This window comes from Drosophila subpulchrella, chromosome 2L (genome assembly GCF_014743375.2).
Source record: "Drosophila subpulchrella strain 33 F10 #4 breed RU33 chromosome 2L, RU_Dsub_v1.1 Primary Assembly, whole genome shotgun sequence".
Lineage (NCBI taxonomy): Eukaryota > Metazoa > Arthropoda > Insecta > Diptera > Drosophilidae > Drosophila > Drosophila subpulchrella.
The window spans coordinates 24976223-25048311 of record NC_050610.1 but is presented as its reverse complement, the minus strand read 5'-3'; the positions used below and the strand labels follow the sequence as shown (position 1 = coordinate 25048311).

At 42.9% G+C, this 72089-nt stretch overlaps 2 protein-coding genes across 2 annotated transcripts; both read left to right on the top strand.

Annotated features, from left to right (window-relative positions):
- Positions 1 to 11744: 11744 nt before the first annotated feature.
- Positions 11745 to 16096, top strand: LOC119548362 (glutamate receptor ionotropic, kainate 2). Its single transcript, XM_037855577.1, has 11 exons — positions 11745 to 11941; positions 12014 to 12169; positions 12231 to 12293; positions 12490 to 12693; positions 13049 to 13260; positions 13322 to 13444; positions 13501 to 13743; positions 13801 to 14217; positions 14406 to 14777; positions 14831 to 15511; positions 15737 to 16096. The coding sequence occupies exons 1-11, from the start codon at positions 11830 to 11832 to the stop codon at positions 16010 to 16012; spliced, it is 2859 nt and encodes a 952-aa protein (XP_037711505.1). The 5' UTR covers positions 11745 to 11829; the 3' UTR covers positions 16013 to 16096.
- A 14200-nt stretch (positions 16097 to 30296) lies between these two features.
- Positions 30297 to 61170, top strand: LOC119547709 (protein O-mannosyl-transferase TMTC2). Its single transcript, XM_037854684.1, has 10 exons — positions 30297 to 30632; positions 53411 to 53497; positions 54801 to 55356; positions 55580 to 56663; positions 56726 to 56840; positions 59202 to 59287; positions 59353 to 59741; positions 59812 to 59896; positions 60146 to 60303; positions 60374 to 61170. The coding sequence occupies exons 1-10, from the start codon at positions 30553 to 30555 to the stop codon at positions 60545 to 60547; spliced, it is 2814 nt and encodes a 937-aa protein (XP_037710612.1). The 5' UTR covers positions 30297 to 30552; the 3' UTR covers positions 60548 to 61170.
- The last annotated feature ends 10919 nt before the right edge of the window (positions 61171 to 72089 follow it).

The following is a 72089-nucleotide window of genomic DNA, read 5'->3' as shown; positions in this document are numbered from 1 at the left end:
CATCGGGTTGGTATGCAAATCAGGAACGACGACGCCGGGCAGGAAGTTGATTAAATGACAAAATAAATAGAAAGTGAAGGATAATGTCAACATTCTAAGTGGTTTTCTTTTAAAAAGCTTAACTGACAATGAACCGCAGGGCAGCGGTCGTCCCGCTTTCCCACTTTCCCGCTTTTCCGCTAAAAAGTTGGGGGTGTTGCGACCACGGCATCAAGTTGAATAAATTATTTTTGTGACTGGCGGGCAGGCTGGAATCTGGAATCTGGATGGGGAAAGCTGCGGGAGCTGGGATACACAGGACACAGGGCGAGTCCTTGAGGTCGCTGCCACAGGAAATTGACTTTGATAGTGCATGAAATTTGATGATAATTTAACATTTTTCAATTTCGTTTTATGGACCCCGAAACCCACGTGGCGGCTACACTGGAAATAATTGGGAGCTTGTTAGATTCAGCGATGTATATTGTCTTTTCGGAATCAAGTGGGAAGTGTAAAAAAATAAATATATTTTATGATAAAACATACCTTTAAAAAGTGTAATTCAGAAAAAAAGAGAATAAAATACTGAGAGTTTTATCATGTTAGCTGTTTACCTGAAAGCTATACCATTTCTATTTATTTTAAATCCAAGATTCTAAATCTTGACCTCTTGGTTGGATTTCTCCGAGTGCGCCCCCATATGAAGCCGCTTGAAGTGCACGGAGATGATAAGGTTTTGGGGGCTGAGGGATAAGGGTGCTGCTGAGCATCCCCGTCGGCGGCTAATGAGCTGCCCTTATTAAATTGAGCGTGCGGAAATGTTGGACAACGGAAAAGCCAGAGTCTCTTATCCTGACAGCGGCAAATTGTTTTGGCCGCGTTGACAAATGCTGGCCGGGATCTCTTTGAGCCGTTTTTGTGTCGCCAATTTAATTGAAAGAAGCCCCGCTGGGAGCCTCTTTGGCGCTGTTCCTAATTGGCTGCCCCGGATGCAGCAGATACACTCTGGTCCTCTGGTACTTTGCTACACTGTCCGGTCTTCGAGGACAAATGGCGGCGACACGTATGCATCATTAAGTTTCTGGCCAGACGCCAGGTCTCTCCCTCGGTTGATTTAGATGGGACGTGATTGGGTGGACCCACAAATGCATTAAAGAATAGAGAACTACCCCTTGAAGCATGGAAGATCGCTAAAAGATAATCCTCGGTGGAAATACTTTAACTAAAAATACTTTAGTTATAAAGAATAATTGCTATGCTACTGATACTAGTAGTGATTTTTTGAACAACAGTGGCATAATAAATCAATCATATACAATGTGCTGAAAAATAATATAATCTTTAGTCTGCGACCCAGTATAAAGCGGTATTAGCTGGTAAGCAATTAACTTTGGTTTTATATGTTGCCTTCAAAGTCTATTTTCAATGACTCAGTTTGCTATTTTAATAGAGTCAAGGATAGATTTCTCTAGAGTTTAAATGTCAATCAAACTGCGATAGACATTTTTAATGATTGTCCAAAGAGCGAATTCTACAGAAAAAGCAATGATTAGTTGATAACTAGAAGTACTCTCTATAAGACAAAATAAATATGCTGATTTCTACTTATTTCTCTTGCTAACTTAAACTTTCAGTTCATAACCAATATATTATAAAAAATGATCAATTCTCCGCAGCGCCATCTATAGCTGAAAGTTTAAACGGCATCTGGTGCCAGTAGAAGCTACTGGGGGATTGGGTTGCGGCTGTTTTGGTGCTTGTCAAACAAATTATAAGCCACAGACTCAGCTCAAGTGCCTCAACGAAAGCGGTTTACCCACTTGTGTTCATCGTCCTCCGGCTGAATCTCAATCTCATGCTCATTTCCAACCTCATCCCGGCTGTTTCTGTTTTGTTGTAAACTTTCCATGCTGCCTCTGCCGAAAGCAGCTTATGGCTAATCCGCATATGGCAAATGATATAATATATACATGAGCGCAAGTCCCGGGAAAACCCAGGAAATGGGGCGGGGGACTACCAGTTTAATGGAACTTTCGGGATGCACAGAACTCTAAACCTGACAAAGCAATTTCCACAGTGACACATTTTCCAGAGCGAGCAGACTCGTCGAGCCACTCGGGTTTCGAGTGCAATTTATTTGCTACATGCACGTAAATAAACACAAATATATATGAGTATAAATAATAAAAACATATTAGTGCACATTTTAATTCGTTTTTATTAAAATGCGCGCAGTCTGTCGAAGGCGGGTCGGGGATGGGGTTTTCCCTGGGAAAATGGGGAAATGGGAGCTGTCTGTCTGTTTGGTTTGCGGCTTGGCTGCCTGTCAGTCTAGTTAGTGGGTTAAAGGGGGTGGGCATTACCCAGTGGGTAGTCGGGGGCCAACCGGGGAAGGCACTGATGTGAGGAAGACGCACTTACATCAGTGCACAATTTTTTACATTAATGTGTAAAGTGCTCTGCTACAGATACAAATATACAGATACAAATACAGAACGTGTGCCGTCGGGGGAAATTAAAATAAAAGGCAAGCACAAACAAACAAACTACAGCAAATGCCACTACAACTATATGAGCTTCAATATGTACAGTGAAGGACATCAAAATATGGCTACAGCTATGGAAAAATATTCTAGAACGACGTAAGTGGTTAAGTTAATGTAAAACGTTTCTAAAGATTTGAGATTTTTAAAATAAAATAAAAGTAAAATAATAATACAGTAAATACAAAATATATAAAAAAATTTTTCCTTACCCCTCAACATTGAGAGACCATTGCCTCACTTTTAAAGCTTTATTTATAGGACTTATGAATTATGTAAGACATTTTATTTTGGGGTTTAAGGGAGGGGGTCGGTTTCGCCACTCCTTTTGCTTAATAACAATTAAATGTATATCAAATTGTTAATTAAAGAATTCCCTTCCTTGAAAAAAGTTAAACATTTCAGAAATGGTCTTACACTTACCAAACGCACTGTTCCTTGCATAGAGCCGTTCTGTCTGTGTGGGTTGACTATCTCGCAGATGGGGAAATGCAATTTCTGACTTTATGCTGTTCACTTTTCACTTTTCCCAGGTCCATGTCCAAAATGTGGGCGATGCATAAAAAGGCGAAACATGAAACATTGGTGCGGAGCCAAGTGAATTGCGGTCTAATGGGTTGTCTTTCCAGCTCGACGGCGGAGTGCAGAAGCGTGTAAGCTTCCGTTGTCGCAGTTTTCCCCTCCTGGGTTGCGAAATATGGCTGCGAGTTTTTAATCAATCGTTTCTTTTTTCCTCTTTATTTAAATACCCATAATTAATGCATCAAAGAACTCCGTTCTATTGATGAGGAAACGGAAGAGAAGGAGGCCCCTCGCCTGACAAGTGTAGCATGAAATGAGTGCGCGACATATTCATAAATTATGCTCCTTTCATTGCCAATTAGAAGGTCCTGACGCCACGCAGCAGCCACAGGACAACCCCAAATGAAGCCAATTAGTTGACGAAATGTTAACGACAATCACGAGGATGGAGGATGCTGGTTGGAGGAGCTGGGGACCCACTGCAGGTGCTACTATAAATTGGGGAAGAGGAGCAGACACTTTTTGAACTGCCTGCAAATGGAAACATTTGAAGCCGAGTCATGACGACGAAATAACACTGGGAAAAATCGGAACTAGCTTGCAATTGTTATTTTAGTAATTTATTATTAAGATAGTTTACCAATGCCAACCAATTTGTCATAAATTTCGAAAAAACTTTGACCAAAAGTACTAGAACAAAGTCTTGTAGTATAAAATATTAAGCATTATGCCTAGGATATAGCTGTATATTTCATAAAACTAATTATTTATAAAACCTATATTAAAATAGAAAGAAAGTACAGCCAAAAATAATTTGCTCTGAGTTGAAAAAGTTTTCCATTGCTTATGTATTACATTTGTGTAATATTTCCTTATCTTAAAAAAAAATTTGTTCTTTAGGTGTGCCATCATTTGTACTATATGTTTTACGTTCAGAGCCAATTTTTTATGGGTGTTAGAAATATTTTAAATATATATAGAAATATATATAGAAATTTTAAAAATATTTTTTTTAAATAAAAAATTTTTGTAAAGTGTAGTTGAACCCTAGACAGGTGATGGGCGTTGGGCGGTGGCTTCGAGCAGCTAATTAATACGCGCCGCTGCACCACAGAAAAGAGGGCGGAAAGTGGGAGTGGCACTGTAGTGGCAGTATTTTCCTGGACCTAGAAGACCTGGCTCAAACTGTCAGCTTTTCCATCGCGACCTGTAATGAGCGTTCAGAGTTAATTGGCGTGCAAGAGAAGAAAAAAGGCAGCGGGAAACTTGCAAAATTTTATGCGTCTCAAAGACATTAATTAGAAGTAATTGGTGCGGCCTAATGAGCTTGTTTGTTGGTCGGTCTGGTCTCCGCTTCCAGCAGGCAGGGCAATTTGCCGCAACTTGGAGTGGATTTATAACCCTTCAATACCCCAGCACACTGCCCTTCAGCTGGCAATCAACTCATATTTCATGGCATGTTCGGCTGTCATTAGGCGCGAAAGCTACGAATTGAAACGCGAAAAACAATCAAAACTTTTAATAAAAGAAAGCCGTGGCAAAAACCCGAGGAACAAATTCGAACCGGGCGACGCACACAATCGCAAATGTTTTGTTTGGGCACCTCGGGGAAAAATCCCCACCCACTCGGGCCTTGTTTTTATGCGATTTCAATCAAGGAACTCGAGGAACTCGAACCATTTCGATGGGAAAAGGTTGCAACAATTCGAAGCGGCGCCGCCTCAAATGACGCGCGAAATGAAATGAAAATTTCCCCATTTCTCCCACCCTCCGGACTAGGAAAACTAAAGTGTAACACTTGAATTGTTGTTTGTGTTTCGATTTCTGTTGTTTTCTTTTGTTTTCCCAGCGATTTTCCATATTGAACTCTGACACGCAACATGCAAACGATACTGTATCGAAACTGGAGGGGCAAATAATGAAATATGCCAACTTTGATGATGTGTCATATCGCACGATTGAAATCCTAGACGAAAACGAGCCAAATGGCAGCTCCGCTTTGATTCATTAAAATATTTCGGTAATGCGATGGATGAATGGGATGGGGGATTTATGCAATGTTCCTTTGACTGAGGGCTGGTGGAAATGGCATGGGCGTTCCCCGTAATTGAGTTCCCTTGACAACAAAGCGGTTTATATGCCATAAATTGACTTTTATGTCGGAACATTTGGGGCGGAGAACCAGGGGGATTGGTTTCGTTGACAACCTGCGATACCTGCCTGCATATGCTTAGAATATGTGGAGCATCCACAATGGAAATGGAAATCCGGAGCTGGGAAAGCGGCTTACATCAAACTAACGAACAGCTCATTGGCATCGAAAGCCAGATGTGATGCAAATAAATAAGTATAAACAGCTGTGGCATTCCCCTTACCCAGTTGGGTAAAGTTATGGAATCAATTGATTTATAAATTTAACGAAGCATGAATTGTGGGTATATACATACAATCACATAGTTTTCCTAAACAGTTTGAAAGTGTCTTTTAATAAAGCTCTGAGTAAAATCAGTTTATAACATTTTTTGTAAAACCTTAAACATTAATTAACTTATGTTTTATTAAGTCGCAAGGCTTTTTAGACACATTTAAAATATTTTTCAATAATATAACTTGGTTGCATTCTTAACTTATAAATAAATGGAATGTTGTATAATTTCAGAAGTCCGTTTTTAATCATGGACAACCCTTCATAACGATTTAACTCCGAAAGCCGCCCTTGCAAAATGCCCATTAAAATATTATTTTCCCCCGAAATGTTAAAAAGCCTAATTCCTGAAATTTAATTTTCCATTTTGGCAAGGGTGGTGCTCCGAGCAGCTTTTTCTGGTCATTTATTTCTTGGTCGGCGGCTTTTGTTTGTGCGGCGAGTGCTTTTGACGTGGTCGTAATTACAAAAATTTCGGTGCGTTTCCCTGAGCGGACTCCGTCAAAATGATGACACGCCCAGGACTTTGGGACCTCGGGGTTTTTCCACAGAAAATCACAAAGAAATGGGGGAATATTTTTGCATTTGATTCTCACAAGCCCGCGGGCACTGATGATGATGTAAATATGGAGTGGATGTGGAGGAGCGGATGGCCAATGCAGCTAACCATAAATAGCGGTTATCGGAAATAGGGAATCCAGAATCGAGAATCCACTTTCCCCCCCGTCGAATCGTGCAACACATACAAATGCGGCGCATTTATTTTAATCCTTGGCCAGGAAGGACGAGCGCGGCGCACAGGATGTGGATGTGATGGCCGGGGACCACGGGGCGTATTAGTAATCGGAGCAGGGCGGGCGGACATTTGAGCTGGAGCCCAGGTTCAGAGCCAGAAGCGCCTGGGGAGCAACAAAGTTGCGGATTCATAACTCTTTCATTCGGCCATATCTGCACATTTTTTCCATGCTGAGCACCCATTCCCGGCCAGGATCCCACCCACAGCCACCCACCGAAGGCTGGCCTCGTAAAAAGCGCGCCGAGATTGGCATTTGGCTTTCGTTGCCAATATCCTTCGCGTCCCTTCCTGGACCCCTTCCTGAACCCCTTCCTGGCCCCCTTCCTGCGCCATCTCCATTCCATTTGGTTCATGGCGAGCTCTTGCCAAGGCATTCATCAAATTCAAGTCATGTTATCGCAGAAAATGAAACAAATTTTTGCAATTTGATTGCTTTTCGTGTTGATGGCGTGAGCACCAGGCACTGACAGAAAAAACGTTGAGTTATTATAACATTTTACAACCATAAGGTAGAATCAAAAAATTATTTCTTTGATATATATTCTTATAAGGCAAAAGGTCTAAAAACAATAAACAATTCAAACGATATTACCAACGTTTCTTAAACTTATGTACTACCTTATTGCAAGAATTACATTACAACATTCTTTTTTAATTTTTGTTTTAATTAAGAAAACTTTTTATTATTTATAGAATACTTGTAATTGACTTTCCTTTCTTCGTTAAATTTTAAAATAAATATGGTGAACTTCCGATAAAATTCAGTGGCTTTTGATCTACAATACAACCTTAAGTACAATGATAGTTTATAAATTTTATTAATGTTTCTGTATTGAAAAATCATTTAAATATAACTCCATTTTTTTTTAGTAAAGTGAAACATGGTTTCTTTTACTGCATTCATGGTCGCAGTGGATCGAGGGGCGTGGCTTTGCGGCCCGCCCACCTATTAAATATGCATGCCTATGCGATAGGTCGAGATTTCTGCAGAGTTATGAACTTCGCTGCTGCTTATGCGAAATTTTTCATATTTTCTACGTGCCTAAAAACCAAATGGAGCCCGGACCTCGATTGGCATCGTAATCGGGGCAGGTGAATGATATCCGTTGTTCTGCGCCACCTTCATCATTTTCTCCGGCCTGTTTTACATGCAGGGAACATGTAGGGCTTTCCCCCGTAGTATATCATTGCCCCGGGAAGAAGCTACCACGCCGTGGTTGCCTTTCTTGTTTATTTCAAAAGTTAATTTCGCACTTTATCATCGACTCAGTCAGCGGCGTATGGGAAATGAAACTTTTCAGCGGAAACGGAAGCTGTACACGTCCCTCGATTTTCCTCCACCTCCTCTGCTCGGCAGATTCTCCTGGCCAACTTTGGTGTGAATAAAGTAAAACAAATGAAAAGGCTTTCCCGCTGGCTCCTTTCTTTGGCAACAATTGCATTGCGGTAAACAATATTTCTGTTATCTGGGCACCAGGGTGGTGTGCCATGGTATACGTATACTTTACAGCTTCGTTTCCGTGCCCATTTTTATTGTTGGCTGAAAGGCAGCCAAGTGTTCAATGCACAACTTTTAGCGCAATTGTTAAAAGAATTAAAAGACAGCAGCTGAAAGAGTCGGGGTAAAACAAAAGCCAGAGATATGATAACAGCCAGAGGACCGAGCAGTGAGGACCGAGGACCCAGGACCAAGGACCGTGGACCGGAAACGGAAGGGAGCTGCCATAGACTCCGGTTAGAGTGGAACATGCGAGAGAAATGTGCCGTGACGTGGCAAATGTAATGGAAAATGGTCACAGGATCTGGAATCCACCTCATCCTGATGCTCTTGGCCAACTATTTTTATGCAGCCTGGCAATGTGTAACGCGCCGTTGAAAACAACGACACCATTCTTGGCTCTGCAGCTATTTATATGTTTATTCTCCACGAGCCCCGGCTATGATTTCTGTGCCAAGTGCGTAACTGCCAAGGGGGACGTGGGCAAGGGGGTTTTCGGGGGCTGGCGAAACCCCGGACTAACAAGCGACGTTTATTGCCATAAAAGTTTACGACAAAAACTCATTTCCGTCACCAAAGCAAAGCGATAAATGTGAGGGGAGGTCCACAGGAAAAAAATCTATATGCGAATGTATCCACTTTAAGAGTTACACACACTAACAGTTTAATACATTTGATTATAATAATTATAAAGTACATATTTTTAACATTTTGTGTGCTATTTAAAGGACTCCCAAAAAACAATTAAATATTTTAATAATTAAATCAGACCATTCCCTTCATTTGATTGATCTAAGACAGTCTTAATTGTAATTAAAATAAAATGTTAAGATTTCTGAATAGGTTGCTTAATGATATTGCTATACTTCAGTCTAAAAATTGCCGGAAAATGGTAAGCTGGCATCAAAGTTTGGTTAAAATTGTTCCCTGTCTATAAGGCGTCGATCTGGCCATGAATCTAGGTGGGGACTGGGACTCTTGGCTCTCAGCTACACATGTCGCAGAAGTCGCATCCGGAGCGGAAGTGGAGCAGTCAGCAGCAGCGGAAATGCCACAACTTGAGCCATTTGTCAGCTGGTGGCACTTGGCTTCTCCCTCGGCTTTGGCTTTCGCCTGGACTGGTATGCAAATGGGATGGGATTGGGATCGGGGGATCGGCTCGTATAAAAATGCTAAAATAATAATAATTCGGTTGACATTAGCCGAAGCGAAGACGCTGGGAAGCAATTTAATTATGCAGATAGTCTTGCCGGGAATTACCTGGCCGGCAGCTGGAAAAGCAGGAAAGCAGGAGCCATTGCTCATTAGTGTCAATCTATTTAGCATAAATTTCAATTAAAGCAATATCCTGCAGCCAGGACACGACGATGAAGCCGACTTAGGACACTTCCCGGGAAAAATACGGCCCAGGGTGAGGGAAAAAGGAGTGCGGAGAAAAACAAGCCAGGCGAAGGATGCAAAATTATGGCGCCCGCTGTTGTCATCACCGCTCCTTATTTTTCTCAGCCCCACCCCAGGTTTTTCCCCATGGCATCTCATATTTCAGGCAAACTCATTAAAATGCAAAATGAGACCAAAGTAAAGTATATTGGAAAACTCGCGGAGGATAGGTTAAAGCTAGTAGCTTGAATATCTAGGTCTTAGGACACCGAGTGCCAATCATTGTCCAAGGCAACCGCCACTATAGATCTCAAATACCAGCTAAGATACATATGTGCTCTTCACACTCGAGGGCCCACAATTGTGGGAAGATATAATACTCTAGCATACAATAAAATAAATTAAAATACTTTTGATTATCCCCACACTTAAATAAATATTTATCTAATAATCTGATAGAAGAACAAAATGTTTAAAATATTTATATAATCATTGCATTAAATAAATAAAATAAATTTCTATCTTTACTTGGAAAATGTGTCTCAAAAATAGTAGAGTACATTTATTTGTTTCAACCTTTCTTTTGGTAATAAATTTGTAATAGGTTTGTATATGTAAAATACAAAAATGGTCTACGATTTTAGTAACAAAATATTTATATAAATGATGCACAACCTAGCTTTTGTGTTAAATTGACTCATGAACACGATATAAAAAAGCTTAAAATACCTAGTTGAACACTTTTTGGGGGTTTTAAAATTTTTCCACAGGTGATGGCAAACTACTGGAGGAAACGGTAATACCCTCCGGAATGGAGAAGTAATCGTGGTAAGCCCTTCAGCCTCAGCCCCAGCTTGGGCTTCAGACTGCGACTCAGACTCCCGTTATGAGGATGTTGCAATATTTCCGCACAGCTTACGTGCCACAAACCCAGCCAAACAAACCCACACACAGAACACACATAAGGACACGCACTAAGGGATTCCAGAAAGGAGCGCTTAGGAACTGACAGTTTTGTAAATATGTGTGCAGAGGTTCGCCGTCCTCCTCCTGGAGGAAAAGGAGAAGGAGGAGTTCCTAACTCCGACTCCCCAGGAAAACGGAAGGAAACAGTTAATACTTCTGTCTGTTATGCGCTTACTTCCTGTCTCCATTAAAAGTCATTCTTTTGGATAATCCTTTTGGCAACATTATGGCAAGTATTAAAACTTTTTTGCACTAGCCAAAGGGGGGCATCATCATACCTCATCCCCCTTCAGCCCCAAGCTTCCTGGAGGTCTTATTACCTCTACAAAAGTTTTGCAGATTCTTCTGCTGTTGTGGCCAGGATTTGGATTTGTTGTGCTGTGTTTTCTGTTCGGTGAGCTTTGCTGGGGACCTGAGGTGGGGATTTGGTGTGGGTTTCGGTTGTTCTGGTTGCTCTGGTTGCCCTGGTTCCTTTGGCTCCTCTTGGCCAGCTGCGGGGCATTCCATTCATAGGTGGCCCCGTTTTTGCCGCTGCCTCCGCATGATAACCATAAATATTTCGTGTAATAGAAAATGTTTTGCAAGTGCTTTTCGCTGACCATTTTTTGTGCTCACTTCTTGGCTTTGGCTTGATTACGGCCAGCGGAAAATTCCGGGAAAAGTTTAATCGAGGAAAAAAACAAGAAAAGCAGATCGGGAAATTCCACGGACAGAATAGTTGCCCTGGCCATCTAAGCATTTATCATCATCAGCAGGTTGACTTCTGGTATATTGAATATTTTGTTTTTTTGCCTACTCCGCAAATGAATATTAACGGCTGCCTCCATCCGGTATTGGGTGGGAATTATTCAAATTTCCACAAAAGGTGGCTTGGGCTAAAACACGAAACGTGTTCGGCATTGCCAAAATCCTTTGAGCAAACACACAGGGGCAAAGGCTAAAATGACACCAGCGGCTATATTGTTGTATGTTCTCCCCAGCCATTAAAAGTACGCTTGACTGAATGCCGAATGTTCCCTTTTATGCAAATCCACCAAACGATGATGGCTGGAAGGCCTTTGCCGTCGTCTTGTTGCCACGAAAAATTGACACCTCATCGCTTTTCAATGGAGCACCTGGAACAGGGAGGTCCTTTTTGTGGGAAAGACTGCGGCTGATTGAACCGTGTCCTGCTTTAATGGGTGGTGCTCTCAGGGGAGCCAAAAGCGGATCCTTTTCCTAAGCATAGTTTGGTATAGAATCTGGACTTTAACATACATTATTTCTATGTATTAAACTAAAAAGTATAGGAAACATTGGTATAATTTGTGTTTAATTGACCCATGAAATCAGCATTGCAAGCTTTTTAGCATAGCTGATCTGACTTCTCCTCTAATTCAAGGGTGTTTCCTTTGTTTTTTGAAAATAAAATCAGAAAGTTGTCTCTAAATCTTAGAATTGACTTAAATTTTAGTCTCAACATAACCCAATTAGTCAAAATTTTTTGATATGAATTTTGTGTACCCTCTTAAAGTTAAGTTTATGTTTCTTCTACACATTATTTACGGAGTGAAATCAGCTGAAAGAGCTTTTCCATCCAGCTGATCTCCGCTCCTCACTGGTCGCATTCGATCTCCAATGTCCAAAGAAGCTTTCCCAGTTGCCGTGGAATCGCCAGCCGGTGTGCTCGCATGAAAAACGAAAAGAATATTTCGGAAATAGCCCAGTCCGTTGGCCACAAATGTTCGGTGGGAATTCCAGAGGAGCAGGCATGTGGCATCGCATAGTTTTGCTCTGCTGCATGTGGAGTGCATTTTTCGTGTGCCACAGCCAGGGGCAACAAATCAACATTGGTGAGATGTGGTCAGCTGTGGGGTGAAGTATCCATCTAACCCACTATCTATGCCACTTTTTCCCACCTGCAGGGGCCTTTTTCTACGACGATGAACTGGAGCTGGAAAAAGAGTTCATGGCGGTGGTCAATGCCATCAACGGACCAGAATCGGAGCAAACCCTGCGCTTTTATCCACTAATCAAACGGCTGAAGCCCGAGGATGGAAGTGTGAAGATGCAGGAAGAGGGTAGATCCATCATATATTCAGTCTAAAATATCCAAAATTCTGAATGAGTTCTCGCTTTCAGCCTGCGATCTCATCGATAATGGTGTCGCGGCTATTTTCGGACCAAGTTCAAAGGCGGCGAGCGGTAAGAGAGTGCAGGGAGAATCTTGTGTAGAAGACGAAAGCAAAATAGAATAAGACAAATTTTGGATCAAAGGAAAATCACTGAAAACTTTGGCAACATCTGCCGGATTTGTTTGTCAACAGAGCGGATGAGTGCTACGATCTCTGTGGTGTATATACTTTATAGGTATTATAACTATATTTCCCTCTCTTTGCAGACATCGTAGCTTTGGTGTGCAATAATACCGGCATACCGCATATTGAGTTTGATGTTTCGGACGAGGAGCATCAAGAGGAGAAGCCCAACCATCAACTGACCCTAAATCTCTACCCATCCCAGGTTATTTTATCCAAGGCCTATGCGGATATTGTGCAGAATTTCGGGTGGCGCAAGTTTACGATTGTCTACGATGCAGATGATGGTGGGTAATCAATCCAGAAAAAATGTTTGAATTTCTATCATTTTAATCTGTTGGCGACTTGTATTTATTTAAAATAAACAATTTTTCTGGATATTTAGGGAACTGTTTTAGAAATAATTTAATATTTTCTTTAACTAAACTTAATTTCCATTATTGAAAGAAAATAATAATTAAATAAAAAGTTCAAACGTTCTACTTGCTCTTCAAATTTAAATTCTTGAAGAAAAAGGAGCTCTGTTCAAAGACGTTTTAGATTAACTAAGGATATGTTGGATTTTTTTTTTTTTTATTGGATTAGTTGATATTTTTTCTTTACGTAATGGGATTTATTTCTAATAAAACTTAATTTCTACAGCTAAGGCTGCAGCTCGCTTGCAGGATCTTTTGCAGTTGCGCGAGGTTCACAATGATGTGGTGAGGGTCAGGAAGTTCCAAAAGGACGATGACTTCCGGGTGATGTGGAAAAGCATCCGTGGCGAACGACGAGTGGTTCTGGACTGTTCCCCTGGCATGTTGGTGGATCTCCTGAACTCCTCTACAGAGTTTGGTTTGACTGGGCAGTACAATGTGAGTTAATAGAAGGAAATTTTTTATTTTTGGTTGACTAATTTAAATTAATAAAAAATAGCACATATTTCTCACGAATTTGGAGACCTACACCGATCATCTGGAGGAACTCTCGGCAGATAACGAAACCTTTGCCGTGAATATAACAGCTGCTCGTCTTTTGGTCACCCCAGATCCACCAGCGGTGGGTGAATCAGTATATGATATATTATTTTTATTATGCCATTATACCTTTTGTAGTACTCCCTACCTTATGGCTACGTCACTCAGAGGGACAACATCGTCTATGAAAGCAATGAGCCGCCACGCACCCTCCTCCACGACCTGATTCATGATGCACTGCAGCTCTTTGCGCAATCCTGGCGGAATGCCAGCTTCTTTTACCCGGACAGGATGGTGGTGCCGCGGATAACCTGCGACTTTGCCGCATCCGGAGGTCGCACCTGGGCCATGGGTCGCTACCTCGCGCGCCTCATGAAAGGGGTAAGTAGGTAGGTCCGGCTGAAACAACCCGTTAATCTCCGAGGTGTGCTTTTTCAGACTTCCGGCGTGAGCAACTCGAACTTCCGGACGAGTAGCCTGCAGTTCGACGAGGATGGTCAACGGATTACCTTCAACATTGAGGTGTACGACCCCTTGGACGGCATTGGCATCGCCATCTGGGACCCGCGGGGTCAGATAACGCAGCTCAATGTGGACGCCAAGGTGCAAAAGAAGATCATCTACCGAGTGGCCACCAGAATAGGTCCGCCATACTTTGAGTACAACGAAACTGCTCGGGAGTTGAATCTCACGGGAAACGCCTTATATCAGGGATATGCCGTCGACCTTATCGGCGCGATTGCCGAACAAGTGGGATTCGAGTACGTCTTCGTTCCAGTTGCCGATCAGCAGTACGGAAAGCAGGACAAGGATACCAAGCAGTGGAATGGCATCATTGGCGAAATAATTAATAACGTGAGTAGTAAAATTCGATCGATAAAGATCATAAGCAAACATAAGCATAAAATTCTTAAGAATTCGCGATTAAAGCGAAGAAATAAGTGAGCGTTGCTTAAGAATTTGTTTAGGTCTTTATTTTGTTCTGAAGAATTCGCCTTGATTAATTAATTAGTTAAAAATCTTAAAATTCCTGGACTCTTTAGGATGCTCACATGGGAATATGCGACTTGACCATCACACAAGCTCGCAAAACCGCCGTGGACTTTACGGTTCCCTTTATGCAATTGGGTGTCAGTATCCTCGCCTACAAGACTCCCCATGAAGAGAAGCCACTCAATGCTTACCTGGCGCCCTTCGGAGGAGAAGTCTGGATCTGGATCCTCATATCGGTGTTCGTGGTGACCTTTCTCAAGACCATAGTTGCGAGGATATCGAAAATGGACTGGGAGAATCCGCATCCATGCAACCGGGATCCAGAAGTGCTCGAGAATATGTGGCACATCCACAACACTGGTTGGCTGACTGTGGCCTCCATTATGACGGCAGGATGCGACATCCTTCCAAAAAGTCCACAGGTGAGCTTGCTAACCGAATTCCTTGTTAACTATTTTACTAAACCGTTTTTCAGGTGCGAATGTTTGAGGCCACCTGGTGGATTTTCGCCATCATCATTGCCAACTCTTATACGGCCAATTTGGCTGCGTTTTTGACCAGTTCCAATATGGAAAACAGCATAGGCAACTTGAAGGATCTGGGTGGCCAGAAGAAGGTCAAGTTTGGCACCATCTACGGCGGTAGTACGTATAATCTGTTGGCCGAATCCAACGAGACCGTCTATCGCCTGGCCTTCAATCTGATGAACAACGATGACCCATCTGCCTACACAAAGGACAATCTCGAGGGAGTAGAACGCGTGCTGAAAAATAGAGGAGACTATATGTTCCTCATGGAGACCACCACCCTGGAATACCATCGCGAGAAGAACTGCGACCTGCGCTCCGTGGGCGAAAAGTTCGGGGAAAAGCACTACGCAATTGCAGTTCCCTTCGGCGCTGAGTATAGATCAAACTTGAGTGTGGCCATCCTGAGGCTAAGTGAACGGGGTACGCTTTACGACATGAAAATGAGATGGTGGAAGCAGACAAACTCCAGCTGCTTCGAGGAACCCGATCCGAGTGCCACTCAGGATATGAACTTCGAGGAGCTGCGCGGCATCTTCTACACGCTGTACGCGGGCATTCTGATTGCCTTTCTCATTGGCATTACGGAGTTTCTGGTCTTCGTACAGCAAGTAGCGTTGGAAGAAAGGGTGAGCATTATCTTACTTGGAAACTATCGAAATAATCGAAAATGTGATTAATTTTCGATAGGTTTCTAAAGTTACGATGAATCTTTTTAAAATAGCCGGTAATCTTTTACTTATTTTAACCATACCAGTCCAGTAATCATTCGGGATTTACAAATTGTTAAATATGTAACCAGAATTCATCGACTTTGGATTAATTTGAACCATTTCAAATGTTTTATTCCATAGCTTACTTTTAAGGCAGCTTTCAAAAAGGAGATCCGGTTTGTGCTTTGCGTGTGGAACAACAAGAAACCCATCGTGGCTGGCACCCCAGTTTCTAGTTTGAGAACTACACCTCGGAGATCCCTGGAAAAGTCCTTGGAACGCACCCCCAAATCAGGCCGTCGAATTGTTATAGGACGTTCTTCGGAAGAAATGCGAGAAATGCCTCAAGGATCTAATTCTGCCTCCTCGTCGGCCTCTGACAATACGAAAGTGAAACACAAGGAGGCTCGACTTTGAATATTCATTGTTGACTTTAATAGCTTTGCACAGAAAACCAAGTTTTAAAGTAGGTTCTTGATTTCGATGTTTTGTTAGTTAATGATTAAAGAAAGTCATTGAATGTATAAAATTCAACGTTTTCAATCAACAAGTCTTGTATCTCATCTCAAGGGGTTGAAAATTTACCCTCCATGCTCGTTGAATTGAGATTCAATGAAAGCTAAGCCCATCATTTGAACCGTAATCAATTTGGAGCTTCTTTAAGCCTGAAATTACTTGGCGGGGGTTCCTTTCTGATCCCGCGGGCAACCGGAGATGTCGATGCTGGAAGTTAGTGCACGCCTCGCTGGCCGACTGCATTAACCCTTGCCCCCATCCGGGGCAACCATTCTCCGTTTATTGTTGCCGCAGTTCAGCGTTTCGGTGAAGCGTGGGAGGCTGTCTCAGCTTGTCAATTGCGTTATTGGAGCTTATTGACATTTTATATCCGGCAACTGACGAACACGAAGCTCGCTCCCCATCGCGAAAATTATTTAAGCAGCTGCAGGCGATGAGAGGGGCGGGAAACAGGAGCATCGGCGGGGGGCAAGGACCAAGGACCAAGCAGCAAGGACCAAGGAGCACGAGCTCCTGCTGGGGCAGATTGCCGTGTTCGTGCTGGTTCGCCTTTGGCCCTTGTTGGTTTGTGTAAAATGAGCAGCAATGACAACGGCAGCCAGCACCAAAAAACAACAACAGGATGATTCCAACTGACAATATGGAGTGCTGTGCACAGAACAAAAAATTAAGTGAAATAAAAAATATGTAAATATAGTGTTTGGATTTAGTTAATGCATTTTTGAGCTAACCAACTTAGGCGGTATCATCTTAAACAAATGTTAGAAAATAATGTAATTATTTTATGCTTGAAAAATAAATAAAATACGTTTTGGTGACCCCGATTTTCCTTTTAATGTAGAGTTCCAAGCTCTTAACTTCGTTTTTAATAGTAATATATCTCTTAAGCCCAATGACGTAGATTTTGTTACTAATAATAATACATTTTGTTGCCAGTTCCTTACGAAGACTTAAGGTTTTAATGACAACAAAGCAAGTTCAGTTCAGAAAGTAATTTATTCAAAAGTATATGTCTAATTATTCATTTTTCTTGGCACTGAATGTAATCAGTAATGTTTGTTTTCCCCAGCTTTGATTGATCGTTCTACATTTTCCACCCCATTTCGCCAAGTGTATTTGTATCTGGAGTGTCGCCTGCCGGCAGATCGCATTGCATTCCATTCCATGCCGTGGCGAGTGTCATTTGCTAGCTGTTTGTTTGTCTGCTCCGCAGTTCTGTGTGTTCAATTTTTAATTATTTTGTAGTGAAGTGGCTGCAGCTTCGCCTGCCAAGCTACGTGAGCCGTTCGAGTAGTTGTCAACTGGGAAAAGGGAAGTCGGCTGAGGAGGATGAATTTACCACCGCGACAAAAGTCTCCACAAATCCGCTGAATTTCGCGGGCTCTGTGGAGAATCCAACACACTTGTTGAGGCCACAATCATTTGCTGGCATGCGCAGTGGCGTCCAGTTGGCCCAAATCCACCACCGATGGCCAATGGCTGAGTCGGCGGCTACAAAGCGACAGGTTCCACAGCCTTCGAAAGGGGGTGGGATGTGCTCCAAGGACGAAGTACCACGGTCTACGGACGAGTCTTATACGGACGGCGCGGATGTCATTTGTTAATGCCACGCACGTAAGCAATTTCCGCACGAAAGCGCATTCCTTGAGCCTTTAATGTACTTTTTGATGTTAACAAATTTTTCGAACATTTGTTGTTGACTGAGGGAAGAAAGGGGAGACAGCTCATGAACTGAATCTTAAGTTGGCTACCCAGTTGATCTGCGGTTTTTTCGGCTCACGATGGGGTGTGAGTGATTTGAGTCGCATAAACAAATTAATAAGTGGCTGATCCCAAGCCCAATCCAAATCCAAATCCAATCAGGTGGCAAATTTCAAGTGTAAAACTGGCGCCGAACCAAGTGCAATCAACACCTCGCCACACAGTTATAAATTGAGCAATTTTCCACTTGGGAAAATTTATGAGCTGCAGCCGTGGTGTAAATTGCGGCCCAGGACGAAGTCGGATTCGGATAAGCTGCCAAGTCCGTGGGGCAATCGTTCGACTTCGACCCTTTTGGCTCCCTGACAGGCCGTCCTGGCCATCCAGACACACGTGTGGACTTCATGGGCTTCGCTGCACTTCGGCACTCACTTTGCGGCCGCAATTTCTTGAGCAAATTGAAATTCTTGTGCTCGTTTCCGTTTTCCCCGGCAAAATGGAGGTGAGGTGCGGGGACGTAACCTCTATTAGCCAGTATAAATCTTGGCCGACTATCTGGGCAATCCCCGTATGCTCATGCACTCGGTGTCTAACTTGTATGGGAAATTGCCGGCAACATTTTTAATTAACAGCTAGGAGAAGGCAACGATATATAGTGGCAATTGCGATTTACGCGATTTGGCAGGAGACTCGGCCATTTTTTTAAGCACCATGTGGGGTTAAGTCTGCAGAAATTGTAGTTTATTGCAAAACAGCATTGTATCTTGAAGACACTTCCCCGGGCTCTTAGCAATGAAATATATTTAAAAGCCTTTGAATTTAAAAGCTCAATAAAAGAAAAACATTTGTGGGTACCCATAATAAAATCACCAGGGTCTTGAAATCACTTAAAGGTGTCCAAAAGTATGCAATATATTTTAAACCAAAAAGTATAATAAACTCAACTTAATAGGTACTTTCTGTGGCATTCCCATAGTGAATATTTTTTGGTCGCAGTCCTTAGACTAAACAAAATTAATATTTTTAACAAAAACTAAGGCTGTCTTCTTGGGTAAAGGAAAGCCCCGTAAAACTAGTTAGTCCAGGCAGAGTTCTGGTAAAGCAGGCTAGCTTATGGGTCAAAGTGTACCACCCACAGCCCCTCATCCTTGCTGGACTCGGTACACAGTGAGTGTCCAGTTATTTGCATGTCCTGGGAACAGGTCCTGTCTGCAGTTTCCCGTAGCTTTGTTTGTTTATTTGCCTGCCACAATGCACTTGACTGCAGGCTGGCATCTTGGCATCCGGAATGTCCTGTTTTGCCTGTTTGTTTTTGCGCCAAGTGGCCAGCAGTTGTGTTGGCATTTGGTGGACAAATAAAGCATGGTTATGCAAATGATGGCATCCCTACCACCCATAAGCCCATGCCCATAAATTCAGGCATTTTCGCCGCAGAATTCAATTTTCCGCACAATTGAAGGTCTCACATTACTCAGGGCGAAGTTCGCGCACGATCGCTGGTTGCACACATTTAAAAGGAAAAACAATTGCCGAAAAACCATTGCAATTTTTCCTTCGGAGGGGCAAAGACAACAGCGAAAAGCAAATAAACGCAGACAAAAGTGGAGTAGAGAGTAGGGGCAAGGAGCAGAGGGCAAAGAGCAAACAGCAGCGAACCGCAAGACGGAAACGGAAACGCGTCACACAATGTCGAACTCGCACTCGTCCTTGCAGGACCTCCCCCCCACTCCCCTCCGGCAACCCTCACCCTTATTCGCTATTAGATATTTATTTCTGCGGATGTTTGCTGTGTCGCTGTCTGTGTGGAAGCGCGCACATATTTGCACATGTTTCGCATTTGTATTCCATGCGTTATTGAGCTGAAAATTGATGCACATTACTTACTCTATTGAATTACACATTAGCCCCGGCTCAACTGGCGGAGGCAGCTGGAAGTGCACTGGGAGAAAAACGTACTCAGAAGTCACTAGGGGCTTGAAATTTAGTTAGAACTTCTAAGCAGGATCAAGCTGCGGCAAGATAAACTGCGGCAAGATAAAATCAAGAACCAAATTTCTGAACTAATTAGCCAGTACGTTCCCTGAAAGAATGTTGACAAATATCAACACAACATTTTTTTCTAATGTTAATAAAGGTGTCTAAAAGTATGCAGTAAAAAAAGTATACTGGCAAAAGAAAAACGAATGGTTGCATACTTTTCGACACCTTTATAAGTGGTTTCACCTGGAACTTGGCATTTCCAAGAAATAATCCCCATTCTAAGTTCTCTATTTTCTTTCCGTGTAGACTGCTAGCTGGATCTGAAGCCCCTGATGCTGTGGCTGCTTTTCCGCCGCTCGTTGGCCAATAAATAATTTGAAAATAACAAAATAACAAAGTGAAACAAAGGACACGCCGCCAAAGTGCGCTACAGCAAAATCAACGTCGCCCCGGGCGATGCAACCATCGATAGACATGCCCGCCCAGCCCCCTTTTCCCACGGCCCTTTCGCATCTTGCATTGAATTATGCATGTGTGTAAGCATGTGACCACCGCCTCCCCGCCCCCTTTTCCGCCCCCTGCATAGGGACCATAAATTGTACAACTAAATACAATTTATTTCTCGTCGTCGCTGGTGACCCGTGTATTTTATACGTGCCCAACGCCCCCTGGAAACCCTCTTCGCTCCGTTCTCACCTCCACCCATGACCCCCTAGTGTTATTTATGCGCTTCTCTCAGCATTTTTCCACCGCCCTGCAGTTGTTTTTCCTTCGTCCTGAGTACTATGTCTTCGATACAATATTTATGCGGTTTAAAATAGTTTTCGAAATGCTGCGCGATATTTGATTGTGTTTTTAAATCACCTTTCGCAGTCGCCCGGGAAAGGGCCAAAGTTGCAATAAAATCATTTCCGATTGTGAGAGACCAGGACTTCCGTGTCCTTAGATGTATTTTTTGAAAGTTTGCCATTTAAGTCAGCATGTGTATCTAAAAAAAAAATTATTATTATTCTATAACAATCTTAGCAATTGTCATACTTATTTTAAAAAGTTTTTAAAAAGTAAAAATTTAAAATTTTTTTTTAATTTAATTTAATTTTTTTTAAATAGCATTTATTTTAAATATAAAAAGTTGGAATTTAAGTCCCTAGCGAAATAATTTTGGTTTTATTATGACTCAATCTTTAAAGTCAACATTACCTCTCACCATCAATGTAAACCATACTCCCACGCTCTGTAAGCCTCAGCAGAAATGTTATGCAGCATGTTACCTTTGAGAATTTTAACCGTTTCGTCGTTCAAAGTGTTCTACTGTTATTCTTATCCCCTCAATGTAAATAGCAAAGTTTTTAACATCCTGTTGACGTTTCAAAATGGTCTGTAACATACTGTATTTTTGAGGGTGGTATTGGGGGTGGTATATTCAAAGAGGGTGGAAAACTGTAGGCTAACAGTAACAGCACACTTTTAAAAGGCGAACGGATAAATATTTATGGTAATGTAAGCCTGACTGTATAGCAAAATCACCCCTACTTTATTTAACAGATGTTTTGGTTAAGAAATGTGGATAAAATCTTTACTTATGTGAAAAATAAACATTGCAATATGCATAGCTAGGAAGTCTTGTTAAACATTTACTTTTTGTAATATTTATTTTCTTGAATTAACATTTTGTTCCCAATTTACAATGAAATTTAAGTATTTTTAGTTTACCAAAAAGGTTGTCTAATGTATGTTTTTAAACGTAAAACGACTCTTTGCATATTGTTAAAGAAGATTCATTGCCTTTTGTGTTTAAAAGTGAAGTACAATATAATATATATTTTAAGTATATTTTGTTTTCTTAAGAAAACCCTTTTAATTGCGGGACCTATGCAAACTTAAAAACAAAATGTGAGCCAATTGATGGCTTTCATTTTGCCCAATTTTCGCCGAGTAATTAAACTCTGGCTGGCTAACAGAAAACTGTTGCATTCGTGGCCTCCGCTCACGAAAAGTAACCATTAACTGTGACTGGCAAACAACTCAATCGCAGGCAGCCCGAAGTCCTTACAAAATCCTGCTGCTGCTGAGGTCCTTTTGGAGTCCTGTGGAAAACTCACCACTCGGCGGTCGTCCGATTTCGTCGGGGGACTTCGCGTATATAACAACGAGTGCGCCAACTGGCTGATTTCAGTCTTCGTTTTGCCTCCGAGTCGTGCGGTCAGCAGTTAAAACCGGAAACGGAAACTAAAACTGGCCAAAATAGAGTGGCAAGTGCTGCCTCGGCCGCGATGTGGCTGCAATCATTATCATTTCGCAACCGATTCAGATACCGATTCGATTAGAATACCAAAATACATCCAGTAAACACAGATAGCTGAGAGATAGGGCTATACTAGGTTCAAAATCCGGCTGGAAAGTCAGTTTTTAAAGTAGGGCTCTTAAAGCTGCGGAATTTTCGTGCGCTCGTTTCCGTTTTTGTTTTCGTGTCGGCGCCGTGTGTGTGTGTGTATGTGCCAGTGTGTGGGTGAGTGTGCCGCTGTGTGCGTGTGGCATTGTCGCTGCTCTCCGGGCGAAAATCGGGATACATTTCCGTAGTAGTCGTACTGCTGCAGAAACAGCAACTCAAGTGACACACAGCAGGCAAGTGGAAAACCCGTAGCAAAGCCCGTAGAAAACCCCCAGTGGAAGCCCACAGGAAAACCAAGAAAATGCCAAGACGAGGGGGAAAACGAAGGCGCGGGCGGGCAGACAATTTCTGCGGTCGCAGCTTTTGACTTTCTGCGGCTTGGAGTGCATTTCGTGCACTGTCTCCCAGATCCAAGTCAATTTGCGGCTCCCACTTGTTTGCAACTTTCCCCCCGACTTTTCATGTTTTTCCTCGCTTTTCTCGGTTGCTTTCCATCTCTCGAGTTTATAATGTTTTCCGCTGTAAACATTGCTCCTGGTCCTTTGAGCCGCATAGTAAACTAAGTCTAAGAACAGCTTGGAGAATATGTCTTCAGATACTTGCAATGCTCTTAAAACATTTTAGTTTAAAAAGTTCACAGAAACCAGCTCAACAAAAAACAGATTTAAGCTGAAACTGCCATCCAACTTAATATCATTTCAATTTATAATTTCTCTCTTCATGGAGCTTTCAAAGCAAATTCATTTAACTCGTTGGCCATCTCTTAATAGTCGTTATAAAATTTGTGTGTTAAATCCTCGCCCACAGCAATCATGTATTTATTCATTTATTTATACATTTTTCGCAGAGAGCCCAGCTTTATTTTTAACCTATTCATTTTCCATGCCTGCAAACCAGCGCAAATATTTCCATCACGCTTCAAGTGCGTGCCAGTTTATGGAATTTGCCATGCAAATGCCTCAACAATTGAAATTAGATTTGCTGCCTGCCTGCTGGTGAATCCCAATCCCCGAAACCGGGTTAAGGTTAACAAAAACCGCGGATTGGGCTGGATTTTGTTATTGTTTTGCCAGGCGTCCTAGCCAAAATCCCCTGCCTCTGCCACTTCCGCTTCCGGTATGCCTGCTTATGCCAGCTGAGCGGATCTGAAGTCGAGGCGAACTGGCTGCCATATGCGCCAGCCGCAAAACTTTTGAATTTTTAAGTGGCAATTCGTGTAGCCGCGCTTCCTGCCCTCGAAGTCAGCCAGAAAGGCACAGCCCGGCTGAATGTAGACATAACTTTTTACTAAAGTCCTGCCACTTGGCCCCAGTCAGTGGTATTTATTTAATTTTTAATTCGGCAGGGAAAAACCCAAATCAGCTATTTATATCAGGTTAAAATGTGTAAAGACAAAGAGGGCTCAGATGACTTCGCTATAAAAAGATGTAATACATTTCGTATTTTTAAATTAAATATAATCAAAATTGGGAGTACTGATTTAACTTACATTAACATGAGTAAACTTAAGAGAAATTGTAAAAGTGTCTAAAAGTATGCAGAGAAATTCAGAGCACATTGAATGAAATTGAATTATATTGTTGCATACTTTCTAACACCTTTATGTGATTTAAAAATTTTGGTGACTTCCTTAACAGAATTGATAAAGTAATACGAGTTTGACCTTTTTATTTTCAACTCAAATAGCACATTTCTAACTTTTACTTCCAACCCACGCACTTGTGGTAAAATTTCAGTAAACTCAGTTTTTTGAAAAGCTCTCTTTTAAAATAGTCCTGTAACCCCAGAAAGTTACCAAACTGTCACCCATCCACTGATTTGAGAGATTATGTGAGTGCGGACACTGGCGACATGCAAATTAGTTTTCTGGTAATGAATAAAGTGAAGTGAATAAGTGCGGCAGCAGTGGAATTATTGTGTGGAATGTGGAATTCAATTAGCTGGACTCCCTTTTACTCTCTAAAAGTGAAAAGTTTTTGCTTAGGAATTCCACACAAAACTTTTTTGTCGAGGAAATCCCATAAATACATTATTTTTGTGTAATTCGCTTTGGAAATAATTAAACAAGTTGCAAATGCCTCCTGCCAAGTGAGAGATTTTGTGAAAGATTTAAATAAATTTGCTTGAAGTCTCTGTGCATAAGTGAAAGAAAATCGGTGTGGCAATTTGGAGCCATTAGCTCATCAATTAGTGTCTGGAATTAGGAATTTAGAGACTTGGATTAGAGATTTGGTAAATTAAGAACGAGGGGCGAAATCATACAAAATTTTGTATCCTTTAAAATGTAAATGCCTCAACCAACTTTCTTAAAATTCCCAGCTTAAAGTAAAATATCAAACTAGAATTTATCCTTCAAATTAACATTTTGAATCCATGTTTATAAATTCTACTCAGTTACTGCTCTAAAAGTACATAAATAACCATCCCAAAAAATAAGGCCATTTTGATTATTTCCAAACCTTAATCCACTAGTAAGCTCCTTGCTTTTGGGCCAAAAATGATCCGAATTTCAAGCTCAGTGCTCTGCGTTGTACAAAATTGAAAATGCTTTCATTGTGTTTACTCGAGTTTCAAGTTTACCCCCCCTTGAATATCAGCTCAAGCAGCTAATGTGGCTCAATTAGTAGAATAATTTCGAATTTAAGTGCAACATTTGCTGGGGCTTTCCCATCGATTGCGACTCCGGTTTCAATTTGCGCAGCAAAATACGAAAATACGGCTGAGATTGGTAAATACGGAGGCGGCAAGTTCAATGGAACTTTCGATTTTGGACCAGTTTATGGTGTTAAGGGGTTGTAGTAGTGGGTGGTGGCAAGTTCGGTGAGCATCGTCAGCTCATTCCGAGTTGCTTGGCTGGTAGTAAAAGTGCAACTTTGTCTGCAGCTGCAGTAAATATGCAAACTCCAGCTTGGGGTCCTCTATTTCCTCCTATTTCCCCCTGTTCCCCCCTCTAACCTTGGCAGTTTCAAAAGTACAACTGTGTGTATGTGGTTGCAGTCTCACCCTCATCCTTCGTTGGTCCTTTTTAGTTGGGCACTGAGGAAAACCAAAGGTCTATAAAGAAAATCCTGGCTCAATATCGATTTAATTTCTTTCTAATAAACAGGGAGTAATTTAGTATTTTACATTTTATCGATAATTACTAAGAAGGTGTATAAAAGTATGCTAAAATTTTCTTATTGGTAAATCCAATGCATTTCCTCCTTTTTTATAGCCTACTTTTAGGCACTTTTTAAGTTCTATCCATGAATTTTCGATAAATTAGGCTTTGAAATTATTTTGGGAACCAATTCATTTTTGCTTTTAACCATAATCATTCCTGAATTATTCTTGCCGGTTTCTCATATAATTTTTTTTTAAATGTATGATGAAAGTAACCCAATCCAATTTTTGAATTCAACTATTGTGGTGTTATTGATTCCTTCTTAACTTAAGAGTAACACAATGTATCTCTTTTCCTTAATTTAAATATTCATTGTTGTACAATAACAAGATTTAATTTGCTTGATCCTTAAAATACGACTTGATGACCACTCTTCTTAGTTGAGGCTGGTTTCTTCCTGTGTAACCCTTTGTCTGTTGGTCGAAGGGGGCGGGGCCACAGCAGCTGTTGTTCTTGCCCAACTTGCAGTCACACACGCCCAGCAGCCCACTCGCCCACTTTAACCCTTCCCTGACCACCAGGCACCCGCATCGCCCGACTTTCAAGTGTGCTCGGGATCTGCGCGTTATGCAAAACTAACTTTTTCCATTATTTTCTGTGTGCTGCCGCCGCTGCTGCTTTTGCTTTTGCTTCTGGTGCTGCTTGTGGTTTTTATTTATGGTCTATTTTTGTTTTCATTTTTTTTGTATTTTTTGGTTAGTTACCCCAACCCAAAGCCGAGCCCCGCCATGTAAATAAAAGCCAACTGCAAAGTTTTGACAACGCTTCTCTTTTCGGTTGTGCAGCAGCAGGAAAAGCAGCAGCAGCCGATGCCGCCTCCGAAAATTGGGTCGGCAAAAGGGAAATTTATGTCGCAGCCGCGTGCAAAGTGACAGCGAACAAATTGCCGCGACACAGAGGAAAGGCACACACAGATACTCGAATACACAGACAACAAGCCGTGTAAAATGCCGGCGAAAGTTTCCAAGCCGAGCGCTAATCAAGCCGGAAAATTGGGTAGCTCAGGAAAATCGCTGCTCCAGTTCGAGTGCAGCTAATTTTTCGGATTTCCTGGCTTTTCCCGGGATGCGCTCTCACGAAAATCTCCGTCTGAATGCGGTCGAAAATTCCTAAAAAGTTTTCCGAGGCAACTTTGAATTATTGATAAAATACTTAGACAGAGCGAGAGAGCTACAGAGTTTCCCAATTTTCCCCGCAGACACTCTTAGCATACATTGGGCAAACAAATTTCCAACTCGCATGCACACACAACTTATTTGATGCACTTCAATTCGTTGCTAGAGACAAATCCCAGATACGGCTTGGGAAAGTATGGGGAGCACAGACGACATTGATAAATGTTATTTTGGCAAACTCTTTTTTGTTGGCGAACGAACAAACAAAAATGGGGAAATTCCAACCCACAACACAGAAATGCAATCGAACGAGAAAAGCAAACACAGAACTAGATCCAAATCAAAATACTTTTATTAGACACAAATGGGCACTCCTTTAAGGTCATAAAAGCCGGGAAAGCTCTTAACTTTCTGGACTCCCTGAAATTGCATTCTTTTATGGTTGAAAAAAGAGCTGACCAGCCGTGATAGTTAAATAAATAACCAGCGATACAATCAATATTAGATTTTCTAGGAATAGGTGAAAGTAATATTGTTTTAAATTCTAAATAGTTTATATCTATATGAAGAATATAAGTTACATCTACTTTTAAGAACTATTGTTATATCAGCCATGTTCCTATCAAAACTATATGCAATTCTCCTTGGGAAGTTCGAAATGGGAAATTCAAATTGAGAATCCATCTGGCGCATTGACGCGGCGAAAGTTGAACTTTCTAATTAAATTGGGTGCTGCCCCACCATGAGTTATTAAAAATATATTAAAACTGCTTCGGCAGAAAGTGTTAAGCGCAGGCGGTTACCAGCATTTGTTGCTGTTTGTCGCAAAGTTTGCCCAGCCGCCGCAAAATTGAAGTCCTTGATGCCGAGGACGTGGAGGAGGAGGTCCTTTCGCTGCTTTGTTTGCTCCTGGAAACTTTGCCGACTACTCCTGGCCATTGTGGCAGTCTCCTTGGCCAGCAGCTGCAGTCTGCCGTTTGCACTCTGTGATTGTCTGTGTGCTGCTCCTGCTGCCCCTTAATTTGCCGGGCCAACTTTGTCTAATCAGAGTGCAGCTGCTGGCAGCCTCCTCCCAGATTGCGCATACGCGTCGTTAGCCCGCCCTCGATTCCGGAGACGCTTCATGGAAGTACGTTACATAAGACTGAGTTGAAGACCAGGCATTCCACTTGACAGGCTTAAAATTGCATCTCACCCTGGGCGTTGAGGTGACACTAAGAAACGAGTGGATAAAGCAACCCTATACCTAAGTACATTTACTTGAAATCACAAAAACAATTGGATTAATTATTTAGTCTGCCCTTTCGATCTATTTTGGTTTTTGATTATAGATTTTAATGTCAATTCATTTTCAATGCACTGTGATTCTCCAGAAAAATACACCTTTTTTTTCCCCGTTTTAGAAACATATTTATTTTTCTCTAAAGGTCAGCTTTGTTTAGTTTTTTTTATATTAAACATATGTCAACGGTTTTCTATAAAAAAACAATAACGATTGACCTTTTTAAAATAAAGGAAATTATAAATGCTGAAAGCCAGAAAATATTCAACACCTAAATACCTCTTTAAATTATAATAAATTTTTTGTTGCTGTATTTTTAAAATTATAAGAAGAACCATTAAACATAAAATTGCTTCTTAGTCAAGGATTTCAATACCTGAATTTAATTGCTTGCATTTTGATTACTAATTTCCAAGCATGGACTTAGCCCAGTCTAACCCCCTTTCACCACATGCGTTGCCACACTTAAGTGGATCTAATGACTTCGATGGGGCAGATAGTGAGTGGAGTGGTGGCACCGCCCTCGCAAATAGATTGGCCCTACGGATTGTGTGCCACGCGGCGTATGTGTGATATGTGTAATTTGGAGCCGTACTTACGGCCACAGAGACTCGTAGAGCAATTATAGGGAAATGAGCTAATAATATTCAATTTCAATGGGGCTGCCTGCTCAGCGTTTTGTCGAAATGTCAACCGGCAACCAAACAACAACAGATGTCAAACTGTCACGGGGCCAGACGACGAATAAAAAAGAGGATAGGTATGGGTATAGGTTCTCAAACTCGCAGGCACTTCAGTTTGGGGCCAGTTGCATTGTGGGAAAAGGTGCAGCTGGTGAAAAATTACAAGAGGAAAACGAATCGAAACCGAAAACGGTAATAGAATAGCAGCCCAGGTGGGCCAGAGCCAGGGAAATCACTCAATTGGACGGCTAACTGACAGCCACACATTATCAAATATTAATGGAGCGACAGGGAGGTGGGTCAACGGCTCATTGGAACCGTTTGTCCTCGAGAGGGGGGCGGCGAACTTTGACACCAACGCCCCTTTGAAAGTCATGGAGAAGGCAGATGGGCGGGTGGGTGTATGGGTGGATGGGCACCTCCCCCTCGAATTTACAGCCGAACATCTGGGCTTTGGGTACACATGACTAGCTATAAAACGGGAGGGTACGCCGCGTCACACAAAACTGAAGGGCTCATTTATAATTCAGTAAAGTAAAACATTGAAGTAATGAAATTACACCAGAAGAATTTGTCGGCGTCGGCCAGACACACATATACATATGTACTTGCCGGAGGAAACGGAAATATGAGCGGGGGAATAAATAAAAATTTAATGAAAGCACGTATACGCAGCATGCGCCCGGATTTTGCATTTGTGAGGCATTTTTACCGAACATTTTGACAAAACATTTTCCGTGCGCTAGTCGGCGGCTCGGGAAAACGCAAATAATTGAATTTCTGTCAACGAAATTAAATTACGCCCGCCCTAAGCGCCCTGCCACTTTAAAGCCCCTTAAAGTTGCAGCCATAATGCATTTTAAATTGCGCATAATTAAAATAAATGCAACAAATGATTTAAATTTATTATAATGCCAGCAAAAACACAGCGGAGAGGTGTATTTTCTCTGCATATACCTCTGTCTGTGTGTGCCAGGATGAATGGCAGATATATACAATAAAAGTTAATGACAATGCATAAAAGTTCATTACTGCCAGACACACAAACAACGGGCAATTCAAGGGACCTGGAATGGGAAAAGATATGCCGCAATTGTGCATTTGTGAGGGGAAGGAGTTGCGGAAGATGGGACAATGGGGAATCCCATTTCAGACACGTTCTGATATCACATGTGTATATCACACAGGGCCAGGCCATTACAAAAACCACCTTATCTATTTACCCGAACCACAGAGAAAACAGGGAAAATAATAACAAAACGACAGCAATCAAAGGACACGGCAGTTACACAACAACTGACCACTAATTAACCTAATTTCTAGCCCGGCAATCACACTGAAAAAGCGAACGTAGGTGGTTCGAATCCGGATCCGAAACCAATCCAATCCAATACCCTATATGGCGGACAGATGGGGCGATAAACCACGGGCCAAACAAATGGAAACCAACCAGGGCATTTATTTTTATGTTGATTATTTTGTTTTTCCCGCCCCCGCTTTTTTCGGTAATTATTTATGCCGACGCGACCCGGCTCAGGAAATTATTTCAATATTAATTCAAACAAAACTTTCAATAATCCGTAATTATCGACGAATGTAGATCAAATAATCACGTTTTAGGCGCCGCGCTGCAGCAACAACAGAAATTAATTAGGGGAAAAACAAAATGGGAATTATTTGCCATGACACCAGGACCTCCACATCCTGTCCGTGCGTTTGTAATTGGCCCAAAATCGCTGGCTGTCATCGCTCTAAATTTGTGTACACAGTTTTTCCGACATCCCCACATTTATTATATCCATGTTTATGCACCACAACTAAAGATATCCTTTGACTAACTCGGTTATTGATTTTTTTGCACTTGCAGCCGGCACTTTTGCTCGAGAAGAAGGCAAATAGAACCGAAATATATTGGCCAGAGCAAACAGAAGCCACAGAACAATGCACACACATGTCCGAAATAAAATCACATAAAATGCGACGAAATCTGCAGAATGCATTAAACAACAGCCTGGCAAACATACAGTACTCGGGCTAAGTGAGCTCACTCAAGACCGGCAATTCATAAGGAAGCCATAACCCCGATAAGTCCTGGTCTTGGTCCTTCGCACCGGATCCTGGAGAGATGCCGTCACTGGAACCCTGGCTGGGGGGCGATTCCTGTTCCTGGCTGGGGATGCTGCGGCTCCGGCTGCATAAATCAAAGTGAGTTGCACTGCCCCTATCTTGTTATTTGTTTACGTACGGTCTCTGCGAGAAATCAAATTAATTCCGAACTTGTTATAAACTTCTCTTGTTAAATTTAGCGCAAGTTTTTCAATAAATTGGCAGACTCACACAACAAAAGAATGCCGAGCATAATAAAAGTCTCAGTGGGCAAAGTTATTTCTGCTGCCCTGCTATTTATAATATTTTGCAATAGCAGAACCCCCTACCTTCAACCTGACGAGGGTTTCCATTACCAAAATGGCCTTAAAAACGAGTGCCCAGAAAGGTCTGTTTGGGATTCCCGAAAACATTCGTTTGGGGCACTTTTATTACTATCGATTTGGAGAGTCCGCTTTAATGGAAAGCCCTCAGAGCTGAATGTTATAATTAGGAATGGATTTTCAGGGGGAAAGTGGCTGTCAAAAATTTCATAAATGAAAAGCCATAAAAGTGCGACCCAGTCGAAAAATCAATGCTGCCACAGCTGTTGGCTGGGTCCCAGCCCCCGGAAATTTCCCAAGCCCGAAAGTACATGACCAGCATCAATAAGTTGACTGCCCCAGAAAATTCTGGGACAAACAGCTGGTCCTCTTCTTGGAATTCCTGTCCTGCCTCGGATTTATTGACACTCACACACACAGGCAGAAAGCATCCATCGATAATCACTGCTACTAGAAAATCCAGAGAAATGGTGCAAATTCGAGGTTAATGCACAAATAAATCTGCCACAAATTGCTGGCCATCAAAAATCACGTTCCAGTTGCAGGATAAAATGGGTGGAGAACGACGTTTCTATGGCCCAGAAATAATAATTATTAACGCTCAACTGCGTCGCAATCAACAACATTTTATCTGGCGCTGCCAAACAGTTTCCAACTTTTGCGGCAGAGTTTGTGTCTCAGTTTCGGGGTTTCACTTGAGTTTTCCTTACTCTTATTATATATTTTTTCACTGCTTGTGTTGCTGTTGTGCTCCGATATCGTGAGCCTGCTAACTTCCGATTTCCGGCGTGCGCCGTGATTGAGCGCCGCTTTATTTCCTGCGGGGCGGCGCCACCAAGGACCACAAGGACACTCCTAGAAACGTCCTCCTGGTTTCTGCCTCGTGCCTCCTGCCCGCCACCGCCTGTTTGACTTCTGATAAACTTATTATACACCCTTTAAAGGCAGGTTTACTGGGGGTGTATGCAGGGGGATTCACTGGTTAGGACTGCCTCTTTCGAGTGCTTTAAACCTTTGACTGTGGGAGGAGGGTTCTGGAAATCAAAGGGTGGTTAACCCATTTCGATACAGATGATTTGTTTACCTAATATAACTTAGCCTTGGAAAGGATAATTGCTTTTTTTCGTTCTTTGATTTTTGAGTTTATGAATATACCTTCTGTATACCTTAACTTATACTACTACTTATACCTTAACTTATACTACACTACTTAACTTAACGCTGTTTGGTCTAGCTTTAGATTTCAACAAAACACCTCCCTAGAAGTAAATTTAAATATTCCTGAAAATAAAGAATCTTTGTTGAAAAAAATATATTCGGAATTAATTTATTATGCAGTATGAGATTGTTTTGGTGAGTCACAGGAATAAAATTACTTTAGTTAGTATTTACTCCTTAAAAATTCTATTTCATTTATCACTATAATAAAGTTAATAAAAGTTAATTAAACGAAAATAATTGAAAAGTGGTACATATTTTAAGCAAATGTCTTAAAGGATACTTATTTGAGCTGATAAAAGAATTTAGTAAAATTTGTATAAGCAGGCACCTTGAAATCTTTAAATATATTCAGAAGCAGCCTACTTAACTTTCTCAAATAAAAAGCATTTTAAAGGTTCGGAACCTTTAAATATATACCTCCAATTGTATCCCGTGCTATAGACCCTAGGTGTGGGTCCAAATGGGTTAAGGACGGGGGAACCTTTTCCCCCTCACCCGTCTGCGGGCATCAATGTCAGTGATTTATCACAAGGCACAAGGCACATAAATAAACACCAGCAGCCATCGGAGACGGAGTCGGATTTGCTGATACTTTCCCCGGCTGCCCCACTCCCTTCCGGGTGTATTTTTTGACAGTGCGTTGCTTTACGCATCACTAGACTTATCCCGGGTCCCAACCGGAGGACTCTAGCTCCCCAGTTCCCACTCCCCCAGTTTCCTTTTCATTTGACGCTTTGTGCACTTGACTTCGGAGTCTCCTTCGAATCGACTGGCTGCGATTTGCTGCCTCTAACGACCCTCATTGTTTGACACTCGGCGTTGATTTTCGCAGGCACTGTGCCCGCCATATCTTCGATATCGGGAGCAAGGAACCGAGGACCAGGGACCACGGACCACCCACTCTTATCTCCGCAGGATAATGGCGGAGCGGAGCTTCTTGGCTGGCGACATTATTTTCACTTTATTGAAAACTTGTAGCCGAAATTGATTTTCTGCGTCTCCTGGCGGCGGCGGCGGAACATTCCAAACGCCCAGGGAATTGACATTCCCGCACTCCAGGAAAATCCCCTGAAAACCCCCTGAAAACCCGCTGGAAATAACCACCCACCCATGGCTTTGTCTTCTGGCAAATTTATTTCGCATTTAGTTGAATACTTTCTGGCATTCGGCTTGGAAATTCCGCATACATTTATTTTAAAGACTGTAATTTCGTTTTATTCTCATGCTAATGTGCCTGCCCCTGACTTGCATTTGTGCAAGGGGGTTTTATTTTGTCGGCGGGTTATTAAGTATTTATTTGCGCACATTCCGGTGCTAATGTGTTTTTTGCGGGCGGGCGCGATGAAAATGCAATTTCGTCGGGGCAGCAACTTTCCAGGGACGAGGCGAAAATCAATTTGAGCCCAGAAATGTTCGGCTAATTGTTGCTGCAATTCGGTTATTTCAATTTCATATCGATTCGCGGACAAAAAACTATTCCCAGTTTCCGCTGCAAAAAATGCAAATTCGCAGAACACAAAAGCTTAATATCAATAAATTAATATAGATGTGCTGTCAGGAGCCCTTTATTGTCAGCCCTTTTTTTGATACCCTAGAGATGTCAGGAAGTTCTAACCATCGATAGGGATATTTGGAATTTTATGGTTAAATAAGAAGATTTAAGTTTACTGTGGATAAGCCATACATCAGATAATCCTAATATTAAAATATAACATTTCTTTAAAGGTACCTAAAAGTATGCAACATATTACTGAACTGTGAGTTCAGAAGAACGATGGACTCATATAATGTTTTACTGCATACTTTTAGGCACCCAAAGTGCGATATGATTGTTAAATAATAATATAAAAGTTAACTATAGATAAACCACAGTAAGGATATAGCTAGTACTTTAAAAATTCAATTTTTTTAAGGTTGCCTACAAGTATGCAATAATATATTTTAAATTCAGAAGAACAATGGATTCAATCGTGGTTTCACTGCATACTTTTAGACACCTTATTGTTATTTAAAGTTTCTTTGTTTTAAAGAAAGCTAACCTTATTTGTAGGTGTTATATTCTGACTGACTTGAATAGTTAAAGTCTCTTATTTGGCACTAGATGAGACTGGTCATCCCTGCTTCCAGTTTCCCTCTCCCCATGGCTTTGGTTATCTTTTTTAGAATATTTTATTTAAATTCCGCCGTAGTCCAACCCGGATTCTCGCACCGGACCCGGCGACCAGAACAATAAAAGCAATCAGTGCTTAAAAATCAAATTCAATTTGCGCATATTCAGCATTTTTCCGCTGTCCTTTTGTTTCTCTTTCGTTTTCTGCCTCTGTTTTTATTTTTGTTTTCATTTGTTGTCCTTGTTGTTCTATAGCCGCAGCAAGTACCAATTTTTTTTTCAAAAAATTTATAACAAAAACGCTGCCCGAAAAATATGAATACCATGCGAGAGAACCGAGAGCAGATTTCCCAAGGACGAGCCACGCCGACGAGGAGTAAATGGAGTACTGGCAAATCATAAATATTCCCTGAATCAACAGAATATGATGAAAATCCATAAATCATCGTGGGGCAGCCGGCAGCCCTCTCGGCGGAGTTGAGATGGGATTGTTGGGCGGTGGGTGGCTGAGTGGAAGTGGGTTTCCCGAGCGAGGATTTCAAATGCAAATCAACTGTGTCAAAAACTTTCGCTGCCAAGTGCTCAACGGTAGAGCCAACTTTCTTCCCGCCGCCCCCTTTCCCCACTCTCCCCTACTGAGAACTGCCACGCCCACTTGGGGCAGAGCAAACAAATAATGAAGATGAATGCAAACAGTAAAACACCAGGCAAATAGCAGAAGAGTTCTACGGAGAAAGCGGGCAGAGCACGATGATGATGACGCCGAGGAACTGTACAAAATTTAAGCAAACAATGGACGTAGTGTAACGAGGGGGTTATGGGGCGTTAGGGGGCTGCGAGGAGGGGGCGTGGCAGGGGTTCCACTCGAGTGCGAAAAAAGCGGCTTTTGTTTCGTTTTAATGCGATAATTTCATGCGCAAGAATTTAATGGAAAATTATTTCAGCTATTTTCATAAAATCCTTCGGCATTTCTGCTTCCTGCAAGAGCAGGCAAAAGTTCGAAAAACGGAGGAGGAAACTTATGCCGAGCACAGAACAATGCCGAGCAGTATTGCATAGTTCCTTTTTCCCATTTATTCTTCACATGAAATCGGAACTTGCATACTTATTGTGAGGATACTCTAGAATCTCGGCTTATTTGGCCACCTTAAGTTGCCAAAAAGTGTGCAAATTTGAGAAAGAAACCATATAAAAGAGGATTTTTCGGGATATTGCTTTTAATTCCTCTATAAAAGCGCCTAAAAGTATGCAACAATATATTTAAAGTAAGGCAGATAATATCCAAAATGCTATGTTCATTTTTTACTGCATACTTTTAGACACCTTTATAACTAATTTCTCTAAACAATAAGTTTACGTAACAGAACTAAAAAGTAGGTAAGGGAAAAATGGAAATGTCTGAGAAAAGATCTGAATTTGTTGCAGCTCCAAACTTTGTTGAAATTTCCATAAGACAAGGACACGGTTCCACCAAGAATAACAAAACGAGGAGCACCTAAAATTCAGCAATAACTGTAGAAGCAGCCGGAAACAAAGAAAATGGCCACCGAATGGGGCGCGAATTTGTTGCAGCAAGAGCTCTCAAATGGAATTTAATTGTCTGCTGCGATTTTGGCCAGCACCTGAAGCGTAAAATTAAACGATGGCCAACTGAAATCAGGGCCCGAATCCTGGCCAGCTGAGCGGAACCCAAAACTGTTGGCCAGGACAACTTGTTGCTCACCTTTTACACGTGGCTTTTACGGTGGTTTTCAAGGGGAAGCTGTGTTTAAAGTCCTCGGCACGCTGCATCAGAAATTGTGAGCACGTACGGCCGGGGAAATAAAACGAAATAAGGCGAATTCCCATTTCCACCCACTCCAGAAATATATTTTTGAGAAGGAGCAGGGTGCTAACACCCAAGGCTCAAGATGAGCGGACGCTTCGAACTTGTCGCCCATAAAACTCGAAATTGAAAAACTTTTACTTTAAACTAGAAACGTACGCATTGTTGTGTTTTCCTGTGTGTTTGGGCGAACAATTGAGACAAAAGAGCCGGGAAAGAGAAAGAGAAAGGGGGCGGGGCGGGATGGGCTGGGGCTGGGGCTGAGTCGAAAGTCGAAACACTTTCGCCTGATTACAAACGCGCAAATGATGCGTGTCTAATGCGAACGGAGGCCAACGGAAGTCCCGAACAAAGGCGAACGACTAACCGCAGGAGGTAGGGGCCTCTGGAATTGAGCCTGACAAGAAAGAATTTTTACATATGAATGTACACGGAAAAAAAAGATGAACGATGCACAGAAATCACTAAAGGTTTGAAATAATATGGAATGGTGCTGATAAGAATGCTACAATTTTTGTTTTCTATTTTTTAAAGCATACTTTTAGACACCTTAAGGAGACGAGTTGAATTCTCTGGGGATCTCTATGACACCCTTGAACTATCAGTCTCAGGAATCGCTCTATTACCCAAATATTTCTTTGGGTGTGCCACAAAATTGTCAAATTGTCTGTCCTGCGTTCCTACGCAGTAAATGTATGAGCGATGCCCGAATGTAGGCAACATATTTTGCCGTAAGAGGGGGACGGCGATAGGGAAGGAGACAGGAATAGAGCGGTGACAGACAGCCTCAAGCTGCTTCCAAGAAAGCGGAGCAGCAGAAGCCCACTTTTTAATAAAATAAAGCCAGGGTCTGGCAAGCGTTTAACATATGCCCCAGCCCGAAGAGGGAGAGGGCACTAGAGCGGGAGACAGGGACAGAAAGAGAGAGATAGAGAGAGAGATAGCAGCAGGGAAAGAGATGGCGAACGGAGACCGACGACGGCTTGATATTAAGCGCACCAGAGATAAACACAGACAGCACTAAATTAATTCTGCTCAATTTGCATTAAAATGTATGTGTGTGCGAGAGATTCCTTCTGCGAGTCTGTGTCTGTCTGTCTGTGTGTGTGTTAGTTACATTTCCGTGGGTGTCCTTGTGTCTGTGCTTCTCTTCCGCTCTTCCACTTTATATATATACACGGAAAGGAGAACTCATATGATAAATATGATATGTTTTAAAATATTTAATTGAAATATTTGAGTGTCAAAGAATTCTAAAGTGTCTAAAAGTATGCAAGAAAAAAATGAAACGTCGTTTATAGGAACGAATCCATCTGGCTTTCAGACTGAAAAATATTGTTGCATACTTTTGGACAGATGTATAAGTGATTTTTCATAATTTGTTATTTGATATAATGTTTAAAATGGTATTATTATAATATCCGCACATCTTGTTGTTGAATATATGCTTTTTCTCAGTGCAGTGTGCGGCTGTGTGTTAGTTTATTTAATTTTAAAGCCTGCAGGCTGAGCGGCCAAACCTGCTTCCACTTCTGTTTCAGTTTCCTCTGCTAACTCGCTTTTCCACCCACTTTTCCACCTCCCGCCCCCTCCACTTGCCACTCCCCTTCAATCTCAGTGCTCGATGTGGTCGCACAGGTGAGCAAAAACTTTCGCACAGCTGCCTAATGACATTGTGGAGGGACTGCGTCTGTGGTCAGGTCTTCTGGCAAGGCCAGAGCCAAAAGGGGGCGGCATGGCAGTGGGCGTGGCGGGGTGGGGACAGGAGCTTTCAGCAAGTGTCAGGAATATTCGGGGCGATCCAGGGGAGTTATCTCCGGCAGGGCAGCAACAAATTGCCCCGACCCGGCAGACAAGAAAGTATTAAAACATAAATGCCAACAATATCAAAACGGATGAACCGCAAAAGTGTACGCCAAATACACATATATAAATTTGCATACATAAGGATATAAATGGAAAAGCAGTACAACAATGGGCAGAATTGTAGGCCTCTTTTATCGGTTTAACTAGCAGTGTATCAATATTAAACATGAGCATTTAAGGAGATGATGGCTTAAAATATGGGGTTTTAAGGGAATCTTGATGTTAGCTGTGGTAAAGAGTTGGAATTTTTAAAAAGATACATTTGCGAACAAATACTGCTTTCAAAGTAATATTACAGTTTAAATTAATGAAAACAAACTGGATTCAACGCTATTAACTTTACCACAGTTGTTTGCATAAGAAAACACGGATATACACACAGAAGTATATGTAAACAAATTGTTACGCACTTTATGAAATGCCAAACCGAACCCGAAAGGCGGACGGAGGCTGAATTTGTGGTCTCTGCCGCTTTTCCTCTTTCCTAATTCCCCAGTTATTGTCTTTTACATCATCGCTTTACTTAGCATAAGTACAGGCAGAGGCAACAACAAATTGCCGCCCTCTGAAGACGCCTCTTTTCTCCCAGGGGTGTAGGCTCAAGTTTGTGATGGGGGTAAGGCTAGATTACTTTGGATTTTCATTAGGCTTTGCAAAAATGGTAGTAGAGAAAAATCGGAATACCTATAGACGCACATCCGCTATGGATACCCTATCCATAACAAAACCGCGAATTCTTCAGGTTCTTGAATGAATATATTAGAGTTACCATATTAATGGGATTGTGAGGTTCTACTAAGCGGATTAGAGTAACCATAGCCACATAGTATGCTTCTGTTATAATTTTAGAACCTGAAGAACTCGCGTTTTTGGTAAACGTAGATAGTCTAGCAAAGACTTTGCTTTAACGAATCTTCTATTGTCTTCTATTGTACAACCTTTTTTTTTACCTGTGCGGTAGTCTTTTAAGCTTATAAAGCTTACCCCTCTGGGTGAAAGAGACCGCCACTGTCTTTTTGTGTACTGAGCTGTGTTTTCCCGGCATTTCGTGCTGCGCCGCATGAAACCGCCTGACACCGCCAACGAAAGGAACTCCAACATCCAGTCCGAGCGCCTTTCTGCCATTGTTAACATTTATTTTTATTTTATGCACTCACACCCCCGAGGAAACAAAGTGCCCCCCCCCCGAATGGTGAATACCCAGCACCACTGGGCGCCTTGAGCTCCAAATAAGTATGCACAGCACGGGGCAGACTCCGATTCCACTGCCTTTCCCGCTCCCAGTTCCGAGTTAATATTATTGACTGCTTTCCTGGGATGTTCTTAGTCGACTTTCACCCCGCCTTTCCTTATTTTTTTGGCGTGTGCGTGAGCGTGCCAAAGCCAATATTTAGCTAATGGTCTTCATATTTTAAATATTGGAGAAAGGCGGCGTGGCAAAGCCACTGGCAAACTTTAAAGACCCAGAGAACACAGGAAGGGGAAAGGAAAACACAGAGCTTTCAAAAAACGTGAGGGGGAGTGCGATGTGCGAGTGTAAAATATTTAAATTAAACTGCAAACGCAAATACACACATGTACACAATGCAATTTCATTTTCGACCATAAATTGCGCGCATGTGAAAAGTTGTTGCTCCCATTTTTACGGGTTTATTTATATTTGGTTTGTTATTGTTGCTACTGTTACTGTTGCCTATTTATTTGCAAATGTCACGAGTCAGTTGGTAGGCAGGGGCGGCGAATGGGGGGCTTCGGGGGGAGGTAATGGGCGTGACAGATAAAAGTAAATTTGTTGATTATTGTTTTTTGCACACTTCAAACACGATAAATAATTAAACGCAACTCCAGGCGAACTTTGGTTGCGGTTTAAATTGCAAGTGCTGGTTGAAATGGGAATGAATCAAGCGGGTTTTCGGGGTTTTCCGGGCTTCAAGGGTGGGTGGGTAGTGCGAATCTTCGCCAGCAGTCGAATAAACCATGAAAATGTTGTCCCAGCCACAAGCGACGAAACAAACAGAACGCATTACCATATGTGCTTGCAAGTTGCAGCAACAAGAGCAACAGTAACAAATGACAATTTCAACAAAGCACTATAGGCAAACAAAGCAAACAGCACAAAACGAGAACGAATCGTACGGAGAACCTACGAAAAATGCAACTCTTGCATATTTGGAACAAGTGAATTGAGATGGGTGGTGGGGCGAGGGTTGGCAGAGGTTTGGGGGGTTGCTATATGGAATAAAGTTATATTGATGTCAAACATGCGCAAAAAGGAACAGAAACAAAACCCGAAAAAACAATCAAGTGTATATGCTGCAAGGTACGGGGTATGCTCGTGGGATTAGTACCTCTGAAAATCTGGATTTAAAAAAGGTTAATTTTAAGGAACAAGTAAATAAGTGGGATAAACTGTATAATAATTTGTATTCAAATATTTATCTAAATATTCTCATCTCACAGTCAACCATTTCTTATAAATCTCTTACCTCATATTCAAATATAACGTATAAAAATATCATATCATATTGAAATATTTCTTACAAAAAATTGTATCTCATTAAAAAAGGGCTTTAATATTTCTTGGAAATATTTCTTCTTAAATATTTCTTGTAAAATTCACAAAAACACAAGCTAAGTTTGAATTTTATTGGTTTTTGTGGACTTAAAATATTATTTTATTCAGATTAATTGTTTTTAAAGGTTTTTTCAGCAAACGCTTAAGATATTTAGTTAGCCTGAACCCGTTTCAAGAGTTTTTAATACACTTTTTGTTCTTCTTCTCCATGAAACTTAGTGAAAAGATGTAGTTTTAGCGTTGCAATTATTGTGCACTCCTTCGGCAGCCTTGGGTGTACAGGTAATGGGCACAAAAAGTTGAAACGTGCTGCTCTTTTGTTACCAAAACATCGTCGACACAAAAGCCGCCCAAATAACTGAAACTGGAACGCAGAGGCTGCATAGTACGAGTAGGGCCCGGCCCAAACCAACCCAATCCTTTTCCCAAGCAATGCAAACGATTTTCAAACTGGGCGTATACGTAATCTGCCATGAACCAAATATGTGATGCGAGCTGTTGGCCAGGAGGGGTGGGGTGTGAGGGGGGTCGAAAGGGGGGCTGCCGCAATTGTTGATGGCCCGTTTGGCTGGCAAAGTGAGCAAGTGGGCCAAAATCGAGGACACACACGGGGGGAACAATTTGCGCACTCGAAAATCGCTGAAATCGCTGGCAAAATGATTTGTCCACGAACCCCCCTTTCCCGGCACCCCTGTTTTACTGCCCCCGAGCTATGCAATCATATTTTTTTTCGACGGCGCTTTTTTGTTTCCTCTGCCTAATTGACGACACCCTAGCGCATATGCCAGTGCTTGTGCATACATTTTAATTTGTTTACTTTGGGCCCATTGTTGTCGATGGTGGGACAGGTGGGTTAGCCGGGCTACCTAGGTGTTCCAGGTGGATTTGGCCGGGGTGCCAGGCACGGACACCCACACATGGCCTGGCTAAATACACTTTTACGTGACTTGGCGACATCAGCGCGAGGCATTTATGGTTGGAGAAAAACCCACGAATGCCTTGGAATCGAAGCATATCGTTTGGCGGTGCAATTTCAGTTCGGATAAATCCCCTCCTGCCGCAAGCTAATTTCCCATGCCTTCGGTTTAAAGCTGACGCATCGCAAAACGAATTTCCTGCCTCCACATTGACACTGATTTCATTGCAGCCCGTGGCAAACGGTCGCTTTTCAATGGCAGCCCCATAAAAGACACCATCCAAGGGTTTTCGCATGGGGTTGCAATGCAAGTTAATGCAAAACGCGGCATTTAACACTTTTGAAAGGAAGCGGGCAACCTTCTCTTTTACTGCCCCCTCCAATGCCCCCTCCAATGCTCATATATTTTTTCCCGACCCCCTTAAACCTCCACCACCTGACCAGCCAACCATTCACTGTGAGTCAGCCACACTATGGCCCTATAAAATGCTTACAAAATGTTGTTTTATATGAGAATCCCCTTCAAGCGCACACAGCACTCTCACTCACACAAAGGCACTCTGTGTGTGTGACTGTGAGTGTGTGTGTGTGTGTGTGGGAATTGCATTTTACATGTGACGCACGTGTGCAACAACAGAGCCAACAAAAACCAACTCTGCCCGGAGCAACAGAGGTAGAGAAATCCGGGACTGAGAGATAAGCGGAAAACCCTGGTGAAAATACCCTTTATTTTATAGAAAGAGTATTTTAAAATATATTTTTAACTAGATAAATGGGCCTACTAGTTCTTTTTGAAGTCACATCTAAGGGTGTCTTTCAAATCTAGAAAACTGATGAGCAGAATTCGTTTGCTTAATCATATATTTATAAAATCTGTTTAGCTTAAAAATCTAAAATAAGATCAGAATCTAAAAAGAACCCAGGAAACCCCCTTTTAAAGTTCTACCCCGGATATAATAGATACTTCAAGAGCCTTTAGCGATTCATCCAGGAACGAGGAATATACCTCTCAGGAAAGAAAGGGCATAAAAAGCATAAATCGCTTCACATGCGCAAACAAACTGCCTGCATCGTTTCCTCTTGCCCTTTTCCACCGCTTTTCCACCGGCTTTTCCTCTCCTCCCTGCCCTGCTTGCGTGTGTGTGTGTCAGCACTCATTAGGATTAATTTTCCGGTTGCAGCATAAACTGAAGCTTACAGAGAAGACACAGAAGGGCATGAAAGGATAGGGAAGGACTACACGGCGACAAGCAGCTTGGTATCAGTTTGATTTTAAATGGTTGATTGATCTTTGATGTAATATAATAATAATATGATATCATTAAATTAAGCCTGCATTTAAATCTTCTATCTAATCGAAAGATTAAGAAAAATATAAAGTTTCGAGCCCAATTGAACTCTCTAACTCAAACTAATTCAGTTTGTATGCAGAATAACCAAACAATTGTCAGAGTACCTACAAGTATGCTGTGATTCTGGATCCAAACTTTATTGTTGCATACTTTTAGACACCATAGGAAACCCTGGCGATTTTTCTCTCCGTGCACGCTCAAGTGTTGAATGCGTCCGTCAGCCTTCAAACGTAATAAAAAGAGCGGTGCAGAGACTGCTCCATCTCGTTCCCCCTCTGTCTCTGGCCCGAAAAAGAAATAGTTAAACTGCATAAAATTTAATCAAGAGCGTTGAATGTCAGCCCTGGCAATGGCAGCTAGAAGAAGCAGAGAAGGCCGAACACAGGACGAACACGTAAACGAGCAAAATGACATTTTATCATCAAAGGTGGGCCAACATCGGCCAGAGATAGGGACAGGTATATGGATAGAAATAGAGATAGGTGGGTGGTGGGCCGAAAGGGACGGGGATAGGTCAGAGATAGAGACAGATAGACGGATGGAGCGAGGGGAGTAACCCACAGAGAATCGAGAACCATTTTGTGTGCGCTGAAGGATAACCTACATTTTACTTTTCAGTTTTTAGTTTGCCTTTTTATGCACGTGTGTGTGTGTGTTGGCCAGACTATAGAGCCATCGGTCTCTGTCTGCGTGTCCCTGCATGTGTGTGTGTGCAATGACAAAGCAAAACTTTCCAATTAACTTTGATTAAAAAGTTTCCACTATCGCCCTACAATGTAAACATGAAAAATTTGTTTGAATTAAACTGCTGGCAGTCAGTCAGCAAAAGGATGGCTGTAGGTACGCCATGTGGGCGTTTGGGCTTGTGGGCGTGGCAGGTGCACATAAAATCAATTTGCAATAAAATCAGTAAGTTGTATTTGCCCAGCTCAAACATGGTCAGGAAAATCGAGGGGAAGAAGGGGTTGAACATGGGGAAAAGTGGGAGTCGGAGTGGCTGGTCAATCGGCAATTAGTGGGGGTTTTCTAGAAAAGCCTAAAGATTTTTGTGATTTAAATTCATCTGGGCTTTGTAAGATTTTAAATTTCGTATAAATTTGCCTAAAAGTATGCAATCATATTTTGTATGAATGGAAGGCGTCTTTCTGTCTTAAACTGACTTAAAAACTCCAGTAATTTGTGGGGAGCAAAAGTTAAAGCTTGGATTGGAATTTGTTTTCGTTGGGATTACAGGGCACCCCTGTAAAAACAGATTGATATTTTCGACTCCTGCCGCTTTCGACTGGTTAAATCATCGATTAAATAACGTTAGGGAGCGCAAATGCAGCCCAACTCAAATAAGAGCCCTGGATCCGCGAGTGATGCAGCCGCATAATGGACAGTTGGCCACAACCGCAGGACCACCACAGATATGCCAATCCATCCCACACAGATACACACGCTCACAACAATCGCAAGCCCCAGTGGACTTGTGTGTGTGCGCTCTATATTGTGTAAATTTGCAATATTTGTTTTCATTTCATTCACTTAAAATGCTGTGTTTGGCATCCAGCAACCGAAAGAAATTACACGCAGAGAAAAAGCGTTTTGGTATCATTTTTAAATGGTGTATTTATATTTGCAAACACCCATGCGTGGCTAAACCTAATTATCAGCCACATTTGCAAATGCAGTGCAAACACATATCCTAATTTAATCTCATCGTTCTAAATTGTTTACTTTGCAAATAGCATACATATAATCCGGAAATGCAAATACGCATTACTTTTCAGTGCATCGACCATGCTGCCTGCCTTTTATATCTTGCAAAATGTCGGGGTCACCACCACCTGCAATGCTTTCGAAGGGGTTTCGGCGAATGCAGCCTCCTCGATCACCACTTCGCCGCAAATGGCACATCAATTACATTCTTACATTTCATAGCAGATACAAATTTGCAACAGCAAACTGCTGGCTACCAGCATTTGGCTGCTGTTCCTCCCCTCAGCCATTCCTGTTTATTCGACCGCCCTGTGCCACATGTATCTGTATCTGAATCTGCATCTGCATCCGTATCTCTGTCCTGGTTTAGCCCGCACATGACGAGCATTTTTGCACAATGGCTAAAAATCTGTCGGTTGTCAATTTGCAAGTGTGTGAGCTAGGACGATATTGCAATGTGCATTATTTTGGCAGTGGAAACCGGCAGCTGCAGGTGCTGTGCGCATTCTGTACACTCAAAATAAGAACTTGTGATAGTACTGCAAGCCTAAAGTATCTTTTTTTAAGAAACTTAGATTGCTAAAGTAATTTTTAAGTCGAAAGTTACATAATATGTAATGAAATAGAATGTTTTTATATATCAGTAAAACCTTGTATAAGAAATCTAGACTCCTGGCCCTACCAAAAATGGTCACAAAGATAAAAAAAGGTATTTCTGCAAGTGCAGTGAGGTCAGAAGCCCGCTCCGTTTGCATTGGGAATCAATCGCTTTGAATGATTGATAGAAATGTTTGCCGTATACATTTGCCAGCTGGCACATTGGCAGCGCACATCGATCGATGTGGAATGGCAGTTCGCCTTGGGCGGAGTTGCGAAAAAATTACACATACGCCCCATGTGCGGAGGAGCGCGTGACAAATTTTAACGCTCCGACGCGCCGCTCGTTTTGCTTTTATGCCGCCGGAAGGCGAATGGCGCAACATAGAAGCCACCTAATAATGCTGCAGCATTAAAAAACCATAAAAGGAATCGCGACTTTGATGTGGGGCTGCCTTAAAGCTGCTTTTGCCTTTGCTTTTCGTTCCCTAACCACTCCCATTTCCACTTTCTTGCAGGGCATTAAAAGTTTGCTTTGGGAAAACCCTTTTCTTGCGGTCCTCTTCTCGAATCTGCGGCTGGCCCTTTTCGGGGACTTAATAAATAATTTGGCCAGCAGAAAAAATTGATGCTTCAATAAACCTGGGGCCAGCTTACCTTTTGGGACTCCGATTCCGCACACCAGAAATAATCAAGTTTGCACAGCGGCGCGCTGAAAGCCACACAAAAACTTCAATGTGCTCCAAAACGCACTTCAAAAATTGTTTGGCAGTTCCCTCCTTTCAGCTCATATTTCTCCCAGGTTTGTGCCTTTTTTCTCGGCGCTCCTTGGACCTGAACGAGAGTTGTCCAAAAGTAAATAATGAGTAAGATACAAAACCGCAAGGTTTTCGGGATTGGAAATGTGAAGTTGGTCAACCTGCAATCTGGTCGGTCTATTTGGGAGCAGTGGAAGGAGGGGTTTCTTTTAAAGACCAACAAAAAATCGAAGAAGATTCGATGAAGTTGAACTTTATGACTGACATGGATTTTATTGGGCTTACGAGCTTGACTTTTAAAATTAGAAGAGAAAGCTGTTTTATTGTCCAACTAGGAACACGTAAGCGTCATTATTTTTATGTGGAGCCCAAACTTTTAAGTCCAAAATCTTTAAGAAAATTTACTTAGAAAAAAGGGACTTTTCGAGGATTTTTCAGATGCATTAATATCTGAGTATATTATTAAAATTCACATTTTTATTTTGAAAGCTGTCTAAAAGTATGCAGCGAAATGGAAAATGGACTCAAAATATTGTATTGCATACTTTAAGACACCTTTAAAAGTGACTTTAAACCTCCAGATAGTAATGACATTATAAAGGCTTTGTAAATTAAGTAACCATTTAATTCACTTTAATACCTAAGACATATTTCCTGCCGCATTAGTTCAGCTTGGGATCATTTATTTCAGGGGATTATCCATATATGGGAACTACTAGTATTGCATCCATCGCGGTTTCTGCGTGTTCGCGGCTGATATACGTTTGCCAAATCCGCAGACTGCGTTTAGTTGTGCAGTATTTTATGGGGCTTCATTTGAGCGTGTGGCTGCTGTTCTTTTGGGGTTTTTTATTTTATTTTATTTTATTTTTGCCGGCGCGTGAGTTGTTTGTTTGCTCCGTTGTGTTTGCCTGTCGGTTGTGCATAAATTGCGGTGTACGAGTGCCCCATATTCCCCACCCTGGCACCGTGTGCGCTGAAACAATAAACAACGTGACTTATCACATTGCGTAACTTGTGATTTAATTGGATTTATGCCCACGTACGATCCGTGGGAAAGGAGGGAAAATTGCAGTTCGTGAGCATTTCCGCTCAATTTTATTGCAGCTGCAACTCCGTTTTGGCCCACACTCCCACAACCACGTGACTTGTGTAATGTCCGAAAATCGGAACCCAATCGCATTCGCCATCGATTGTGGTTGCGCAAAGTTTTTAATTATGTTTGCGGTTAGCAATTGGATTTCTTTCCTGGACCCCCAGCCCACACACACAGGAGAATCCACGGGACGCAGGACACCTGATGGGCACAAACATGGGATGCCGTTTAATTATTTCATACGAATCATGCCATATACTATATGTGCAAATATACATATTTTTCAACCAGTTAATGTTTCGATTTGCACTGTTTTTTTTGCCATCCATTCAGAGGGCTTCCTCCGGGTTGTTTGGCCAACGCGTCAAAACGTTAAATATTCAATGCCGACTATTTAAATGTTACGAAAAAAATGGGGAGCCCGGTTGGAAACTGGTGGTGCAAATGCAACAGTATCGTAAATATTTACCGCATACATACAGTAGGAAGAAATGTAAAAATTCTCCACTCGTACACTGAGAAAACTGCTGGGGCTTGTTAAAAATATTTTGAGATCTATTTTAAACCTTTTTTTAGATTGGCAGTTCTAGTAATGTACTAGTTCTAGTTCGTACTAGAATTATTTCAAGTTAATAATACTTTTTAGTTTTCAAAGCTTGCCTCTATTTTCTTAAGTGAAGAAAAGCGGTCAAATCAAATGCGCGCCAACATGGCGTATGCGTAATTATAATTATGTAATGCAAACAGCACAAAGCGCACACACACACAGACAACACACAGAGGGACAGATACACAGACAGAGGAAACGCACACACACAGGGACACATGTCATTTTAATTAGCATATAGAGCAACACGCATACGCCACGTTGGTCGTCGGACTCAATTTCAAGGCACTTGGCATTTGGACATCCCAGTTATAATTGTTCAACAGGCTTACGCAAATGAAGGGGCGGGGGTTTTGTGGGCGGTAAGGGGGGCTGCCATGGGCGGAGGGCCACGCACGACAGTTGCGCATTCAATTAACGCAGCTCAAATACACACGCTCACTTACGCACACTATAATACAATTCGTAACTAGGCCGCAGCTTCTCATTTTCCGCCGCATTTTCCCAAGCGCCCCAAAATTTCCCAACCCAACGCGCGATTATCGAGACTCTTCGGATTCCGCTATTTGGGCTCTAGCGTTGTTTTTCAGGGCGCCAAAACATTTTGGCATAGTAAATCCGTAGCATCCTTCCTCGCCGAACGCCCTCCATTAAGTGTTTTCCCACCCATTCCGTATGTGTGCTCGCCAGCGAATACATAATTAAACGATTCACAGTTTTGGGCATTTAAATTAAATTATGGCTGTGAAGTGTTGAGCGGGGAAAGTGGGAAACTGGGGAAAGTGCCCAGCGAAACTCGAGAGCGTATCGAGCTCTGTTAATTGACAGATGCTAATTATTACCTAATTATTATTTATGTGTGGCTGAAGGAGCTGTCTGTCGGAAAAGCCTTGAATAATGGTTAAATTCGGTGTTTTCCAGGCACTTATACCAAATAAAGAAAACTAAATTAATTGGTAAATTAAAATAAATATGTCATAGTACACAATAATTTGTTTGTAATAAAATACCCAAGAGATATAGACGTTATCCTAAGAATATTTTAATTATTAATTCCCTTGGAATTTATATATGAAGAGAAGTATCTCAATCTATTACTGAAACCGTGAGGCTGTTGTAACGAATATCTGCTATTTTCGAATTGCCCTAGAAATCCTTTGATCGAAGCCATCTTGGTATTCAAATTTCGTCACAGTTTAAGCCTCGAAGCGGAACTGCGGCACTTTCATAATTCGCCAAAAGCCGCTCAGACAGGTTTTCACAGGAGAATGGGGGTGCTGTCGCAATTGTACGAACCGTTGGGCAAATGTTCAACGAGTTATAAAACCGAAACTCGAGGAAAACCCCCAAAAGCGAACGAAAACTTTACTGCAGGGCCAAAATATGAAAAGTTTTCCTTCAAACAGCCACGCCCACGAAAGGCAATGGTATGCACGTGTGCATGTGTGTGTGTGGGGGCGGGAAATCTGCCTTTTTGTGATTAGCATAAAACTGCCAAAAAGTCTGAGTCTGTCCCTGGCTTTGGTTGAAATCCAACTCAGACACTTAGAGAAATGTATAAAGAAAGGTATATTTTATTTTTAACAGTTAAATTGACTTGCACTAAACCAGTACTTAACTGATTAATTTAACCAATAAACTTCTTTTGATTGAACTTACAAATATATTTCATTTTCATTTTCTTTCAAGCAGTTAAATTGACTTGCACTTAACCAGTAAGTTTAACCTCCAAACTTAAAAATACTAAACACCATGTATTCTTAAACAAAAAACTCTCGTTTCTAGGTCTGTTGGTAGTACGATTTGTTTTTAAGCAGGCTTATTTTTGATAAATCTTTTATTTTCTGCCAGTGCACTCGAAGCCAATAAACATTTATACTTGCACTCTGCTCCCAAAGACACCCACAGAGCTCAGCTCGGCTGCTAAATACCTCAAAAAATATTGGCAGTAGCAGGGCCAGTCCGTTCCCAACGAAAACTGACCGGAAAGTCAGACCGGCTGCATCCACAATGTGCCCAATGGCCCGGACTTGGGACTCCGGACTCCGAACTCCGAACTCCGGACTCCTGACTCCAACCTCTCCACTCGGATTTCGACTTGTTTGCATGTGTTGCGCACTTGCTGTGAGGCTTACCTTGCACATCCGCACTCACACATGGGTGTGGTATTTTTTTTTAGGTGGAAATAGGGGAAAAAGGGTTTTGGGCATTCGTATTTGGCAAGCTAAACGAGTTTAGTTGGCCAAACATTATCATAACTTGGTCGTTTGCAAGCCGCAATGGTGTAATCGTTTCATTTTTAAAACGTTTTCGGCATTTTTACGGTACTTTCCCAAAATGGCTGCCTTTCCGTTCATTATTTTGATGTCCGGTTGGGCGGGAGAGAGTGCAAGGCCCCCGAAAACTACTGCTGCCTATTTAAAATGCAATGTGTGTGGGGCTCACAAGGCAACGCTGCATACCGCATAATAATAAACTTTCACTTTTGGCAGGCTTACTCAACTGTAGTCTGCCTTTTTTCAGCCTTATTCGACAGCAATTTGAGCGGCAAATGATTGCTTGCCTCTCGGGGGAGTAAAAAAAAGTTAAGTAAAAAAAGGGTGGCTAAGTATCTGTGGGTGGTTTTAACCCCTTTGCAAAGGAGGGTCAACGCCGGCCGCAGGTGTCGGCATATAATTAATTTTATGCATAATCAAGCAAAGTGAAATAAAAACGCCTATTAATTATAGTTTTTGCTGCCAGCCCTAAATAACTTTATTCGTGTTCGGCGTTCGGTGTTCGTTGCTCGGTGTATGTGTGAGGAAAGCGGGGAAATTAATTCAATGCGCTTAAATTTCACGTCTATTAGTCTCCGGAGACCTACGCCATTTCCTAATTTCCATACTGCTGCTGCTGTTTTTGGCATTTGGGCATTTGGGCCCTCCAACGCCACTCGCCGGGCAATTAATTTAGAATTTTAATACCCAAAGTCGCCGCTGCTGGCTAATTGTGGGCTGCAGAGTGACCCTGGCCTGGTGGGACCTTCGAATACACTACACCAATAAAAACGGCGATATGAGTCCGTAACTCTATTTATTTTAAAAGCGATGAAAGTATTGGTTTTAGATACGATGCCATTCCGGCATAAGCTCGCCGTATTGGGGTGTGACCTTCGAAACCCACTCGCCTTTCAACAAATCAACCACTGTTTCTCACAGTGCACATGCCACTCCATAAAGATCGATTCTTACTTTAAAAGGGCGGCTCGAATTCCACCTGCATCCGGGGAAAACCAAGGCTTAAGCGACCTTCGGTGGCTGAACATTAGGTGGCAACTTTGGCGGGGCCTGAGAAACACCTGCCCGAACGGAAGCGGAAACTGTCAAAGGCACAACAAACAAACGCAGCGATGAAAAAATGCCGAGAGCATGGGGGAGTGGTGGCAGGCAAAAAAAAAATAAAAAGAAAAAGAAAAAACCATTAGACGACACAATTTACTAGGTCAGCAGCAAAGGATGGCAGGTGGCAGGGCAATAAAAACAAAAGTGCCAACTGGCATGAGCCAAGTGGAAAGGCAAGGAAAATGGCAAGTGCCAGAGACTCGAACTTGTGTGCAAACAGTTTAAAGTGCGACGATGGTGGCAAGTAATAAGACAAAGTGGAAATTTAATCAACAATAAACCTGAAACTGTTAAATGGGCAAACACAGGGGCCCACGAAAATTGAGACAATGAAAGCCCGTTATTTATGCGGTGGCCGGGCTAATTACGAAAATAAAACATGATTTATGGCCCAAACGAGCCAAATGATGTGTGTCTGTGGGTGGAGCTTTGGGAAAAGCTAGATTGAGCGGAAGCAAGAAGAGGAAATGTATGGGACGGCAAACAAAGGGCCTTCTTCCTCATAAAGAGGTCTTCAAGTTGTGGGCTATTATTTGACGATAATTGGTATGCGAGTCGCTCGCCAAATGAGTTGACAAGTTGCGAATGATAGTCCTGAGATGAGATGAGATGGCCCCAAGTCAATGGCTCGGAAACAAACTGCAGGCAAATCAATCAGGCAAACACCCAAACAAAGGAAAAGGAAAAGAACTCGGGCCGAGCTCATCATTATGGCTCATTAGCAAAGCAATTTTGGCGGGTGTGTGTAGTAAATGTTCTGAGGCCCCCGTTTTCGCTTTTCTCGCATTTTCCCTTTGCGGCTTACTCGCATATTGAATGCTGCTAATTTGGCCATAAGCCGCTCAAGGCCCGGACCTCGTGCATAAAGCCAAATCTCTCAGTGTGTCAACGTCGACAAAACTATGCCGCCCACTTGGCCATCCCCTTTATAAGACTTAGCGAAGCCAAAGCCAACTGCTTATTGCTCACATGTACAAGATTGTGGGTGGAAAATGGGAAAAGGCCGGGAAAACTGCCGGAGTTGCGCAATTTGGTACGACTGTTCTGAACTAGTTCATTCAGATAATTGTCAGCACAAATCAGAATGGGGTTATATACATAGGATTAAGGTTATATCAATATAAAATTAGATTGAATGATATATGTGTTCTGTGATGATATGGTAAATTAAATTATAAAAAGTTCATAAATATTAAAGATTTTCTTACTTAAAAATATTTTACAAATGAAAGTTATTATATACTAGTTACAATTCCTAAAATTTGTTGGATCGGTGATGTTTTATTTTCTATTAGTCCACAATGAAATTTGTGCATGTATGATACCACATGGTAACACATTTAGGATACAGCAGGACATGAAAGGGATTGGGAATGGCGTAATGGGGCTGCGGTTTCCAGGATCTCGTGTGTCCATTATTCGGTGGAGAAGAAGGACTCCTGGTACCCACGCACAAGCTGGCTTACGGACAAACATCGCCGTCGAGGCTTGTTGATAGCCTTTATTGTCTGCAACTGCTGCGACTCTTAATGTCAACGATGTTCGGTGTGGAAAAGGGGTTGGCAACTCGGGCTGGGGGCCTGGCTTCCAAGGGGAGGGGGTCCGGCTTGTTGACGTTGGCAACCGCAGCAACAAATGTGCATAGAGTCAGCAGCTGGGGGTGGCTGCAAGGAGACGGGCGGGATAAGCAAATGCAACAGCAACAGACTGCTGGCTCTCATTATGTGTAATGGCTGTTGCAACATCATCAACGGCCAGTAAGCAACAACAAAGGCGGCACAACAGCAGCAAAAGCAGCAACAACGACAACAACTGCTGTCAGGGAGTCCGAAATGACAACAATGCGCCAAAAAGGAGGAAGTCATGAATGCAATCTACCTGCACGTTGCTGCCCGATTCCGAAAGGAATGAAAAGCCAGCGGAAAGCAAAGGAAAAGCAGAGGAAAAGCTGCTGCCAGCAGTTACTTACTGCCGCTGGCAGCAGCAGTGGCAACAACAAAGGCCGGCAACGAATACCCGTAATGGGAAATATGATCCAGAGTTGCAAAACATGGCTGCGAAAGGATCTCGGATGAATGTCACAACTTTTGCTCGTCCCCGAGCTCATTATACCAGACGTACACCAAAAAGAAATGTTTGTGTGTTTTTAATAAGAATCTATAAAAAATAAAGTGCGAATTCTTGGGTGTTATAACTTTAGCTCGCGGGTCTTGTTTATTTATTTAAGCTAACAACTCTCCAACACTGAAAATATCTCAAACGTGAATTCTTAAGTCTTATATTTTAAGCTCGTTGTTTATATAGGTTTATCTAAGATTAGAGCACCCTTACTTGGAGAGTAAGTCTTATCCTTATGCCTTCATAGTTTCCAACTCCCCAGCTTCCTTACTTTGCAAAAGTATATACTTGGGTCGAAACAAACCTAATTTGTAAGCCAACCGATAAGACCTTGAGTTGGCCAAAGCACTTTATTTTAAGATAGTTTCCGTAATAGCTTATGGATAAGCGGAAAACTAATCGATACCATCTCCCCTTCTTTTATAATTCCAGCATGGACTTCACGTGTCTGTTCTGCTGCAGCCTGGCCTTCGTCCTATATCTGAACACCCTGAACGCTGGCTTCGTCTACGACGACAGGTAAGAGTCATTATGCCTGAGAAATCGGGGAGGAAAACGTTCAAGCTTCCAGGCAAATTTATTAAAGTTGCGATAGCATAGCCTGAATTGCGTTACATTACAAAAAACTATTGGCTGGGGAAAGTCGCCTGCGGCATGCCTTGATGCTGCAATGGAATTCCGGTGGTGCTTAAAATCGAATTTCAGCCCACCCACACACACACAGAGAGACCAGGCTGCTCCACCGACTTTATGCGGCATTAGAGTGGCATTTGTTTATGTGAACCACTGGCGGTGGGACAGGTGGAAAGACGGGACAGGCGGCTTTGGGGTGGTTCGGTGGCGCCTCATCGGCCTTTGCCATGATATACGAGCTGCTGGCACCGCCGTCGCCGTTGTCACGAACACCCGGCCAAAATCCTACAAAAGTCCGCCTGCCGTGCGTGCAGAGAGTGCACAGGTGGTGGAGTAGGAATACCGGAGGAGCAAATGGAGGAACGGAGCAGGACTCCCGCCAAAGACCAAAATGCAAGTCCTGGTACGAGGCAAAGTGTGTTGGTGTGGGAAAAGCCAACAGGATACCACTCGATGATGTTGGCAATGTAGTAGAAGTCGTTCTCAGAATGCTAGCTCCCTCTATTCTCATGCACTGGGAACAATAAGAAAGGCAAACAAGACTGATTACAAAAAAATACATTAAACTATGAAGTTAAAATAAAACTCGAATTCTTTACGCATCCGTCTTACATTGAAAGATTCGATAAGTAAATGCCTTAAACTCTGGAGTCAATGTAAAACGCGAGTTCTTTAGAAGAAAAGTGGCAGATAGATACTTTTTTATATTTTTTAACGGCACTTAGGGTTTTTGGGTAGTGCATTTCCAGATGCCTTGTGTGCGGATGCCGATGATGCCATCAATGACAACATCGAGACGCAGTCAGTTTGGTTTTACCTTGGCTTGACTTCGGCACAAAATGTGCAAAATAAATACATGGGCAGTAAAAGCCTTAATGACTGGACAAAAGTTGCTGGGCAAAGGACTTTCGCTTCAGCTTTATTTCCACTTGGCAAAAAGGTCCAACAAAAGTTCATACTTTAAGTTGTGCGAAATCGCGTTTAAGTTAAAGAACTCGCGTTTAATTGTAGTAATTAAACTTCAAGATTGAAAAATCATGTAGTGCTGAAGAAGAATGTATACTAAAAAATATAGATTACCTACATTTTTGACGAAAGGACTTAGTCTTCTAGCCAAGAAGAGCATTCATTTGACCGGATATTGTCTGTTGGTCTGTAATGAGTTCTTAAATCTCCCTTCCCTTTGCAGACGCGCCATCCTGGCGAATGCGGATGTCGCGGGCGGAACTCCCTGGCAGCGGAGCTTCTCGAACGACTTCTGGGGCACTCCGCTGACGGACAGCGGATCCCACGGCTCGTGGCGACCGCTGTGCGTGCTCAGCTTCCGGCTGAACTATCTCATCGGCGGGGGATTTGCGCCGTGGGGCTTCCACCTGGTCAACAATCTGCTCCACTGTGTGGCCACCGCATTGGTGGTGCGAGTGGCCCGAACGCTTCTGGCCTCCGTGTGGGCGGTTCTGGCCGCCGGCGCCCTCTTCGCCGCCCACCCGATTCACACGGAGGCGGTGGCCGGGGTGGTGGGTAGGGCGGACGTGGCGGCCTGCGTCTGCTACCTGCTCACGTACCTCAGCTACCTGCGACACATGAGGTGGCGCGAGTCCGGGGATCCGCGCCAGTGGCTGGCCCTGGGAGCCACCTTGCTCCTGGCCCTGGCCGGCCTGCTCTGCAAGGAGACAGCCGTCACGGCGCTCCTGGTCTGCGCCCTCTTTGACGTGATGCGAGGGCTCAGTGGAACGGTGGACAAGGTGAGTTACCTTCCGACTTAAATATTACTTAATTTCGTATTTTAAGTAGTATCAGAAGTATAGTAGTAGTAGTATACATTATACATTTTATACGATTGGTTAACCACTGATTCAATTGTTTATTTATTTTGTTCCATATAAATGCCATAACCCCTTAACATTCTTCACACAGATAAAACATGTGCTTAATTAGTTTCCCAAATTTGTAATTGCTCTTCTACAGCAACGCCTTCGATCCGTGTGCATAGTGATTGGAGCTCTGTGCTGCGGGGCTTACTGCCGCCTGGTAATTGTTCCAGGACCGCAGACGGCCTTCTCCAGTGCGGACAACCCGATCGCGAGGACTCCCTCCGCCTGGACGAGATTGCTGACCTTCCTCTACCTGCCCGTCTTCAATCTGCGTCTGCTGCTCCAGCCGAATGTGCTGAGTTTCGACTGGGGCATGGATGCCCTGCCCAGGGTCACATCTCTGTGGGATCGCCGTAATGCCCAGTCAGGCTGTTTCTACTCGGTTTTGGTGGGCGTGGCGTGGCGTAGCTGTAGGCAACTGCTAAGCGGGCCAAGCAAGGAGGTTACCAACAGCGGAGTGTCCTCCTTTCCGCAGTACCACATCCAAAAGGTGGCCAGTCGCAAATCCCGCTCCAAGCGCAAGCGAATGGCCAACAATAGCAGCAAGTACCAAGCCTTTGAGGCAGCCTATCACCATCAGCAGGATGGATCGCTTCCATGTCGCGATTGCAACAACAATAATAGCAGTGGCTATGTCTACGAGGGGAGCTCCCCCGTTTCGAACCAAACCCCAACCCAAAGCCCTCACCTCGTGTCTTCCGCCTTCCGCGGCTCCCGCAGCAGCAGCAGTTGCAGCAATAGCACAAATAGCTCCAGTTCCAGCTCGAGTTCCTCCTCCAGTTCGAGTTCCAGTAGCTCCAGTTCGAGTGGCAGCTTTCGGTGCTCCTCAAAAGATTACGCGCTGGAGGGGATGTCACCGGGAAATCGGCATGCCTGCGTGCTCATCATGTCGCTTAGCTTCCTGGCCCTGCCCTTCCTGCCTGCCAGCAATCTTCTGTTCTACGTGGGATTTGTAGTCGCGGAACGACTTCTATACCTTCCCAGCGTGGGATTTTGTCTACTGGTGGGCTATGGGGTCTCAAAACTGATGGCCAGCAATCGGAGAACCCGCATTACCCTACTACTGAGCTTCAGTGTCCTTTTGGCCGCCATGAGCCTGCGGACCTTGAGAAGGAATGCCGATTGGCGGGACGAGGAGAGCCTGTACCGCAGCGCCATTGCCATCAATCCGCCAAAGGGTAAGTGCTCCTACTAAATCTCTTCCAGCCGAATCACCAGCTAATTTCATTTGGCTTTTTAGCGTTGGGCAATCTGGGCAGCGTACTCAGCTCGCAGGGGCGTTATGAGGAGGCCAAACAGGTCCTGCAGGAGGCCATTCGGTACAGGCCCAACATGGCGGATGTGCACTTTAACCTGTGAGTAACCAATAACACATAGCAAGGAGCACTTAGCGACCATTTTGTGAACAGTTAGAGTGCCTTTTATAGGGTCAGTAGAAATAGGGGCTTTTTGGAAAGGTAGTGGTATTTGGTAAATAAGCAACCCTATTTGCCATGAAGTTTCTTCTTGAGTTTTTATAATAATTATTCTAAATTATTATTTTATTTAAAACTTAAAAATAAAATTTGGAAGACATACCTGTATTAAAGTCATGTAATGCTTCTTCCCCGATTCTCATAAAACCTTTGGGGTGTTCTTTTTTGCTAAAGTGTAAACCGGAACTGGCCTCATTATGTTGCCCACCCACATGTGACAGGCAAAAGCGATGCGATAAATGGCAGCCATTTTCATTATCTTTCCATGCGTTCGCCACCCACGGCAGGCACTATGTCCCCAGCCCCCTGAAAACCCTTCGGTTGGGTGCGCATTTAGCGCGGCCATTTTATGCAGCGCAGCATCCCAGTTATGAGACTCCGTCCCCGGGATGGCAATACAATGCCGAACAAGCTGTCAAATGAAGCCCATTTCCTTTTTTTCCCTTTCGCGCTACCCGAGACACGCACCAATCCTCCAAGTCGCCATGCGACTGCATCCTTCGTCTCGTTTTCCCATTTATATCCTGCTCAGGGCATTTGCGTGCCGCTGCAGAAACTATGCGCATTTCGTGATGCATGCACTGGGAGAAACGAAAGAGGGTGTTTTAAGATGTAATATAAGACGCAAAAGGTTTTAGGTACAGCGATACAAAATTATCATAGGTTTGTATGATCAAATTCTTAATAAATGTAATCTTTTCTTGGCAATAAAGAACATAAATCGTTTCCGGATTCGAAGAATATAAACCTATTGAAAGGTAAACCTGACAAGTAAATGTAAATATCATTTCTGTGTACTTTAAACTGACCTTGATGTATTTTATTAAGTTTAATATGTTGTTTCTTGTGTACCATCCAGGATGCTCGACAAAAGTCCTTAGCTTTCACACTCTCTCCGTCCGATTGTCCGTCCTTCCGTCCCTCTGTCAACGTCTGACAAAGTCTGTAAGCGTGCTCTGTTCTCCTCAGATCCCTCTGTTTGGTATAGTACTCTGTGTTTTGTCTGTTGTCTGTTCGCATTGCATTTTTGCTCATTGCGCATATTTCACAGCAGCGACGCGATGCGACATAAAACGGGACAGAACAGAAGGAAAAGCCAGCAGCAGGAGTGGAAAAACGGAAATACAAAACACAAAGCTGCGAAAAAAGCGAGCGAAGGAAAGAAAAGTGAGCGCGGAGTTGCGCTTTGAATATTCAGTGCGTCATTTCGGGTTTTCCTTTTTACCGCCTGTCTGTCAACGTCAGGCGGCTTGTCGCAAGCCAGATTATTGCTTGTACTAACCCCGATTCCCAACTCCTTTCGCCCAGGCTAATGCCACGGTCCTCAAGTCAATGGTTCAGAACCAGGTCACAACTGCTAAGGCTGCCATTATGTGTGTCCTGTGTTCTGTATCCTGTGTGGAAACCCTTCAACAGGCTGCCTGCAAAGCGAACCGAAGCGCTAATCGAAAATCAATGTTGGCTGCCTCAACCGCAGCAGCCAGTTTCCCCCAGTTTTCGCAGCAATCCTGCGGATATACATCCCCGTACATACATTATTTACTGCGATCAAATCATCAATAGCAATGCTCGCGGCGCTGTCGCTTGCTTGACTGATTGCCATCTCCCCAAAGTCCCGAATCCCCACACATTCCCACATGTCCTCCAGAACCGGCAAACACCGATACCAGCAAATCACTGAGCTGTATAATTTGATTTTTTACTTTACCCAACGTCAAACATTCGTGATTTTATTGTTGGTTTGGTCTTGTTGCTGCACTTGTTATGGTTCGCATTCGAATGGGAAAAGTGAAAAGGATTCCCTGTGCTTTCCTTTCACCCTCGGATTGGTTGCGGAAAAGTGCAAGGCAGTTGCTGCTTTAAGAGCCAGCTGCTTGGCAGTGGCAAACTAATTACATAAATCCAAGTACACCTAAGGAAAAGGTCGTGAAAGTATAGGTTTAGTGTGCATATACTGAACTTAAAGACGAACTATTTAATAACTCAGCAAACTTAAAGTAGAGTTGCCTTTTAAACTAAATATTTCTAAAGGTTAAAGCCTGCTATAAAATATTTCTATTTTGTTCAGTGAAATAGTAGTTGCTCGCCTGAGTAGCAACCCTTCAACCCTCCAGGCACTCGACTTGTCAGGCCCCGCGGAATCCAAAAGGGGCCAGTCTCTCCGATTTAGGCGCTCTAATTAGACCACGAGAGCCGGACAAGTTCAGTCTATTAATGTCAACACTTTCACTCTCGCTTCAGGGGCATCCTGCACCAGAATCAGCAGGTCTATCCCGCAGCTGTCGAGTGCTTTCAGCGCGCCATCAAGTTCCGACCAAATCTGGCGGGTGAGTTTCCGAGTTTTTCCCTTTGGCAGTGGCGTAGCTTACTGATGATATTACCCACCCTGTAGTGGCCTACCTCAACCTGGGCATATCATTCATAGCGCTGGGAAAACGCCAGCAGGCCATTGAAGTTCTGCAGGCGGGCTCCAATTTGGATGGGGCCTCGGTGCGAGATCGGGGTGCCCATGATCAGGCCCGCAGCTCGGCCTACTTGCAGTTGGGCGCCCTCTACGTGGAGCAGGGAAAACTCCAGCGAGCTCTGGCCATCTATCGGGAGGCCCTGTCCTCGCTGCCAGGGTTGCCGCAGCAGCGGGAGGTCCTTTACCAGCGAATCGGGGATGTCCTTGGTCGCCTGCAGCAGTGGGACGAAGCGGAGCGGCACCATCGAGCAGCCCTCGAACTGCAGCCCAACCAGGTGGCCGCCCATCTCTCCTACGGCATCACACTGGCCAGAAATGTAGGTGTACCGTCTATGAGCTACGAACTACTGGGAAGTATTTCTAACCTCGCATCCTTTATCCTTGCAGAGCAGCCGAGCCTCGGAGGCAGAGATGTGGTTCAAGCGAGCCCTGCAACTGGCGCCCGAGCAGGCCAGCGTCTACCATCATTATGGTGAGCACTGAATATTTTATAGAATTTGTAATATTTAAAAGCACAATATTAGCCAAGAGTTTTGTCACCAAAGTAACGATTATTTGTCATTTGCCATTATACCCTTAAATAAGTTTTCCCAACAATAATCTTGGTTGTTGTATACAAGAAAACCTTCACCTACTAACCTACTAATACATTATATTTAACCATGATATATAGGCTTTAATTTTAAATTCAAGCACTAATTGATTTCACCCCTATTTTTAGCCGAATTCCTGTCGCTGCAGTCGCGACATCATGAGTCCGCTATCTACCATAGGAGAGCCGCTGAATTGGCGCCCAACGATTATGCCCTGGTGGTGGCAGCTGCCACCGCTATGCGACTGTTGGACAGGAAAGTGGAGGCAGAGCTGTGGTACAGAAAGGTGAGTCCACTGATCGAAAAAACACTTCCCAAATGAACTGTTTTTTAAGCCAAATGTTTGTACATTCCAGGCTGTGGCTCTGCGACCCGACGATGCCCATGCTCACACCAATCTGGGGGCCATTCTGCATCTGCTGGGACGGACGAATCATGCGGCTGCCAGTTATAAGGCGGCCCTGCGACTTCAGCCCGGAGATGCCATCACGCTGGGCAATCTGGCCAAGCTGGGCGTTACGAATGTCTAGCAATTGTAGTGGTCACTATAGCCAACCAGCTAATGATTAAGTTAATAAGCCACAGAGCAGAGATATTTTTATATAGGAAACCGGGGCTGGAGAAAGCGTTAGATAACTCTACAGAATTTATACAAAGGACTTCGATACATATGTATATCATTTAGCAGCTGGCAGCCGTGTAAATATCCAAGCAGCGACCAAAGAATGTCACAAAATATAGATAGAGATACCGAGGTACCGAAACGGAGCAGACAAAGATTGAGCTACAGATACAGATGGAATCAGTGGAGAAGCGACAGAGAGAACAATAATTAAAATATCTAACTGTTAAGGGAACGAGTTACTGTACAGCTATAGAAGCAGGTTGGATCCGTGGGAACGATGATTGGGTAACTACTCGTAATGTGCTTAAAATATCCGTGTAAATTACTGTAAATACGAGGCACCCGCACGGCAAGTGCTTGGGTCATATTATTGACTATATATATACGATATGACTTGGCTTCTCGAGATTGTTTTGTCCGTTGTGTGTACATTTTAGTTAAGCAAATAAAGATACCAATAAAGAAATGTATGGATTGTATAAAGATATGGCAAGGAGAATATATATAATAAAACCAAATGAATTGAAGTGAAATGATTGAAGTGAGGATTTTACTGGGTTTGGGAGGTGTAAGTTATATAAATTCCGGAGGAGTCATAACCCGAAAGCCTGCTCAGTGGCACATTCCTTCCATAATTACAACCGCTTTGGCCAATGCACTCAGGCTAAGCTCCACTTGCAGGACATTTAAGCAGCCAAGGGAAATATTTTCAGTGCTCAACGGCTTAGATCCAACTTCTCCCCGCTGCATCCTACTGTCCCCATCTACTCGACTGGTCCTTCTCCGAGATGAGCCCAAGTACAAACACAATCAATGTCAGAATTTTCGACCCAAGTCGAAGACGAAGACGGCAAGGGCGCCACTTAAGCCGTGGGCAACCACAACAGGAAGTAAGGCGCTGTGTCTTCTGGCAAGCAAATCGCATGATTATGAATTACAATATACCCGAGTGCTCCTTGCTGCAGTCATAATATTGCCACAGCTAATGCCACGTCTAAATGGCCGGCTTGGCAAGCATTCCGGATTCGAAAGCCTCCGGCCCGCCCTGCGAGATGCTGCCGACCGATAAAGGTGATGACTTTTGACATCCGGGAGGAGCAAGTGCACTTCAGAGAGCACCACCAATTGGTTTGGCAAGTCGAGTGGCGGCTTGTTGCCGCTGGCGGGCGCAGAACGTGCCCAAGAGCGAATAAATGAATGTATCAGACAGTCGGAGTCACTTTGTCCGTCACCCAGTCAGTTGCCCGTCAAACCGTCAACCCGTCACTCCTGTGGGTAACGAGGACGAAGCATCCTCCTCCAAAAGAGTGTCATGTTGCCGGAGCCACTTTGTTGCAGGGGGACGACTACTACTGCCACTAAATGCGCTCGTTCCTGAGAGCTGCTCACTAATTGCAGACGCCTCCGACTGCTCCAGTTCCCTTCTCCTCCTCCTCCTAAGTCCCTCCTTCTCCAGTCAGCACCTATCATCTGGGCTTCTTACAAAGTGCCTCGTTAGCTTTGTGGGCCAGCCACTGGGTGGCAAGAACTGGCGTTCAGTGCGCTAATTACTGACAGCCTCGGCGGCGAGTGCTCGGATTTATGACAAGACATCGTCAGCGTCGATGGCTCCACTGGCCACTTAGGCCAGAGAATGAACCAGATCCCAGGCATTGCCGGTTGGGTTACGTCTGAGTGGGCATCGACCAGACTGTTTAAGCTGTGACCAGTTCCCGACAAGGTCCTACCCTGCAAGGACACCTCTCAAAAAACCTTTTTTTTTATCCAACTTGTACTTTTTTTAATAAAAATAAGTAAAATAAAAGTTGAAAACTGTAGAGCTATAAAAAGTTAAGATCAGGATCTAATGAGCTACGCTGAGTAGTATAGAAATGCGGATCTAGGGCACATATACCTCCAAATCATCATTACTTGGATGTTATTAAAAATTCATAATTTCTGTACTTAAAACCAATACCGAGTTCAATAGTTTTTATCTGATATTTCAGAAAGTCCTCTTTTTCTCAAAATGCCCTTCTTTAATATAGCTACAGGGTAATTAAAGGCTTTGCCGGACAATGGCTTGGATCTGGTTTATGGAGAAAAAGGTTGCTTGGGATCTCAGGACTGTGGGCTGCTGAGTTGGAAAAGGACAGAGGGACCCCACCTGCCAAGTGCAGCAACAGACGCAGCTAATTCGAGCTAATTATGGCCTGGGGCTGTGTGAACTGAAGACGACAGCCGACAAAAAAGCTTACACAATGTTTGATATGTGTAAAGCTGGGGGAGTGGTCATGCCGCTCCCACTGGACAACAAAAGCAAAATCGCTTTGGTATTTTTATGTTTTAATTGTGGCTTACGTTTGATTTGGCCAAAGGGCAAATGCTCACAAAACACAACGGCCATGACAGGCGCAAAAAACAAAGGCAAACAAACATACGGGTGGTGGCGGTGGTGCGAGGAGGAGGAGCACTTTTATTTACAAGTGGGTGATGGCAGATCCGAAATCATTTGTTATTTGCACATTTGCCAAAAGTAGGAAAAACTTTGCCGGCCGCTCTTGCTTCTAAATCGTTTTTGATGAGGGTCGCCATGGGAATACAGGATAGGATAGGCAGAGGGTGGTTTCGGGGAGTCAGGGGCGGAAGGTCGGGGGTCGGAGGGAGACCTGCAAATGCTTTCGCCTGACCACTTCGGTCAACTCCAAAAGTTTAACTATTGTGGGGTGCGGACAATGCTGGTGCAGCCCAAGGCCAGAGATTCGGTAGTTGCTCATACAGCATGTGTGCTCCGAGTTGGGAAGTTTTCACACAAATTTACTCTACAAAAGGATATGTGCATATGAGAGTTCCTCTAAATTGCTATATTATGACTGGCAGCTATTGGAATCTAATTCTTACAAATAATTTCTTGATAAATACTTTGTACTTGATTACAAAAAGCATATTCCAAATGCATTAATTTTTTTTTAAGCCTGGCTACATGATCTCTACAATACCCTAGGCCATCTCTACAGATATTTAAACAATTCTCATTTTCTGCCCAGCTTTGAAATACGAGACAATTGCGACTTTTGATGTGCAGCTTGTGCAAAGGGAAATGGGCTAATTAGCGAAAGTACGCAGCACTTTCGTAAGCCTCGAATCTGGGGCCCCGCACCGCGAAAAGTTGCACTTGACATGCTGGAAAAACGTGACAACGTCAACACTCTGGCGCTCGCATAATAATCATATTGCAATATAATGGCGTGAAACAGCAACATCTGAGATACACAACAGCAGCAAAAGCAACAGCAGCAGCAACAGAAGCAGGGACAAAAAGGACGCCACTCGCAGGACTGAAAAATGTCTGCGACAGTTGACAGTTGAAGCTGGCGATGCCAGTTTTTTACTCTTTTGCCGCTTTTTGTAATTGCGCAAAAATAAACTCCCCCGGCTTGTGAGCCAAAAATTTCCGAATCTGTTGCATAATTTCAGCTTTTTCAGCTTTTTTCAGCTTTTTTGCTGTGTGGCTTTTGCGCGCGCGTGTTCAAGTGTTGACATCGCCAGCAGAAAAAGGAGGAAAGCTACGACAATTGCAATTGCAGCAGCAATTTATGGCCAAGAAGCAGGACAAGATGAGGGTCGTCTGTCACTGGATGTACATTGCACTATTCCAACTGCACTTTGCAACTACACAGCAACTACAGCCGGAATTATAATATGCAAATTTCATGTGTGGGTTTTGTAATTGTTCCACAATTACCCTGTGCAGCAACTGTCCTGTCTTAATTAAAAGAACCGAGAAACTTGTTGTGGAAATTATTTTTCCATGCCTGCCAGCTGTATGGGCAAACAATTAAAAATCAAAATGCCAAATTACACTTGTACATTCACCAAATTACACAGCACACACGGACACACATCCTTGCACACACGAATGTGTGTGTGTGTGGAGAGCACAAGGAGCAAAATATAGAGACATCAGTAAACTAAGCTGACAGTAAAAAGTCCGTCCAAGCGTGTAATTAGAAATTATATCCAATTGCCCTGCGGCCACTCGAGCATCGGGCGAGCGAATGGACGGCCAGGAAAGGAAGGCCACACCACCTACCACCTACCACTGCCCTCCCATCCGCCCACTGTGCCGCCCACTCCTCCCACTCCGCCCACAGCAGCCAAATCCTCACGATTTTCGGTTTTTTGAGACAGCCACAATGCCTGCGCGCCTGTGGATGCCGCTGGATCTGGATTTGGATCTGCCTAAGAGATGGCAGCGTGAGTGGGAACGCACCTACTGAAATGGGCTATGTGGATTTTCATTGGGGTATGAGAAAGTCAGGTGACCTCAGCACATTACTGGTCAATATAGGGCCCTAAAGAATGTAATACTTTTCTGATCTTGATCTATTATACAGATTAAGTAAGTGTACAACCCTTCTAATAACAATTAATATTTGAAAACTTACCTTTATCAAAATAAATATTTAACATCTCATAAGAAATATTCCTTGGTTGATTTCATTCTGCTAAGTTTTGGCCAAAAGCGTTAATATTGGTCTTATCCCCAGAGAAAAGATATGGGAACCAGAGCCCGTCACGCCCTCATCTCGTATACATGTGTGCGTGACTTTCCTCGTTTTAGCGCAGCCATTGTACTATGGAACCAGAAAAGATATTCAATTAAAACCTCTTTTAACTTTGGTTAATAATTCTCGAATGTTAAAATCATTTGGTACGGACTACTATATCCTAGATAAATTATGATGATTTTGAAGATGATACCATACTTTGTAAATCTTTCCTTTCAAAACGCACATTAAAAATCAAAATCCTTTTTAATATATTCCATACTTTCGTTCTTGTGTGTTGAAAAAGGTTTTACTAAACCAATAAAAATGGTTTTATGTCAAATACATAATGCTTTTAATAGGTCTAGGTTGGACTCAGCTAGTTTTAATTCTACCCCTATTTATTATAGTTCTGTTAATTTTTTTAAAGATAGTTTTAGAACATAAATGTGGGCATTGACCCCATGGTGCGTGTGTGTCTGACAGTGCAGAATGCTTAACTGCAACGGCAGCAGCCTTTCCGGTTGCCGCCTATGTTCAGCTTTCCCTTTCTGTGCCCCCTTGCGCCGCCCCTTTTGCCACCTTTTTCCCCACCCCTTTCCCTCTTTTGCCACCCCCTCGTGTGTCTGTGTGTGGCAGCCTGTGTTTCTGCCGCCAACCCTTTGGCAGCTGCCAAATTGTCTCTTGTGGTTGTCACACACTGCGTATTAGTAATGCGCCATACGCAGCATCGCTGCAGACGCAGTCCAAAAACCCGGTCCTCTCGTCCTTTCGTCCTTTCAACCCATCGACTGACTGCTCCGGGTGTTTGTGTCAAGTGTCAATGTCTGTGCTTTCAATTACGGAATGTCAGACAAGTTGAAAATTAAATTCACGACGCATCCTCTGCGAGGCGTTTATTAAAGTTGCCTTGTTGCGTTGAAAAACTTTTCTAAACGCTTTCCAATGAAGCGTGGGCCAGGTGAACTTTTCCCACCCACTCATAACAAGCGCCTCCAATTGGCCAAAAAACTCCAGGACTTACCTTGGCAGAAACTTTGGCTCCTCTTTGGGAGCCGGGCTAAATGGCAAGTAAGGCTTAAGCACAGGGAAAGAGGCAGATGGCACACACAGTTCATAAGCCACTTTACAAACAAGCTAAACTGCTCAAAATGAAGCGAGTGTCAACGAAATAGCTCAGAAGGGAAGGAAGTAGGGGATGCATGGGTGCCCTTTTTAAGAGGGGAAGTATTGATCCGATGAGAATGGGGAAAGTCAATGGTTCCGAGGAAGATTTCAATTGTCTGTGAATATAAGAAGATCATCCTTTTAGAGATTGTAGCTAAATATAACTAAATATATATTCATTTGTATAATATACACATGGAAATGGAGAATACAACTTAAGTACTTAATGTCAGAAATTAAACTCAATTCCTTATTATTTATAAAGTCCTAAAACCGCCCTTTGTCAGCTGACCAGACATCCCTTTCCTATCGTTGCATTCCCTTGTCCAAAATCCGCTTAAAATTGTCAAATGTAACAATGTCCTACGTGACGATGGGATGGGTTGTGATGGGCTGATGGGGTAATAGGGTTTGGGGAGGACATTAGCGAACAACAATGCAAGAATCCAAAAGCATGACACTGTCATCTGCAGCAGACATGTGAGTGGGGGCGTATAGAAATTCAAAGCACTCGGCGAAAACAAAGCAACTTCCCTTTTACTCCAGACTCAGCCAAAGAGCAGAAAGACAATGATCCTTAGATCCAGAGATGGGGAATTACACTCTAAATAAAAATGGAGTACGAACTTAAGCTTGTTCCAGTTTAGTTTTCAAACAAGTTTATTTTCTTAGAAGAATTTAACGTTATTTTGTTGCTTAGAAATCCTATTTAAATGGGAAAGACAAGGTTTTCTCTTTTTATTTATCCACAAGGCTAAAACCCATCTCTTAAATATTAAATCAAGCCCTGATTATATTTTCCTCCGTGCAAAAGGACCCGAGACGTGTTTAAATTAAATCGTCACACTTCTAGAGACAGTGCTCGGCCACCCACCACCCCACCAACCCACAACCCACCCACATTCTCGACTTTATGGCATTTTATTATTTTTTATGATTGTTTACAAGACAAGCGGCTTTTAAGCACGCTGCATTGCAACCTCTAACCCCAAGGAGGGGTGGCCAAAAGGGGGTGGAGTGTCAGGCACATGTTGAAACAAAGTGCTTTTGTTTGGTGACATCAAGTTAAGTACCTGGGCCCAGGATCCAAGCCAACTTGCATGAGTACAAACACTTGGTGGATGGAGGGTGGTTAGGGGATGGTTCGGGGGCGAATGTTGATGCTTGACGTGACTCGAGTTCGTTTTGCATTTGAAATTTGCATTTTTAATGAAAAACGGTTTTAATTGCATGAAATTGTTTGACTTTGTTAAACAGAAAGATCGAGTGGAGCCAAAGCGAAAGGGGAGCGAAACGTAAACCCCGCACAGAGGGTGGCAGATGTGGGGCAAATAAATTCAAGTACGAGAACATTCTATTTACACGCCACTGACTATCAACAGGAAACGGATGCAACACTTGGCAGCGCTGCCAACCGCACGACGACGTCGAACCCTCCGCACACTGACCATTAGGATTCCTTTTTATTTATCTCCAGAGCACCGAAATAATTCTCACAAAGGTGGAGAATGGTTCTTTTTCGTGTGATTTACGGATATAAGTGTTCATTTGCAGGGATTTTGCCCTTAAAGCATATTTAAAACGCGAATTCTTCAGGTTTTGTTGGTCAAGTTTGTATATCAACTTTAAAATGGTTTAAATAAGTCAGTACAAATAAAATTGTTTGCTTTATTTCGAAAACTGTAATAGATTCAAATAAGAAGATAAAGTGGTATAGCATTATATATATCGTTTTGTTTAAAAAGTACCAAAAAGGATTTCTAAACTGGTATACTAGTTGTGATATTTATAAGGACCACTGTGCGTAGACGCAGGCAGCACAAAATTATAGCCAGACACGACGTGGCTGAAAAATTGCTGGAAAAACTTGCCGAAAGTGGCAACAAACAAACAGACAGACAAACAAACAAACAGACAGGCAGATAGAGAGGGAGACAAACAGAGGGAGTCGCGAACAAAGGTGGGGCAGGGGCACTGGGATACTGGGATACTGAGGCAGCAACTGGACGCCAACTGATAGCAAATATGTTCCCAAGTACTTTTGGAGAAAACGTTTTTAAGCCAGCGACAAAACTTTTACCTCGATTGCTGTCGTAGAAAGCCGGAGAAAAGTAGCTGCAGAATGGGCGAAATAGAGCTTGGGAATGCGACACTGAGGGAAAATGATGGGTATATTTTGAACAAGAAAGAAAGTGTTTAAAACAAAATATAGGAATTTGTTTTGCCTATAGAAATTATCGTTGTATGGCCTTAAATTGTATAATTAAATCAATTATGGATACGATTACTTGATAATTTTTGATTTTATGGTGCGTTACTCATCCTTGTATCTTTATATCGATGACCTTAAACTGCTATAGATTTAATGTCATGGTAGTGAAACTATTGACTAGTTATTCGAAATTTTTTGATGTGCAGACTTTGGAGCTCGTCTTTGACTCGCTAAGCTCCTTAAATCCTTCATGTAAACTTTTCGCCCACCGCTGGCTTTCCTTGTTCCTAGTTCTCCATTTCCCTGCTCGGTTCTCAGTTTTTAGGTCTCTTTGCTCATTTCTGCAGTCGATCCTTGGACTTTTGTCGCTCATCCGTCTTTAATGAAGTTGACTGCGTTTTGTCGTTTTGCCCCCGTGGATAGATTTTTCTCCTCTGTCTTCACCCACACCAATTTCCAAGCTGGCAAAAATATATATTTTCCACACAAACTCTTAAACTGTTGCTGCTGCTGGGGAATGGCTGCTGTTTGCGTGATAAAAGCAAATTTTCACTTTTGGCTTTCGGTGGCTGCCTTCTCTGACTTTGGCTTTGGCTGGAAGTCAGAAAGATAAGTGCTGATAAATGCATTCAGCTGCTTATAACGAGAAGAAGGCTTGGCTGGATCTGTGGAATCGATGGGGTGTGCAGAAATTAGCTGGCGACACCTTCTCATAAACCAAAACGGGAGACCGACTTGTTTCCCTAACGAGTTCCGATTCTGCGGGAGAATTAGCATAATTAGGAACTGCCAGGGGGCGTGGTCAAAGGAAACGCAGCTGCCAAGCTGGGAATCCCCTTGATTTGGGTCAACTTATGTAAGTCATTTGAGTTAATGGGGCAACATGCCGGAAAGGTCCCTTAAAGTCATCCTAAGATATTTAAATTCAGGAATCTCAATATGATTTAGGAAAGAAAAGCAAGCATATTTTTACAAAACATTAAAAATTTTAAATAAGACTTACCATTTTAGTTAGTTATTTCCTTGGAAGCTATAACAAAACCTAGGACATTGTATTTAATAGATTTTCTAGTGGTTTCTGGTCACCCCTAAGTGGTTGTTATTTTCGGGCATGGTCACCCCCCGCCGGCCTCTAATTGAAATTACTTCATTAGACGGTGGCTCCGCTTGTGTTTTGCCCTTTTTTGGCCAATTCCTGGCCGTGCCTCGCACTTGCCCGAACAGATGACAGTCGTAATCAAATTGGACGTGCACCATTAAAAACGATAGCACCCGGACTCTGGGGCTGCGGACTCCTCCGTTCTCCGACCGGAAGTTACAGCCACGCTCCGTGAGAGCTGGCGTCCGGCCAAAACGACTCGAGAACTCGAGGACTCGAGGACTCCGGGGCCGTAGGACTCCAAATGAAAGCAAAACGAATTGAAAATTAAATACACAATTTATTGCATTCGCGCGGGTTCTTGTCACGGAGCAGCAGCGCCGGACAAACAACCCACTGCAAAGTACAGTTAGACCCGCTTCCGGATCCGTGCCACGACACATTCCATTCCGTTCCGTTCCGTTTCGCCCCCAGATCAGCACTGAGAAAAATAAACAATCTAAATGTGAAGAAACATCTTTATAAGAACTCAATGTCAGGGAGGAAAATTCAATATCAACAGAAGGCTTAAATATATTTTAGAAAAAGGTATTACCCATTATATTTGTAATATTTTACTTAAGTTAATAGTAAATCTAAATCCATTTTATCTTAATTTAGCAGTCAGTGCTTGTTTTTCCGTGTGGCAATAAGTGAAAATTTGTTGTACGTTGCACATAAATTTCGTGCTGCATTGGCTGGGAAAAAAGGGGGGCAGATGGGCGAAATTGGGGCCCTGGCAAATTAATATTTATTCTCTGGCAAACGGGGCAACATGGAAAATGGGGGATGCAGGAAAATAGAGGAAAGTGCCTGCCCAGCGACGGGCTGCTAATTACAAAAGTCGAATGTAGTCATTACACGAGCGATTAAGTTTTTGTCGTGTGTTTTTGAAACAATTTTTCGTTTTCTGTTTGTGTTTTTGCAGTTATTTCTAGATGTTGTGTTCGTTTCTAGTTATTTTGCAGCGAAGGACATAAGAATTAATTTTCTATTAAATTGCTAATTTTTTAATTGGCGAAAAGAAGCTGAGGAAACTAGAAGGAAAACTTAGAAATGAGTCCTAGAATTTGCAAATCTTAAATTGAAACACTAGAGCACCAGAATTCAGCAAAACAAAGCTATCATTTAGTTAGGGAAAAACCTAAGTTCTTAGTTTAATTTCGAGCCAGAAATTCCATTCAACTTTTGCCGTATTTTTGCCGAGCACTTAGGGAACTTTGAGACAATCGCTTTTGTTGCGATTATAAAAACATTTGCAACAGCTGATATCTGCTCAAATTGATGGGTGTACCGGGTGCTCACACACAGAAAAGCAACGAAATTTAGTTCGGAAAGCTGAAGTTGTCCCGAGTCCGAGAACAAGAACAATTCGCAGGACGGAAAGCCGTAACACACTTACAGTTTATTGCATTTATAGCCGTGCGTCTGTGTGGGTAAGTAAGTCCTTCACACACACACTGGCACCCACGCACGTAGAGCCCCCCCCACCCCTCTTCTACCCCACAAAGGGACACCATTTGGTAATGAGATTTAGAAATAAAATCTACAAAGATGTTTGCACGAGCTGTTGACGTCCATCTAAAAGTGTGGGTGTGTATCTGAGTGTATGCGAATCTGTGCGCTTGTCCATTTGTTTTCTGCTACTATCCATTAGTAACAGATGCTACTGCCACTACCAGAGTCCCAGTCTCAGTTCCACTCGGAGTCCCGGCCTCCGTACCATTTGTAGATCCACATTCAAATGGCATCTATGCACGATGCCATCGTTTATATGTACGATTTGAGCACAACAAATACCCGTGCATATGGAAGAACGGTGTGGAACTCTCGACAGGAGGAGACAGAGATGCACTAACCCAAAATGTTCTGGAATCTGCTGGAAAATTAAGAATATTTTGAAAACTAGGGGTGTCACTGAAATGTCTTGTAAAGGTAGAATTCAGAATTTGTTGCATTCTATTACTTACCTTAACAAATATTTTCAAAACTCTGGTAAATTTTTTCTTCCTATTAATCACTTTTTGAAAGTGGAAAATGGTTAAGTGACCTGCACTTAAAGATCTAACATATATTTCGCCCAAATTCTAGATCAAGTTTTTGCTATGGCTAGGTACACCAAATATTTTTTATTCCTGTAAGAAAGTATGGTAAAATAGTGTAACAAAACAGATACCTGTCAGGATACACCCATGTCTTGTAGGGAGCTTGGATTTGTATGAGGCAAGCATTTGTGCTATTTGGCCAGCATGTTAATACGGTTTCCTGGCCAGCAGTTCTCCGTATTTCGCATTAAACAGTGCTCGACTGGCACTAAACCGTTGAGAACTGTACTCTATGTACCACAGGCCATACTCCATTCAAAGTTGTCCTCAAACGCGGATTTGCCCAGCTATTTCTT

What these genes read in the sequence shown, in the direction of transcription:
- LOC119548362 (XM_037855577.1), top strand. Translation starts at nt 11,830, where the DNA reads ATGTTCGGTGGGAATTCCAGAGGAGCAGGCATGTGGCATCGCATAGTT. An exon ending in GGGGCAACAAATCAACATTG is followed by an intron (nt 11,942 to 12,013) that starts GTGAGATGTGGT and finishes TCCCACCTGCAG; the next exon opens with GGGCCTTTTTCTACGACGAT. An exon ending in TCGCGCGCCTCATGAAAGGG is followed by an intron (nt 13,744 to 13,800) that starts GTAAGTAGGTAG and finishes GTGCTTTTTCAG; the next exon opens with ACTTCCGGCGTGAGCAACTC.
- LOC119547709 (XM_037854684.1), top strand. Translation starts at nt 30,553, where the DNA reads ATGCCGTCACTGGAACCCTGGCTGGGGGGCGATTCCTGTTCCTGGCTG. An exon ending in TCAGTGGAACGGTGGACAAG is followed by an intron (nt 55,357 to 55,579) that starts GTGAGTTACCTT and finishes GCTCTTCTACAG; the next exon opens with CAACGCCTTCGATCCGTGTG. An exon ending in CAGCGTCTACCATCATTATG is followed by an intron (nt 59,897 to 60,145) that starts GTGAGCACTGAA and finishes CCCTATTTTTAG; the next exon opens with CCGAATTCCTGTCGCTGCAG.